The 70,895-nt window shown below is 31.6% G+C and overlaps 6 protein-coding genes and 1 pseudogene across 7 annotated transcripts; 4 read left to right on the top strand and 3 right to left on the bottom strand.

Annotated features, from left to right (window-relative positions):
* Positions 1-18,898: 18,898 nt before the first annotated feature.
* Positions 18,899-39,581, top strand: LOC143918565 (vascular endothelial growth factor receptor 1-like). The gene is made up of 23 exons (XM_077440506.1): positions 18,899-19,547; positions 26,621-26,953; positions 27,112-27,236; positions 27,803-27,938; positions 28,656-28,804; positions 28,880-29,069; positions 29,155-29,278; positions 31,646-31,830; positions 31,909-32,069; positions 32,389-32,704; positions 32,972-33,136; positions 33,222-33,352; positions 33,440-33,602; positions 33,682-33,933; positions 34,056-34,280; positions 34,467-34,638; positions 34,871-34,989; positions 35,071-35,360; positions 35,453-35,625; positions 35,719-35,863; positions 37,526-37,721; positions 37,795-38,214; positions 39,565-39,581. The coding sequence occupies exons 1-23, from the start codon at positions 19,475-19,477 to the stop codon at positions 39,579-39,581; spliced, it is 4,260 nt and encodes a 1,419-aa protein (XP_077296632.1). The 5' UTR covers positions 18,899-19,474.
* Positions 39,582-39,585: 4 nt separating this feature from the next.
* LOC143918564 (uncharacterized) lies at positions 39,586-40,802 on the bottom strand (annotated as a pseudogene).
* Positions 40,803-44,169: 3,367 nt separating this feature from the next.
* On the top strand, positions 44,170-60,368 carry LOC143918563 (vascular endothelial growth factor receptor 1-like). The gene is made up of 21 exons (XM_077440505.1): positions 44,170-44,402; positions 46,748-47,080; positions 47,240-47,364; positions 49,496-49,658; positions 51,120-51,268; positions 51,343-51,520; positions 51,602-51,725; positions 52,550-52,734; positions 52,816-52,976; positions 53,277-53,592; positions 53,841-54,005; positions 54,101-54,231; positions 54,856-55,018; positions 55,095-55,346; positions 55,469-55,693; positions 55,879-56,050; positions 57,646-57,764; positions 58,060-58,349; positions 58,437-58,609; positions 58,696-58,840; positions 60,162-60,368. The coding sequence occupies exons 1-21, from the start codon at positions 44,231-44,233 to the stop codon at positions 60,366-60,368; spliced, it is 3,948 nt and encodes a 1,315-aa protein (XP_077296631.1). The 5' UTR covers positions 44,170-44,230.
* On the top strand, positions 60,122-60,996 carry LOC143918562 (uncharacterized). Its single transcript, XM_077440503.1, has 2 exons — positions 60,122-60,652; positions 60,746-60,996. The coding sequence occupies exons 1-2, from the start codon at positions 60,538-60,540 to the stop codon at positions 60,994-60,996; spliced, it is 366 nt and encodes a 121-aa protein (XP_077296629.1). The 5' UTR covers positions 60,122-60,537.
* A 2,637-nt stretch (positions 60,997-63,633) lies between these two features.
* Positions 63,634-65,235, bottom strand: LOC143919460 (uncharacterized). Its single transcript, XM_077441789.1, has 2 exons — positions 64,833-65,235; positions 63,634-64,750 (listed from the first exon to the last, which is right to left on the bottom strand). The coding sequence occupies exons 1-2, from the start codon at positions 65,014-65,016 to the stop codon at positions 64,512-64,514; spliced, it is 423 nt and encodes a 140-aa protein (XP_077297915.1). The 5' UTR covers positions 65,017-65,235; the 3' UTR covers positions 63,634-64,511.
* A 1,562-nt stretch (positions 65,236-66,797) lies between these two features.
* Pomp (proteasome maturation protein) lies at positions 66,798-68,142 on the top strand. The gene is made up of 4 exons (XM_077441790.1): positions 66,798-66,898; positions 66,973-67,110; positions 67,431-67,532; positions 67,617-68,142. The coding sequence occupies exons 1-4, from the start codon at positions 66,896-66,898 to the stop codon at positions 67,776-67,778; spliced, it is 405 nt and encodes a 134-aa protein (XP_077297916.1). The 5' UTR covers positions 66,798-66,895; the 3' UTR covers positions 67,779-68,142.
* A 71-nt stretch (positions 68,143-68,213) lies between these two features.
* On the bottom strand, positions 68,214-69,391 carry LOC143919458 (2-oxo-4-hydroxy-4-carboxy-5-ureidoimidazoline decarboxylase-like). 2 transcript variants are annotated; one of them, XM_077441788.1, is made up of 4 exons: positions 69,319-69,391; positions 68,779-68,981; positions 68,471-68,624; positions 68,214-68,405 (listed from the first exon to the last, which is right to left on the bottom strand). In XM_077441788.1, exons 2-4 carry the CDS (start codon positions 68,960-68,962, stop codon positions 68,228-68,230), a joined length of 516 nt encoding a protein of 171 aa, XP_077297914.1. In that variant the 5' UTR covers positions 68,963-68,981; positions 69,319-69,391; the 3' UTR covers positions 68,214-68,227. The 2 variants fall into 2 exon arrangements, with proteins under 2 accessions (XP_077297914.1, XP_077297913.1); XM_077441787.1 differs by lacking the exon at positions 69,319-69,391 and having other exon boundaries at positions 68,779-69,098.
* Between the last annotated feature and the right edge of the window lie 1,504 nt (positions 69,392-70,895).

Below are 70,895 nucleotides of genomic sequence, written 5' to 3'. Positions count from 1 at the left end.
TAGTAAATACCTAAACATATAATACATATCGATGGCTTTGTGCACAGATGTTTTATGTCCATTTTCGAATTTGTATCGATTTTCAGTTTTTAGATGCTGGAACAATTCAGGTTTTTCTTTTCAAGGTAATTTATGGGGTATACATAAATTATATTGAAATGAAAAACCTTAACTATTCCAGTATCTATAAACTTAAAATTCGATACAAATTCAAAAATGGACATACAATACGTTTATATTAGTGTTTAATGTCAATTTGCTTCATTGTACTATAATATACATACATATATAAAATCGTTTCTGCCGTGCCTGAATGTGATATTTTCCATCTCATTGAGCGTGGTTTATCGGCGATTATTTTAACTTATTTGTCTGATTATCACCTATCACCATTATTTTCATAATCGGCTATGATGTAATATGAGTGGAATTTTGATCTTCTCTCTTCTATTTGGCCTCGCATAATATATTATATTTGTCTGGTAGCCTGCGCTCATCATTATTTTCATCGTTGAATGTTATGTATGTGTGAGTGGAGCTTTGAACTTCTCTCTTCCATTTGGGCCTCACCGGGATTTTTTTTGTATTTACGGCTGTTTCTTATACATCAGTGCTGGCTGTGGATGCAAGACATACTATGTATTCTATTAATTTGATTTTTTTTATTTTTTTCTTATGTTCTTTTTTTACATACCTCCTTTACGTTTCACTTACGATTACAATTCAGGAAAAAGTTTGCCTCTTATCCGATCGTTTTCATACTTTGCTCATTTTGGTCATGAATATAAGTAAGTGGATCCTCCGCCATTACGATGGTGCAAAAATATCGTGTAAGACGCGTTTTAAATCTGCCCGGTGATATAGTCGTTGAAGTCTATCCTCCGTTTGTTTATTAGTTTTAAACATAGATGGCGGTAGTAAAATAAAATTATTAGTATTTTTATTCACAATAATAATTTTATATAGGTACAAATTATAGAAGAGGTATGTTTTTAAAAAACTTTTTTTACAGATATTTTTATTTTTTATTTTGTTTTTTTTAATCATATATGTATTTCTGCTTTTGTTTTTTTATTTTTATTCTGAAAATTGCGAAAAAGCACAATCATGCCTTCGTTGGAAATTAAAATTGCATCAAGATAAATAAAAAATGTTGTCATATGCAATATTTTATTAAATATGACATACATATACATATGCGTATAAATACATATATTGTATTATATAAAAACCTACATAAATTTTCAGCAAATACTAATATATTATAATATTTTTTTCGTTTAATATCGAATACTGGTGAAGAATTTTATTAAACTAAAAAAAAAATTATACTTTGGTTGACATTTGCCACCAGTGTCCATTGTTTGTCCAGTTGGACAAAGTGGTATATTTAGCTCGCAATTTCCGTTCGCATCAGGCAATTTTCCTTCGGGACATATGATTGATTCTTTCACTTCTGTTTCTCCCCAAACATTTCTACATTGTCCATGCGTGTCTGGTTTTTGTCCTTCGCGGCATTGGACTGGAGCTTCTATGACTGTCCTTCCATCCACTATTGTCAAATAGAAACTCAAGTATGCCACAATAGATAAGTTTAAATCCATTATTGGACAAGTGTACCCAGAGACGGTAAGAACGATTAATTTCGATCAGCAGGCAAATAGTTACCAAGTGATTATGGAAAATATAAGACGTATCTTCTCTGGTCTTCTTCGTCTGATGAAACACGACTGAAAATTATTTCTGAAGACGCACGTCTCGTAAAAAATGTATGTTGAAGGATTTAGACGTCCATCATGCCGGTTGGCGTTAAACATTCGTTATCATAAAGCAAAGTGATTTTGTCTTCTAAGAACGTTCAAATATTTATTTGTCGAGACTATGACGAAAACGTTAACACAATACCGATAGCATATGTATGTATGTATCATTTTAATGCGTCATTGAGGAGGTGCTATACAATATAATATACAAATACATTATCCACTGAGGTGCAAGATATTGTGAATAATTTCAAACACGGTATTTTACATTTAAAATATCTCTAAATCTTGATATCGAGCTGTGTAAATTATTTCGATAATTTTATAATGAAGGTCATTATAATGTATAAAAAAACTATTTTATCATTTTTTTCTAAAATTTAAGATAAGAAGCTAGATAAAATCTATACATTTAGTTAATTTTTTAAAATTTAATTAAAAACTTTGCAGTTTTTAGTGACATCTATGTATAAAATAAATAATGTATTATTTAAAAAAAAACCACGTATAAAAATTGGTAATCGATTTTATTAAATATTTAAAATGTGAGATCGATTACCACCCATAATAAACTTTACGAAAGCTTCAAAGCTTAAATTAGCACTTTAAATATATAATTAATTTAATAAATCTAATAAATAATACCATCTATCGGCACTTTATTATATTTATTTCCGAAAACATCAAACATGTAATGATAAAGTTACAAATTTATTTCATCTATTTCAAATTCTAATTCCTTCAAATTAATAATAAATACGTTTCGACTAATAATTTCAATGGTTGAATTTTATTTAAACAATTGCAATTATATTTATTAAAAAATATCGATCTTAGTTTAATCCCACTCTAACAATCTTATACAGGTTTGTCATTCCAAATCGACCCTTTTTCATTTCGAATCAAACCTTTTTCATTTCACATTGACCCCTTTTCAATGTCAATTTGAAATGAAAAAGCATAGTAAAAAGGGTGAATTTGAAATGAAAAAGGGTGAATTTGGAATGAAAAACCAATATTATACATTCTTATTATTATTATCAAGCAATGATTACAATATTTAAATATCGATAAAACACTAAGTAACATAATATATTTTAAATTATAGGCAGATAGATACACTTGAGGTTTGCAACATTGTAAAAGAGCGATTAAAATGATTTGTATGACCAAGTTTATTACTTAATTTATTTATTTGACAATTGTACAAAGAACGGCATTACACCAGTTCTACAAATCATTTATAAATAATTATCATGTAAAAAATAAACATTCATAAATAATTATTAAATGTGTAATATCACATTTCCTTTGTGTATAACACATATGTATGAGTATATAAACTATGGAAATTTTATATGCAAATAATATGAATAGTTACAGCATGTGTCGATGACAAAGTTGTACTTTAACCACAGGGATATAATCACCATTCAATGATACGAAAAAAAACTCATCTGCATTTATCACAAGTCGATCAAAAAACCATTGTTTTTCATTACATTTTTTTTGGGTGTCTACGTGTATGTACATTCATATACCTTTTCATAATTTAATTCAAAAAATTCCTTCTAATAAATCATATCGTCGACGTTAATATAATTAAGTTAATGAAAATGTGACCTATGTAGATACATATGCAGATGTGTGCGTGTGTGTGTGTGTGCGTCACTAAATTGTATTTTTCGACTATAATTAAAGTGTATTTTAATAAAATAGAGTGATATTTCGGGAAACTTTGTATCGTTACTATGAAACTGTGTCCATTGTGAATAAAAATCATCAATACTTCCAATTGTAAAAATGTGGAATTGAGAATATCAAAATGTAGAAAATTTTGTGTTTATTTGTATCTGTGAATTAGGACAGAATTCAATTGTTGTCACATTTCCTCAACATAATCTTTGAGGTAGATTGTATTTCTGCTCAAAGTTATCCTCAAACTTTTGGGTAGTTTGAAGTCGATGAAATGTTTATAACATGTTCACTTTCTCCGTCAAATATCACTTTCCTGCGGATTATTATTAGACGTTATTAGCAATTACTGCGAGTAACGTCCTAGTTACTCGGTCCAAGCTACTCGCGTCGTCTCAACTCGGTTTAAATCATTATAAATTTTGAAATTCATTTTTTTTATAATATAATATTAATAGAAGTGGCTTTAGATGTTATATTGTTGTCAAGTGACATTCTGTCCACGAACAGATCTAAATAATTTTAGCATCAGTCGTATTTGACGCTTGGTGCTCGACGTATGTCCGATAAAAACTTCTCTGTTTGTTTATATTACTCGCAAGATGGGCAAGCATCGGTAAAAATTGCACAATATATTCAAAAACACACAATTAACAACATGGGATACATTTTTATAAGTAAATTGATCCGATTGTATTACGTGCGATGTAGCGTATTTATAGAGACGTACCACGTAAAATTGACAACAATTATTTATTCGTAAGGGCCCTTCTATTATTATTACATCTCTCTGGTCTGCGTATTATGTATGCGCATTCTTTCTGCTATTCTGCGTGCGCACATTAATACGGGAGGAAAAGCCTGTTCCTCTTGTTCCTGTTGTATCCTGCTCGCGAAAATTAAGTGAGTATGTACGTGAGTATGTACCGTTTACCATGCACCCTTTTTTTTGATCTTTCGACTTAAGATCTTTCGATTTTCGATCTTTGCCTTCCGATATTTGCGTTTTCGGGCGTTTCACATTCGGGCCCGTGACGGAGACCGGAAATATATGTACATAGGTACATATTCAAAAATGACACGACAGGGACTAATTTTCTAATTAGTGTATGGATAAAAAATATAATTTGTCTTTCAACAACAACTAATTCACCAGCTGATGGTTGACTCTTCGGTTGGATCTCCAGTGAGCGATAAATGGGTACCTATCTGATAAGCTTTAGTCGGAATTGCAAAAAAAAAAAACAAAAATTACAGAAAAATAACACAATAGTTTCTACGAAACATTATAATCCAAATTACAATCTAAATCCAAATTACTTGGTCCAAGCCACTCGCATAATCTCAACTCGGTTTAAATTCAATTTTTACTTTATTTTTATATTCATTCATGAAGTCTGCGTCATTTTATCGTGTTGAAATTTAAGTGCACATGTCATTTTAAATTAAGCCGCATATATGAATAATAATAGTGATTTAAACCATGAAATATGTACATATATGTATGTATGTATAGCTCTCGGCTTAATTCCCATTAAAAACAAATGTTGTCGCCGAACGATCACGCTCTCGTAATTTTCATACGAAAATGACGACAACGACCTGAGGTCGCGGACGCTTTTCCGGAAAATTTGTTACCCCACACTTTCCCACCTGACGCTCGTCTAGGCCGCTACGTGGTATATGGACCAATTATGCGAAATTTTCATTAGCTAAAACTCTCCAAAACGTTGCGAAGGTTTTTCTGGTGATTGATGGCGAAGGCTCGAATTACGGCACGTCGTAATCGTATGGACTTTTAACGTGACAAGAGTCGGGAATGCGATACCGTGACGTCACACATTGAAATTAAGCGACAGTTGAACTAAGCAGAATAATTAAAATTAGTGTACATACATATGTATAATGAATTGTAAATAAATCCACATCTTTGAAGGGCAGAAAAAATGTATTATTATAATTTCCAGCAATGAAAAGCATTGCGGGCCTTTTAGATTTAGGTTTTTAAATAAAAATACTAGACATTTTTAAAATCAAAGTCTTGGAAGTCAAGTTATAACTTTGTTAAGAAGTTATCTTAATGCAACAATGTCTGGATGGTACAAACGATTGTGAAACTATGCCTTATAGTCTGTGCATTGATTTTGATTTTTAAATGCTTTTTATTATTACGAAATTATGTTCACAATACATCTTATATTTATTTTAATAGCTACTGATCTACTGATCATTTTCTATTTTACATTTTTAATTTAATTTTTTTAGTAATCACAGTATTATATTATTCTAATGTTACAGCATAATAGGAAAAAGAGCTCAAAAACCTTTTTAAAATTCTTATAAATGCTCATAGTACATCTAATACATAATATTAATTAAAGACTCTCTATAGTCGATAGTTTGTGCATGAAAAATCTAGTTCGTTTGTTAATTTGTTTTTTTTTTGTGTTCAATGGTCCATGTATGAACAAACTAACAAGTTCACGATCGAAATGTACACTTGGACTGTCACATATACCTACGAATATATAATACAATATACTTACATATATTGAAATTCCTTTTTGAAATCTCTACGGACACAATTCAAATATATATTATATGTATGTATTACATTTTAAAACTCGATTTAAAAATTGTATTTAGTAACTGCATTAGTTTACTGATAAATCGAATACGATAGCCATATATGGAATGATGGTTAAGGAAACTTATGTACACACATATGTATGTATGTATGTATGTATACGACAGCTATAGGTTCATGATAAGGTTTCAAAAGAAAAACGCAATACCAATTCCTTTTATGTATTTAAGTTAGGGGCAGATACAATTTATAGAAGTGGACTGCCAAGGGTACGCAATCTTAAAAACAGGTTGGGAGCCACCTCAGCATAAGGCATACATACATACATACATATATTCATGTATGTAGTTGGCAGTATCAAATAACATATGTACGTCTATATACTCGGTTAACACGAAGCGTATCTTTATACTACGTAATAGTAAATATACGTACTTCGAAATGCGTATCGAAAATTTCGATTATGAGAATTCTCGTCTAGACGTCTAATACATATATGTATGTATGTAAGTATTTATATTTGTTTATCAATCGGTTTCACCGAAATCGATGACGTCACGACTTGTTAACGGTGAAGGTCAACCGGGTATTCTTTGGAATGCTTCTAGAATGCATTTTGATACTTGTTGCATATTAATTGTATTGGTAAGTATGTACATCTATTTATATGTAAGTATGAATGTATGTTCATATGTAATTGTATGCACAAATGCAACTATGTATGTATTTCGAAACAAAAAAATTTCATATGCATTATAAATATAAATATATAAATATAGTGCTTTTACCCGGCATATAAATATATATAGTGTTTTTACCCGGCTTCGCTCGGTATTTGTAATATAAACCGCTTAAACATGGCCAATCTAATAGTAAACATTATATTAAATTCATTTGAATAGTTTTATTTTATTTAAATTTATTTGAATATTCATTTGTTCGATGACGTAACGGATTTACGAACCAACAATACTTGGATACTTACGAAGTCTCTTTCGAAATTATATATTAGATTAAAAGGGCTTAAATGGGGGGGGGGGGGGAGGGTTTAAATATGTTCAAAAATTGTGTAAAATTTGTGTACATATGTGAAAGTGAACTATTTTTTTAAACATTTATTTTATTTATATATTTTCATCAGTAAGATTAAAAAAATTAAACTGTAAAAAGATTTAAAAATACATTATTACTAAACAAAAAAATCATTTGAAAATACTGTACATATCGTGGAATTGTAGAGTGGTTTCAGAGATCGTAGTGAAAGATGCAGCTAGTGTGGTAAAATTATTTTTTTTAAAAGATTGCAATGTTCTAAATGCTTTATAATTTTTAATTTCTGTTGGCTAAACTTTTGTAACGAATAATCGATTTCTTTAAAATTCATAATATTTCTTCAAACTACATTAATATTCCCGAGTCTCCTCCCCAGATCAAGACGAAATAGTATATTGGAATTGGAAGCCCATTTAAGTTGGCTTGGACACGTTTTGCGGAAGAACTTATTTGAAGACTATTACATATGTTGCGTAGGTGTGGGTTCAGGATCCAAATGAAAGGCCAAAGTCGATTCAAAGCATGTATTCAACGATTCAGAAGGTCCACACGAGATCACCACTCACTCCAGAACACTTGATCTACCGTGTGTACCTCCTTATAAAGGACAAGTTGCCCAGTATGGCATCCCCGATCCGTTGTCGTGGCTATTGTGTGGCACATGGGTCTACCCACACTCACCCCATTCTAGTCCCGTTAGCCTAATCCGGGGTTTGTATTGTTCACCCACGAATGCACTTAGACAGTGGATACTCTCTTCCATGCTCCCACGTAACACATATGTATGTAAATAATAAAAAAAATATATATGTAAATAGAATTGCCAAAAAGGACGTAATGAAAAAAATGTGTAGATTCTAACGGAGAAATTGAAAATAAATTAATTGAGGTAAAGTTATAGTGAATGGATTTCTCTCAATAATATTTTATTTTTATGCCCTGTGTTGTTTGTCGTTGTTTATTAAGTGATCGTTAATTTGGTGTACAAAGAGTCGTATATTGGGCACTCCCATATTTTCCCATTTATTTATTTTTATTACCACGTTTGATTTAATTGATGTCCAATCAACGGCAAACTCGTCACCCAATTTATTACTATACACGCAAATCGATGTCACATCATCCATATCACAAATAAAAATAATTTCATTTAGCGTGTTGGCGCCAAGATTTAGTGTCGCATCGAATCCTTGGCAAATCTTCAAGAATTCGTCGAATATAATTGAACGTTTATTTCCAACGTCGGAACTGGAGGTCGGACGTTTCATCTTTATCTGAATTTCAATTTTCCGACCAATTTGAAAACAATATTCTCTGTCCAATTGAGAGAATGATTTACAGTAAAATATTCATTTTTTTTTTATTTAACTTCAGACAGATGACAGAATATACAATTTACAAAAAATATATACCTACACATATGACCATTTGAAAATAGCACATGTACACACATAGACCCAGGGCTGCGCCTACCATATGTATAAATGTGTGCAACGTGCACAGGCGGCCGAAAGATTTGTATTCCTTAAAAATAAGAAACAAGACATCATACTTTTTAAAATGCATTTAGCTGTCTTGTTGTATACTTGTGGATTGCTGTTGCAAGTGACAGCTTGTTACACACCCGAACTATAATTCGGGGAAATAACGAGATAGCAGGTATAGCTTCAGTCTATTATCTTTGCAATTGCAATTTGAGTATTGGTTGGTCATCGAAAGAAAAATGTCCTAGATGTGGTATGGGGGTAAAAACACCATATTTTCTTGAATGAACTTGAAAACTTTTAGTATCTCTTGTCTTCTGATCCTGTTCAGAACTAAACATTTTGGTTTTCTGTATGTTTGCCTGGTTAATTTCTATTGTGATTAAAATTTTCAATACTATATTTCTCACACAATATTTATCACAAAGTAAGATTTTTGCACTACTCGTATGCAATAATTTTTTTATTTATTCATATGATTTATACAAATGCTGATAAAATTGAAGAGCGGCTGAACTCCTAGGCGCGGCCCTGTATAGACCAGACTAATCAGGACTTATGTATGTACATATGTATAGTCAGTTTGCCACCCACAATAAAGTCCTCCTGCGAACATCCTGCCTTGGCCGAGTCATATTGAGCATTTTAGTAATTGGTATTTTATTGTTATAAACAAGATCTACATAAGGGGTCCACAGACATCTTCAAGTGGATGATTCTTTCATTATAATAAGTCTGGTCTTTTGAATAGATCAATGATTGAAACAACGCAGTATATAATATATGTCAATTTATATAAGATTATGTATTACATATTATATTAAATTGAAACGTATAAAGAAGAAAGTACATGTATTATTTATATGTCGGATGATTGAATAAGTACGAGCCCGATTAGCAATTACATATTTAAAAATGTTATGTTAAGAGAATACATGATAGTGAAAGCATTATTAAATGGTTTTATATAACCTGACTATGCTGTATGTGGACAAGGATTCTTACGATCTCACTTACAACGAGCTTATTTTTTGGAAATTTTGCAAACATACATATTTCCATAGATAGGGATTCCAATATCGGTATTACTGAAACCGGTTTTACTGGTGTTTGGTCGAAATTTGACTTTCGGTACTACCGGTAGTACAAAATATACTACTGGTGGTACTGAAATATTATAATTACAATTTATGTTATTTATGTTAGTCAAATTGTTTGGAATTTTGACGAACACGTTGTATCGACTAGTTTGTATGGATTAGTCGAAGAATAAATTAACACCATACATTTTTTGAACTCCTATTCGAAGTAGCCGCCAAATGTTTAATCATAATTATCATAAATCATAAATTTAAATTCAAAGAAAAAGTATGCCGAAAATATCGTTCTTACATATATCTGAATACATTTTACATATATTGATTTACATAGAACTGAATCGTCAGCTTCTGAAGTTTTTGGTTTGACAATTATTTGAATACATATATGTATGTACATATAATTTAAAAGATAACACCATTCACAAAATCTTAACGCAAAAAAAATTGACATTCGCTGATCGGCTATTTTCGCGATATATGATAGAAGGACATAAGTCAGTATTCTGTAATTAATTAAGTAACTGATTAAAATAATATTTTTTTTGTTGGTAATTGATTGAATTTGATTGCACAAAATTACTTAAATAAATCAATACCGATACTACCGATAGTGCCATTTTAGTAGATACCAGTACTACCGACGGTGGTATTTTCTGTAGATACCAACATTACTTAAAATTCCATTTAATACCGGTAGTGAAAAATATCGGTATTTTTGGAATCCCTGATTAGTACCTACTCATAAACAGAATGCCATATTGAAAACTTCATATAAATTTCAATTTCATGCTATTCTGTAATGTTCCAAATTGGTGATTTTAATAAACAGCTGTCGGTTCTTTTCGGGCCCTATCACATTTTTTCTTCAGAATTTCACTATTATCAGGAAAGATATTTTTTTTGCTGCTGCATTAATCGCAAAAAATGTTCATAGTTGAATCATGACTATGACAAATGCTGCATTTCATTTGTGTTTGAATATAAAAGTGAATATTTAAACACCATAAAAACGACCAACAAGTCGGCAAGTTTTATATTAATAATGTATATTAGTTGTACACTCATCAGTAGAGGTAGGACAGTCACAGTGCTATCCATTGCTCGGCAAACCTTTAACAATGCATTTACAACCTTTGAACAATACACAGCCCCCTCTGGCTCCGGTGACTACTCATCAGTCATCACTAAAGCCCGGACACAGAAGGTGCCGCGTATTGTTCAAATGTTGTAAATGCATTGTTAAAGGTTTGCCGAACCTTTTTTACAAAATATTTACAACAATGGAACAATAGATAGCACTGTGACTATCCTACCTCTAGTCATCACAATCGATCAAGCTTTCAGTTCTTATTCGGAAGATACTCTCATCCATCTACATATAATATACTAATTACATTCTAAAGCTCAATTGGACGGCTTCACTTAGCCTTCGATTGTTTGAAACTTGCGTCTGCCATTGAATTTTTGGTTTATTATGATCGACTTGTTGACATTTCATTTTATGTGTGTATGTTGAAGAGGAAAAGTTATTTAAGTTCGTTATCATGCGGAATATAATGATATCATTTGAAAACCGCTGATTTCCTGTACTCATGAAGCAAAAACAAAACCTTGAGTGATTTATAATTTTCACTAAAACAAAATTTTATTTTTTCAAATGTTTTTAAATTTGAAAGTAAAGACGTATACTGTAATCACATCAGAGAACTAAGATACGTCATTTGTAAATACACGAAATGTTTATAGTTCAAAACCCAAATAGCTCACTATTGTAAACCATACCAATTAGTCTCTCCCCCTATTAATTTACATATACATACAATAAAATGTATGATATATAATACATATATATTATACTGGCATTTATTTTAATATATATACATATACACTTACAAGTGGTAATGGACGCGTTTCCCCTTCGACAACACACCCCATACAGGGTGTGTCTGGTGAAATTTAATTAGTTAATTAGCCCTGTCAGTTACTTTTTTGGATTACTTCAAGGATTCTTCGAATCGCTGGTAGCGTGTGGTACTATTAAACGAAAGTGAAAGTCGAGACGAGAAGATCAGTCAATGAACCAAAACTACGTCACCAGTTCCGCACCAGAGGCTTCAATAATGACCCACCTGTGTCCGTTTTCTGATGACTCATTGATTACGAGAAGTCGAACGATGTTATTTCAGAGGTCTTGCATAAGTTAAGTGCCATGATTTCAAAATCAAAAATGGTTATAAATCCCAGATTTCTTTAATAACAATTAAAGGTCTATGTACCTACATATATTTATAGTAGCACAGCGCGTGCCGTCAACTGCACGTAACCAGCAGTACGAAAAGTATTATTTGGTACATTTTATATGGACACATTGGCGTAGATGTAACAGCAAGCAGCAGCAGTAGCCGACAAAATCTATTCATACTATGCAGCAGTACATGTCACCGTAACGCATCGAGCAAGCCCGGTTTTCTTTGGCCAATGTGGATATATTTACGCACGACGTGACGTCATAGTAGCGAGTGCACGCGTACTAACGTGAGTGCGCATGCGCATATGAATATTTTCGGAACGTCATATTGTGACAATATTAATTCGATGATTGCGCCGTAATGTATACGTAAGCTGATTTTGCCTTGCACTCGGCCAAAACTTGTCTGAACGTGGCAAAACGTACGTTGCTGTATAGTATAAATAGAAACTGTCGTTTACGTGAACTGTTATGCTATACTGTGGCCGTGAACTGCTGGATAGTATGAATTAGTGGCGGCTCGTGACTTTAAAAACAGGTGAGGCACTATGAAGCTACAGCCGCCCCCCACTTCATATTTTTTTCTCCAAAAAATCGAACTTATTAAATATTTTAGTAACATTTTATCAACTTCGGATAAGGCACTAGAAGAAGAAGGAGAAATTTGTCGAAATAATACGAACGTGTTAATTAATAATGAGGTGAAGAAACGCCTCTCGCAGCTGGAGTCCACGTACACATCCCGTTCTGCACTTTTGAATGTGTTCTTATGAATAGTCAGTCAGCAAGTTATGAAGTACATATTTATATTTCCACAAATAATCCTTGTGAGGTTGCTCTACGTTTACATACAGCGAGTGAATCCACTTTGCCTTCGTTATATTTTTTATGCAATTTATCAGAATCGACAAAATGAACCCTTTGCGGAATTTTCGGAGAAAAATGAAATCTCTCTTCAGTAGTTCACTTCCGGTCTTGGAATATCCGTCTGAAATATTCGATAATTTTATCACCGTATCAGAACTATATACATATACATATACTATCAGGCATTGCTGGAATTGTCGAGGGGATTTCCAGTTCGTTGCAACGACTATCGGGTTAAATGTCAATCATGTGCTAAACATCTCAAATATCTCTTTGTAAATGTTGGTGATGATTGATGAGTCGCGTGGATAACATTAAGACTATTTTCGATTGTCAGTATTTAATTTAATTTCAACATAATTGTCTGAAATGTCTAATTATATTTCAATTATACTATTTGTCGAACCTTTCTGGCCATTTTTAAATGTAACGTAATACAAACATGCCTGATAAAATGTATGAGTGCATTATATCTGTTTACGTTTAGTAAACTGTTCGGTTTCTAATGAAGTAATCTGGATGGAATGTCAACTTCAAAACCATATAAACAGTTGGTCAGTTAAAAGTAGAACGTACGCATTTGTGTGCACAAAGGCAGATAAGGACTTTAACTAACAAACAGATATAATGATAGTGGCGGAAGTAGCGGTTAAACCGTCGCTTTTTTAATGTCATTGTCGTTTTTGTTTTTTTCAACAATTTTCTTTTTAATACTATTATATCTATTATTTTAACCAAACAAACACTATTGGGTAGGTATTTACAATAGTACATGTGAGTGCCATCAATAGTTTGAGTTTAACTTGTTACTAAACACGATGATATCAGTGCTTATTATCAGTTTCTGATAAAGTTCGTACATGTTGAGAAAATAATGTCTTGTCGATAAAATGTAACTATGAACGTATCTATAGTAAACGTATGCCAGAGGAAATATTATATTTCGGATGTAAATAATACGCTACTGGTCTAGATAATTGTTCCAACTGTTGCAGTTAATGTTTGTCATTCGTTTCATCATGTGTCAAGACAAAAACAGCTATTATTTGTAGGATGCGACAATTCAATCATATTTAAAATGTTTCTATATTCCTTTTGAACGTAACATATCAAATTACAATTTATTATATTTGAAATAGTGTAACAGCCTAGGGTTGTCACAAAAACATAATAAAACACAACACTTCATCGCCGCACGTTTTTGTAGACACGTCTATCGAAATATAGATGTTTTCAAGTTTGTTATTTTTTAAAACGATTCATGTATGTGTTTGTAAACAGAAATTAATTGAGCTTCATTTTAGGTGTAACAGCTCACGGGTGGGCGTGTGTTGATTTCGTACCTAGCTCAAGCGCCCACCGGTGGTCGCACGGCGATGAATTAGTTGATTTCATTATATGGTAACTGGAAACGTCCGAAGTGGTTATAAAAATCTAAATTTGCTTTAACAACTTCGTTTAATATTATACAATATTGACGGAAAAATTTGGCCCGCATGAAAAGGCTACCAAGAGATCTCCTGTGTTGTTTTTATTAAATAAATAAACTAGCAAATTTTAAATGTCCTTCCTAGTCTATTTGTAAATTCTCTAAATCTTCAATCAAATATTTTAAAAACATTTTCTGAACTTCTTCAGATTTTTTACTTTATCTATATATGTACGAAGTAGCAAATAAATGAATTTTAAGATCATTTGAAAATTTGAACTCACGATATTGACTGATTCGAACTTAGAATCGATCACTGATCACGTTTTAATGATTAGAAAAAATTAGTGTTTTTTGTTAAATTTTTCAAGCTAAGCGGAAATTGTACCTTATATGTGTCCTTTTTTTAAGTTATTGGATTCAATTATCTCCCAAGCCGCTCAACAAATCAGACTGATTTTTTTTACATGTAATAGAAATTATTAATTTTATACACTGATATTACTTTTGACTGTTTTCAGTTAAAGTGAAATGATTTTTATTGATAACTTTTTTTTAAATATTCCACTGGCCATAATGGTTCCGTTACATTTCCACTTATTCGTCATCGAAGATGTCTCTGCCTATCTTGAATCTCATTTTACGAATGGATAAAAAAAAATATTGTTTTTTACACTTTTTGCCACCATCACCATCACAAGAATCGCGGTCAATGTCGCTTACGAATGTCATCGTGATGGCTTAAATGGTTAAATTATGGCTTGTGTAAACAATAGCTAACAGTACTTCCACAAATCGTTCAATCAAACTCATCAATCAAATTTTGAAAGTTGCCAGAATCTTCAAGGCGATCATGATTAGTATTGTAATCTTTAAATAATTATGTACAATTTCGTAAATATAATTTGAACGTGCGAAACGAAAACACTTCGAACTCAAAATAAACAATTTTAACACGGAACAGATAAATTCCAGAACAGTATGTTCGATGGATTGAAATAGAATTGTTTGAAATTTTTACCGGAGTTGCAGAAAGAAAATGTTCACGAACAAATTGCGCAAAATTTGAATTTAAATATATAATACATACATATATTTATATAAATAATTTACTCTTGTACAATCCCAAAATCGTCGGATTTCCCAAAAGCATTCACTCATGACGCACTATGTATATGATTTCGGGACTTTCTGTATTGCATAATGTGTCGCTTTTGTAAATATTCCTCACTTGTGTATTTGAAATAATGTGAAAAATAACACCAATGTAAAATGGATGGTAATTGGTAACACTTGGCACGTCTTTTGACACTGGCACTTGTAACATTATTCGAATGCTTATTAATTTACTCACAAGTGTAAACAAAACGAATGAATCTTCACCTTCATGGTGCAAAGAGATCGCAAACATTTTTCCATTCAAGTGACGTCTGAAATGTTTGCGATCCCAATCTCTTTCCTAGCATGAAAATTTTGATATAGACTTACTGTTATATCTCAATAACCGGTGGTTTTTTTTAACTGTTAGTATTGCCAACTAAGGTAAGTTTAAGCAAACGAGATAATTACTATCAGCGTTTGCCGTGTTTCAGGCTATAGTGATAAATTTACCAGTATATAAAAGCATACCATAATGTCGATCGCGATAAGTCTTATATCATCATGATGGATTTACTATATCAAACAATAGTATAAATATTTAAAGTCTCTGTACCTTTACCTATTATTATAAACCAGTCGTAAAATTGATATCATCAATATATATGCCCTACTGACCTATTTCAATCAGCACATGGCAAAAATGTATATAAAAATATAATAATCTATTAGTGAATTAAAAAAATGTATATGATACATTATAAAAGCAGCGTGGCTCGGTCGTTAAGCTTCTTTTTAACACTGAGAGGCGCCGAGTTCGATCCCTTGAGCTGACCTCGATTGAAAAAGAATTTTTCTGAGTATATCTGTAATGCTGCTGGTCAGACCAGGATTTGTGACTCCTGGTTGATCGTTTCCTATCAGAGTTTGCCAATTTTCTCTGATTTCATTGTTGAAACGATTCCCGATTAAAAATTGGCTAAAAATCCTTCCTACCTACTATGTCACCACTATTTGAGTATGATTAATGTAAATATTACAATAAAAATGTATGTACAATTCATAGATGTCTCGTTAATTGTCGAGTTTGTCAGTGTCTCGTAATTTAGCGACTTATGTAAATAATAAAAAATGCTGTATTGTTTGTAATTTGGCCAGGAAGGCACATTGGGGTTTACCTGTAATGCCTTCCTGGTATGAAATAAAATAATAAAAAAAAAAAAAATAAAAGCTTGTAATATTAAGTGTATATGAGATGATAGTAAAAAAAGTAGCTTTAACAATGTTTTAACGAGTTGCAACGAGGTGGTAGGAAGAGGCGTATTGATAGCTATCTGTCAACGCTCCGATCCGATACAAGATTTCGATGTAAATTTTAATAACTTCATTAATGATTAAACTCCCCTAGCTTCATGTCAGCAACATTAGCTTACTTCAATGTTAGCTAAACGTCGTATGTTAGTAAGTTATCAAAGCGACCAGAAGAGTGGAAGTGGTTCAAAATTAGATCACAAATTTTTGACGGGCAGGAATGTTACTTAACTTACAGAGTGAAGCTAATAAAAAGCTTGAAAAACAACTCAACTGTTGTTCGTGTAAAAGTTTTGTGTTTCTTAACATTATTGAACTATCAATCGTTCAATGAAGAAATTGTGTACCTTTCCGAGCGGATTGGGAAACGCGTATGTAACATATGAACGCAATATTGAATATTGCATTTGATTAATATATGTAGAAGCAGTACTGTCATCGTGACATCCAGATACATGAAATGTCACAGAAGTAGCAAGATGAGAAGACAGTGTGTAAAGTTAGATTATTAGAATAAAACCCACTGTAGGAAAGATGTACGGAAGGGGTCTACCTCACGGGACCGAATGTGAAAAGCCCGAAAACGCAAATATAGAAAGGCAAAGATCGAAAATCGAAAGATCTTAAGTCGAAAGATCAAAAAAAAAGGGGTGCATGGTAAACAGTACTATGTATGTATGTATATATAATATATATGAGTGGCATGCGGTGAAATTATCTCTCTTTTTGTCATACAGCCTTGTTTAATGTGCGCGCGCAGGATTCGGGAGGAAAAGCCTGCGCGCTATAAAATTATTTTCGATCTGTCTTAATTTTATAGTTTGTAAAATTATTTTAATTTTTACTATTTTCCGATGTCGTTCACTATGTCGTTAAATTGGATGTTCGGCAAAATTTGGTACATTTTTCAGTACGATATAACAATATACAATGATTACACGACAGGGACTATTATTCTAATAAATTAGTATATGGAAAAATAATTTGTCTTTCAACAAAAACTAATTCCCCAGCTGACGGTTGACTCTTCGTTTGCATCTCCAGTGAGCGATGATTGGGTATCTCATAAGCTTAAGTCTGAATTGCAAAAATCAAAACTACGAAATATTATAATCCTTTATAGCTGGGACGTACCTACTTCACAGTTATGTACCCGAATATCTTGTATTTGAATGTTTGGCCTTTTTTCAACAAACATCTCGAAACATGCAAGCGGTGCTCGGGATATAGGAAGCAATTTTTTTTATTATTAATAATTGCTTCCTTTTTTACAAATATACCAGGAAGGCTTAACAGGTAAACCCCAAATGCGCCTTCCTGGTCCACATAATTATTACATAGATACAATATCTGACATCTATGGTCAGTATATATATATTACAAAAATCGTATTAATACGATAAATAACGATGAATAACTTTCATGTAACAATACGAACAACCACAGAGACATCTATGGTGAGCAATATGGCGAAACCTAAGATATAACAATAACTAAAGGTTCGCAACAGAAAATTGGGAAGGAAACGCCAATTTTACAGGAATCGTTTTAATGAAAATCAGGAAAATTGGCAAATTCTGATAAGAAACGATCGACCTAGACAAATCAAGGTCTGGCCAGCAGCGAGACTTAGCGGGGAATCGAACTCGTAACATCAAGTACGAAATAATTCAACATTCACCACTAGACCACGCTACTGGTTATATCCCGGTATTCTTCTTTATTTATTTCGATAATACCATAATCGGAAATTCTGGTATTTTTGCAATCCCAGTCCCTGTACCATGTACATATTTACATGCATACATAGTATATTATAGTCTACTATTGGTTTTACCCAGTTTCGCTAGGTATTTGTAATATAAACCGCTTAAACATGGCCAATCTAATAGTAAACATTTTAAATTTATTTGAATAGTTTTATTTTATTTAAATTTATTTGAATATTCATTTGTTGGATGACGTCACGGATTTACGAGCCAACAATACTTACATACATACAAACAAAGTCTCTTTCGAAAATATATATTAGATTAAAAAATATATACAAAAATTTTCAGTCTATTAAAAAAATATTTTTTGAACGCATTTAAAAGAAGAGTAGTAGTTAATTATTTACTAAAGAAGAAAAGTTTCGTTTATTAATTAGTATTTGAATCGATGCAGGTATTAAGTAGATGTTCCGCGACTTTGTACTGGTTCTAAAAGGGATTTAAGAAGGGGAAAAAGTTTAAAAACCGCCGATCAACTGATTTTAGACCATATTTAAAGCTCGAGAGTAGAATGTTTACAATCCCTGGATCAAGTTGTGCTACTAAATATTCGAAGCAGTTCAGTCAGTCTTTTGCAGCACGGCGAGTCGGTACGTCGCGTGGCGACAAGCAAGCACCTAATTGCAAGTGAAAGTATAAAAACACGTCAGAATTTTCCTCCGACAGGAGGAAATCGTTGTAATTTCTTCGTGGATTAAAATAAAAATTGTGTTTTCCTTAAATCGTCTAAAACCATCGATCCAAAGTGTGTTTAGTTTCATATAAAAAAAAAATCTTTTTATTAAACGGCTTCTCGAAATCCGAAGGACCTACGCATATGTATGGGAAGAGTAAACAAAAGTTTTAAAATTTTCCCCTAAACAAACAGAAACGCAGTTATCATAACCCTGCAATACATACATATATCAATATTTGATAAGTGCGGTCGTATCGCTTCGACATTTCCGCTCGTCGGGTTCAAAAAAAAGTTTAAAACGGAAAATACAAACATTTCGGGATAATGTTCGCAAGTGTGGATAACACAATATCAACGCAATAAGCAACGACAGGGGAAAACTAGACGCGAGATGGAAAACTTCAGGGTTTTTCTCGCGTTCGCCGTCATCATCACCTTGGCGTCAGTGTGCGTCACCAAGCAAGGTGAGACTTAATCTTCTGTCGACTGATTTTGCTATGGAATACTGTTAATTTTGATTGCTCTTTTCGGAAATTGATAAGCTTGATATTTTCGCTGATTTAATTGACTTACATTTCATATGCGCCGTGTAGGCGTAGAACAATGCTACATCTGTTTCTTTGCTTGTTTGCTCAATGGAAAAATAAATGCACTGAAATGATTTCTATTAATACGCATGTGTGAAACCTTGGTAAATATTAGGAAGCATGTAAATACATTTTTTTTATATTATACATATGTATGCACGTAAGTGCTGAATTACAAAATATGCACAAACAACTGGTATGTCAGTCATGCGGCTTGTAAACCGTGTGCTGTCTATCAAGGTGATAAATGCGAAATATTATAAGCGATATATCAGCTCAGGATAGATTTTCAGTCAATTTTGAAATAAAATATGATACAGGAGTGTCTTGACTTCGGAATAACCGATTAAAAATGTCAAAAATATCATGGCAATAAAAGATACTTTTATTGATTATTCACACAAGAGGTATTCTAATATGTATACAAGTAGTCTTGTTTAAGTACAGAACGACAGGTTCTATATACATGATGATGATGATGATCTATATACATACGTATATTTCTTTGGACTTTCAAATGTAACTGCTTTGATTTAAATTCAAAACAAACATACCGATTTCAAAGCCAAAGAATAAATCAATAAAATAATATACATTATTTTGCACTTCATATCGGAGTTTATAATAGAAATCGGTTCTGTTTTCTCAAAACGAGTTTGACATACCTGATCTAGACAGCATGTCAAACTCGTTTTGATATTACATATATGATATATGGATTGTACATGTATACATAGGTACATATACACTAGATATATGTATGCAATCATATTTATTTAGGTACGTACTAAAGATGGTATAAGATTATGCATATGCGTATACAAATTTAATCATTTTCACTGTTAAGATCATCATGACGTCATAGTATATGACGTCATACGACAGCATAATATTACTTTGAAGTTGTTCTAAATTTCACAGAAATAAATAAATAAATTTCATAGATATCTTAGAAAACATCTTAGCACAATGTTGATCAAGATTAAATAAGTTCATAGATCTTATACATAAATGTATTTAAAAAAAAATAAAAAGATACGTATAATTATTTGTGTAATCAAATTATTGTCATTACATAGAAATAAAGTCTGTAAATGAAATTTAGATCTAAGAATTTATTTCAAACAGATATGTTAATATATAATACACATATGTAATTGTACATAGTATATTATATATGTATGTATGTATGTACAAACATTATAGCTATCATGATGATGAAACATTATAGCTATAGTACTTTTAATACAATATATGACTTGTATGTATGTACCTACATATGTACATGTGTGTAGTTACAGCTTTTTAATAAGAATATATCGTAATGCTCTATCAATGGTATATGAATTGAAACCAAACATGATTAATGTCTATAAAATTAAATAATTCATTTACTACACACGTACTTGTTAAATAGATTTTTATTAGCTCAATTGGAAAATAGGGATTCCAAAATTACCATGATGAATCAGTATATATATTTTTACTTTATCTACGTACGTAGTTTTATTATACATTCATATATATCATAATTTTCACGTACGTATTGAGCTTTAATATAAAAACAAAAAACAATTATGTTATTTCAGAGAATTTTATTTACATTTATGTAAAAAATAATCTGTAAGGTTTTGTATCTTTTCCATGTTGGTATACATTTTGTATTCATCTAATTATACTATGGAGGTTTTCCACCTGAGGTTTTATTCGGAAAAAAAAGAGTTCGACGAAGTTTGACCATGAGAAAATTAATTCCGCAATATTGGTCATTTTATCATTACAATTGTTCTGTAGAATTATTTTGAATTTTACTATTTGCGGTTTACCATTATATCCTTTATAAGAAGTCACTTACACTATTACTCGGTGATGTAAGTTTAATATTGTTTTAACAGTCATATATGTATGTACATGTTTATATACACAGGGCCGGTGCGTCATATTTTTCTAAACAAAATTCCGTTTTTAACAAAAAAAAATCATATTTTGAAAACTCAATAAAAACGAACAAAAACATTCGATCTAAATCGGATGAATAAACAAGCCATGTTCTATCCACTAATTCACCCCTTTTGCTGTTCTTCGTTGGAAATATATTTGGTTGTGGCTATTTGCAGGTACTATATCTGCAAATTATTGGCTATTTGCAGGTACTATATCTGCGAATTATTGACTATTTGCAGGTACTATATCTGCGCATTATTGGCTATTTGCAGGTACTATATCTGCGACAAGCGCAAAGCCTTCTGCGCATGCACGTGAACTGTCACTGTCAGCGTGTTTACTGTTAAAAATTTGGTTTAAGCCTCTTAAAATTTAGTTAGAACTCGTAATGTGACTTAGAGTAAAAAATATAATCCAAATTAGTTCATATTATTAATTGTTAGAAAATTATTATCATATACATCGTATAATACCTACATACATACAAGTACAAGCCGCGAACTAGCTAAATGATATAAATCTATTATAATAACGTGCGAAATTTATTTGCCTCATGTATAATAAACGATTGCTTAACAAGTCTAGCATACATTAAATGTAAGAATTTATAATCGGATTATAATTTCACGAACGTGCGCAGAAGGATTTGCGCCTGTCGCAGATATAGTACTTGCAAATAGCCAATAATTCGCAGATACAGTACCTGCAAATAGCCAATAATTCGCAGATACAGTACCTGCAAATATCCAAACCAATATATTTTGTTAATAGATCACCCTACAGTGTCTTTTGGGTAATAATGAATTAAAACTCGTATTGGTTCTTTCACAACTATAGTTTCAATTTGATTATTGTGTAGTTTTTCCGACCAATTCGTTATATTATCAAAATCATATTTGTATTCACTTTCAGACGTATCATCCTGTTCAGTTACACTTTCGTAACTGAATGTATAATTTAATATAGAATTTTTTGAGCTAGTTTGGGGCCTTTTTGGTCTCGGGCCTCTGTGCCAAACACTGCCCTGTATATGTATACATATATATGACATGCAATATACAAAAATATAAATAAAATACGTGGGTCATATTATGGTATATAAACGATTTTGCTGTTGGATTTTATTGTGTATTGTGAAAAGAATCAATAAAATTCCAAAATAAGCCGTTCTTGAAAATATGTTATCGCTATGTGCACATACCAACATATGTATGCACATACATATGTATATAGAATAAGTATACAATTTACACATTTTATTGGTGTTTCTTATCTGATTGATTTCAAATTTCGTTTATTCTTTATACATACGTACTTAAAATATTTCATAATTTTAGAGGCTGACTTTAAGAACTACCGAAACTTCCTTGGTTTAATAAGCCAGAACTGTTTATAATATGGAAAAACCTGTTTTCATGTTTAGAAAGGGCGTAGTAAATTGCAATTACCAAATATATATTTAAAGCAGTTTATGTTCACGTGTAAATTTATCATTGCAATCTCATTATCCTTTTGTTTATTAAACCGTTACTGGTCACCACAATTTTATAATGAAACCACATTTTGGAGGAATACGGAGAAACTTATCAATTTTCTGTGTATAGACATACATATACATATGTATACTATACTTAACAATTAAAAACATACTGCAATTGTTAAATTTTTGACTATAATTCTGAAGAAATAACACAGGAAAATGTATTCAAATTTCAATAATTCCTTCTTTACCTAATTTTTCGTATTAATTAATGTATAGCGTGGTTTTTGGCGTACACCAATATTCATTAAGAATCGTTTTATTATTACGCACGTTCATTCATATAAATTCATGACATGATATACTGATGTCGACACAAATTGTCGTCCACCGAGAAATTGACTTACGTAAGAAATCATGTCAAGCCGCAATTTGCAATGGTAATGGCAAAACAGGTGAATTCAAAGAAATTACAATATAAAATATGCTAAATACATATGTACATACATATATGTATATTTTCAGCAATTATTTATTTAATTTTTTGAGAATGACAAGCAAATACTTTATGTTATTTGAACCTCTCTATTTCACCTAATATATAAGGTTGTGGCTATTTGCAGGTACTATATCTGCGAATTATTGGCTATTTGCAGGTACTATGTCTTCTGCGCATGCGCGTGAACTTATAATCCGATTAAAATTTCTTACATTTAATGTATGCTAGACTTGTTTAATCAATCGTTCATTATACATGAGGCAAATAAATTTCGCACGTTATTATAATAAATTTATATCATTTAGCTAGTTCGCAGCTTGTACTTGTATGTAGGTATTATACGTTGTATATGATAATAATTTTCTAACAATTAATAATATTAACTAATTTGGATTATATTTTTTACTCTACGTCACTTTACGAGTTCGAACTAAATTTTAAGAGGTTTAAAACAAAATTTTAACAGTAAACACGCTGACAGTGACAGTTCACGCGCATGCGCAGAAGGCTTTGCGCCTGTCGCAGATATAGTACCTGCAAATAGCCAATAATTAGCAGGTATAGTACCTGCAAATAGCCAATAATTCACATATACATATAGTACCTGCAAATAGCCAATAATTTTCAGATATGTATAGTACCTGCAAATAGCCACAACCAATATATAATACAATTTAAAAATCATTATATAAAAACTCAAGTAAATTATTACATGTACAAATGTATGTATATACACAAATATAAACGAGATTTTCCATCACATATTAATACAGTGCATATTCATGAACGCTATATTTATTTTTTTTGTATATGACGATTCATTGTCACAAATGTAAAACAACATGTATTCATATTTAGATATTGATTGTTCGTTGTTCTTTATTTACATATTTTTATAATACATTATATTTTGCTGAGTAATATCAGGTATGACTAAGACTACCAAAATTCAAAAGAGTTGAAAATCAAATTGAATATAACACGACTCCACGACTCCACGACTCTGAATCCCCAGCCTTAATTCATTGGTCAGACATTGGTTGACTCATATGTACATAACTCTTTTGTTTGACCTAATTTTAAACAACATTATTTCTATGTACGATACGCTCAATATGTATTTGATATTAAACTATGTAATAAAAAAACTTTACTATGTCAGATATTTATATCTCATAAAAGAGATACATATTAATTATTTGAGTATGTATTTATATACATATATACAAAAATATTGTTTACAATTTAAACAACATATGTATCATATTTTAATGTGTTTGTATATTAGAAGTTCCCCTCTTAAATTTTAAAAACATGACACATTCAAAATAAAATATATTAGAATAATAATTTTAAAAGGCAGTAAAGTGCGTTTTACTGGGAGAAACGTGTACATATGCATTCATAACAAAATGAAATTGAGTTGAAGTAACAGTATTTTATGCAAAGTATACAAAGTGTTAACAGTTTGTCTGTACATAAAATTAGTCATTTTTGTTTGCGAATATGAGCGTTTTCACAGGAACAACCACTGCGCTATTTAAATTTATTGTAAAATTAATTTGTGTTTCTTTAAATATTTTACTTGTGATTAAAAAGCAATAAATATCATTTATATTCCAATATAATTTAAAAAAAAGCAGTTATTGATTTGAATATCGATGTACATTTGATATTATTATATAATTTAGACTTTTCCAACAGCTGCAAATGCTTAATACAAACGATGATATCATTTTGACAACAGACAGTGTGTGTGAACACATATGCATATTACGTTTATAGGTCAAACATTTGGGTACATATGTACATATAATATATAGAATATGTACCATTACATATGTACATACATTCGATTTTTAAAAGCTTTTTATTTCGTATATAATAATTACAATATATTTCAATTCTATGTCTGCAATTATATAAACAGAATAATATACTTACATAGTTTGATATTGAAATGAGGATACGTCTGAAAAAGTGCTATATGTAATATACTTTTTCTCATATTTATGTTTTGCAATAATATCTAAAGTAAAAAGAAGACTTAAATATTAGTCACTGCTCTGTGAATCATCGTACTTACAGTTCATCTTACACGTGATTGATTTTCAAGTGTGTATTGTGAAACAAAATCCATAAACGTAGTATAAAGTACGCATAAATATATAAATATACCACTTTTACTACTTTTAATTATACTAAAATTTTATACAAGTTTTGGTAATACAATATACATCAAATATTAATAAGGAGTATCATATTTGAAATGTGCATCATTATAATTCCTAAGAATTATCAATAATTTTTATAAGCGATTCCAAATCTGAGATTTTATTTTATTTGTGTACATACTAATATACATACTGAGTTTTGGTGCAGTTTTTTGGTATAAATTTAAACTTTATTTTAGTATCACTTAACAAAATAAACATGACAGTAAACTTCATTTCAATCGGTATGGATATTTTGGGTTTGGTGCAAACGATCGACAAGCGCCAGGCTGACTGAACCACAGATTAACGACACGTGTACCTTATGCGTGCGCACTGCTCGCACTTACACTAAGCGAAATCTACCCGAAGTCCCTACATACCTACCCTGTATGCTTCTGATAATTTAGTTCCGAATTTTGCCTTATTAAACTCGCCAGAAAGATCCAACTCAATTTTATTAATTGCATCTGTGCACATCGAAAGGTTACTCGTCATCTGATGTGCAATCTATCATTCGTGAAGTCGAGAATTGCGTTTAAAGCAGCCATCCAGTTAATCTGTGGTTCAGTCTGTCTGGCGCTTGTCGATCGTTTGCACCACATCGGGATATTTTAATAAAAAATATATTTTATTTAATGATTTCAAGTGCATTTACTTTTTCATGCATCGTATTACATATATTATATTGGAATTACATCGAAACCATCACACTAATAAAAGTTGAAATTTTAAATTTTCTAGTTGAAATTGCATTTTTATATATGTACATATGTATTTACATACTCTAATATACAGCACCAATTATTTTCAGTCGTGGACGCTCATGATCCACCGATAATATTAGGAAACGAAAGGGAACGAGTTGTAACTGTAGGACATAATATTACTTTACAATGTGTGGGCAAAAAACCACTTACTTGGGACTTGCCACAAAACTGGGAAGGTGAACCTGCCATAAGTATCATAAGTACGTCAGAAAGTGCCGATGATAATTACCCATACGGATTGCTATTGGAATTATTCAGCTTATCAGCAGTAGATGTTGGAAATTATACTTGTCTGTTCAACGAGACCAATGGAGACTACAGTTTGGAAGAGCGCGAAGAAAAGGGAGATGCGGTGAAAGTTTATATTTATGTTGACGGTAAGTTACCTCAGTAAATGTATATCAATTTTTATATTTGTCATCGCAGCAATGCTTGGTTATTATACAAATTAATTATGTTTATTTTTTTTTTAAATATTATTTGAATTTTGTTTTTCGGCATGATTTTTGATAGAATTTGCTTTTTTTGTGCATAGATCCAAATACACTTTTAGTGCCGATGGAGGCAATAATCAGTGGAATCCAATATATGCCATTAACAATACCTTGTAGACCGACAGCTCCGAATGTTCAAGTGAAGTTGTATTATGGCGAAACTGAGGTATATTATAATGTTAAAAAATGTTTGATATTGAAATTGTATTCAATGTTTAACCTGAAGAGGCATGGAAATAATTGAACGTATCTTTTCAGTAGTAGAAATTTATTAGAATTTACAAATAACCAAATATATATATTTGACTGATTTTAATACGCAAAAATTTTTCTTTCCATAATTGGATTAGCATCGCCTGTAAAAATATCATAAACAAATTCTTACAGGTACTTCCTAATAAAATGAATCAAGATAGATTTATAAAGTATGAGAAGCACTCGGGCTTTATCATCCCGGCTGTTGAAATTTCTGATTCAAGTCATGCATTCAATTGCACTGCTTTTCGAGATGGGATTAGTAACTCGGCAGTTTTCTGGCCTTCTATAATACGTATGTTTAACACCTGACTGTCAACATTATTTAGATAACCCTTTACCACACAATGTTGATGAAAAGATAGACGCTAAAAAGTCTTAATATAAACACAAAACGACAGTTGAAACATCGTCAATAGGATAGCGGGGAGGGGGTTCATAAAAATAGTAACTATGTAAAAATATTTAAAATTACAGATTACTTCTGATGTAAAATATGATCCGCAAAACGGGTTTACTATTGTAGTGAATAGTATAGCTGATAATACATACAAGTGTGTATTCATACGTGATACAGAACAAATCGAACATCATATAATAGTGCAATTAGCCTGTAAGTAAGTAAAATGAGTAATGTAACCTTGAATCCAGCTTTGGGTTTCGGATTTCGTATCTTCAAAACTATTCCTGTGCTACATAACATTATTTTTTGTTACCCATTTTGTTTTGTTCTTTTTCTTATTTTCTTGTCTATGTCTTTTTAAATGCATGTGTGGTGTTGTGGTTTACTTAGTGATTACTGCTTATATTTCAAATGTCTTGCTTTTGCTATATGTTTTACCCGCTTTACTAACTAATAATTAAATAGTAGTATTAGACATTGTGTTCAATTACCTTTACCCTTGGAAATTTTATAATCAAAGGAATATAATTACATTATTTATTCAAAAACAACTAAGGTTTATTTTATTAATGGGTTATTAGTGGGTTATTTTATTAATGGGTAGTGTATAATTAAATAATATTTTTTTTACAATTAAAATACAGGAGGGTCATTCGTTTATCAGCGTGTATTTCGTTTTCATTTCAAAATTAATTAAATAAAAAAAATGTACACATCTGTAGAAACAGCCACTGTGTTTCAATTATTCCAATTATCAAATAAAAATATATGTACTGTCAAATCTTGATCAATCCTGACTAACTTATCTTCATGTTTGTATTAATATAATATCAAATTTTTCGCGTATTTATTGCGTTTCAAATATTACATATGTATATCATCAAAATGTATTGTAAGTATTTTATTTAATACCTGTCCATATTTTAGACTATACGAATAGTGTTCATAAACCAAGTGTGAGTGATTCTTTCAATGGGAAAACAGCCGTTGACGGTAACATATCGTTGAATTGTAGGATCATTTTGGATAAAGGAATACCATTTCAACTTATATGGAAATATCCAGAAAGCGTATCGGTAAATTAGACACAAAATTTTATTGATAGTAGTATTTAAAGAATTTATTGAATATTTCAATGGCTTGAATTTTAGGCAAAGAGAGTTTTCATTACTAACACAACTAGTAAATACGTTGATGGTCAAAACAATCTACCTCAGATAATGGGAGAAAGTAATTTGACAGTAATTAACGTAACTAGTGGTGATGAAGGTCGTTACACATGTAAAATATTAGACGCAAATAAGCATAAGAGTGAGGAATCAAAAGATATAAAAGTTTTAGGTAATGAGCTACTTACATTCTCATATTTATTTTTAGAATTTTATTTTTCAATAATAAAAATATGAAACATATATTTTATTTACAGAAAAAGGATCATCACATCTTCATTTGGAAGAACGGGCAGGCCACTATAATCCAACAATCCGTGTTGGCAAGATCGCAAAGATGATAGTAAAAATTGATGCATATCCCACACCAGAAATATTTTGGTAAGATTTTAAATAATTTCGTTTTTCATCTATTTTAGTGATTATATGAATGGGAAAGTTAATAAAAAGATACACATGTAATCATCTTCACTTGTTGGAAAAAGTACACTTTATATATCAACGGTACTCCAATTTCCCTGGAGAGTATCGAAGTAAAAGCGGCATAGTCTCATTTTATTTTATCTTTAGGACATACTTATTTATGTATGTACACTTTTAAACGATATAAAATTGAAAAGAATGAGCCCTTCCACTTTAGAGATGAGAAGAATACAATATTATATGTATATAACCATTGTCCAATGATTCTGAGAAGTCATACTCTCAGTTTCCAAGGAGATATTTACTACAAAATAGTTAGAGAATCCTTCTTTTCAAATGGAATGGGAAAAATTTGGAATAGTCCACCAAATATTTCTCTTCTTTATAATATAGTATATTCTTTACTTTTTATAATTGTTTATTTTTTATTTTATTTTTCTCGATTTTGAGTTTTTTTTGCTTTATACTTCATTTCAATTTTTCTTTTTTATCTAATTTGAATTCGTATTTTTATATTATAAATTTTTGTGCAACAAACCTCTCGAGTCCATCGGCTACATATAAATAAAAGAAAACAGGTTCAGTACTTATTACTCTACAATTATAAACATAAAAACGTTTAATAAGTACAGAAACAAACAATTTAATTTAGATGAAATTTTGTCGTTTTAAAAATTGTACAAATGTAAATGCGGAGATATTAGGCAGACATCATCATTATTAACCAGCATATTATTGGTTAGCATATTATGGTTTCGAGCAGAGTGGTATGTTTTCGAGCTGATTTTCCTATCTCTGTCACGGTTTTCAAGTTGTATAATAAAAATACTTCAAAAATTTCTCCATATATGTCTCATAATTCGCATTGTATAATGGCTTGTATTAATCGTATTGTATAATCGGTTGCAATGTTTGATAATGTCGTGTATAATGAAAAATATATAATAATAATTATGTATTTATATATAATTTGCTGTTTCTTGAATTGTATTAGTACATTCGTCGCTTTGGAACGATCTATAAGAATGTAAATATTCAATTGAGTAAAATAAAATAAAAATACGTATGTACATATAATATGTACGCAAGTAAAATATAATATGTATCTTCTTCTTCATGTGCCATGTCCTTCTAGAACGTCGGCAACTAGATGTCCCATTCTTATTTTGTCCATTGCTGCTCGGAATAGTGCTCGGGTGCTGAGGCCGTACCACTGCCGAAGATTCTTTAGCCATGATGTTTTCCGCCTGCTCCGACTGTGTTGGCCTACGATTTTCTCCTGGATTATTAGGCGCAGGAGATCGTATTTTTCGTTCCGCATCACATGGACGAAGTACTCCAATTTACGCCTTTTCCCACTTTTGAGCACCTCGGCATTGGTACGACGCGCCATCCATGAGATTCTCAGCATCCTTCTGTATTTCCACATCTCAAATGCCTCTAGTTTCTTGCATGTGGCATCCGTCGGGGTCCATGCTTCTTTCCCATACAGAAGGATGCTGAAAACGTAGCATCGTAGAAGTCTCAGTTGGAGTGCTATACTGAGATCACGTGTGGTTAGGACTTCAATTTCAAGAATGTAGCTCTTGCTTGCTCCACTCTAACGCGAATTTCCTTTCCACTTTCACACGTTTCACCCAGATAGCACCCAAGATATCTAAAACCATCCACTCTCTCCACCACGCTGTAAATGAGAGCTGACCGTATTGTGCGCCGACTTGCTGAATATCATCCATTTGGTATTTTTTGTATTCAGTTTCAACCCCGCCCTAGAGATATGCACAACAACTGCATCCAGTGTTGCCTGTAAGTCGTTGAAGTTCGTGGTCAGTAGTACTGTATCATCCGCGTACCGAATGTTATTAATTACTGTGACATTTATTGTAATTCTGGAATCCTTCCAAGGCTTCAGCAATAATATTTTCTGAATATAAATTAAACAGTAGCGGTGATAGTACACATCCTTGCCGAACTCCCTTCATTATTCTTACGCTCTCTGTTGTATCAAGTTCGACGCTTACTACGGCCGTCTGATTCCAGTAGAGATTACTAATTAGCCGAATATCTCTTTTGTCTAACCCTATCTGCGATAGTATTTCAATTAGTTTATTGTGTCGTACATTATCAAATGCCATTTCGTAGTCTATGAAACAGGCATATATGTACATCGACGTTCATATCCAGACATCGCTGCGTTAGCACCTGTATACTAAATAATGCTTCTCTTGTACCGAAACCGTTTTTAAAACCAAATTGAGTGTTAGCCATTCTTTCCTCACATTTAATATGTATGTATATACATAAATTGAGCAATTTGATTTTCAGGACCAATAATCAAAATAAACCAATTGCAACAGATAGTCACTCTGGAAAATATTCAGTAAACATCAGTGATTATACGACTGCGTTGCATATAAGAAATATAACACTCGAGGATAGAGGCGTATACCGAGTAGTTGGTAATAGCATAAACATAACCAAAACATTGAACTTCACATTGACTGTCGAATGTACGTTTTTCATATAATACTAATTTGCAGCAATTATGCATATGTGTGTTCAATAATTTGCAACATTTTATTTAATAGCACCTCCAGTAGTAAATCTTGATGCTAAAAAGTTTTACATGCAAGGAACTATAGCAAGCATTCCATGTACCGTGAGAGGCTTTCCTATATCTACGATAAAATGGTATTATCAAGAATGTGTTAACACAGATTCGCAGTGTAAATCTTCCATAACCGAAATTGTAAGTCAATATAATTACATTGCTTTTATCTTAAGACAGCATATTTTATCTCATAATTTACTCTACCAAAAAAGTCAAATAGAAATATCGTCTTTATTGGTAACTAATACAGTTTCAATGTAGAAATATTTTCTTCCTATATGTATATATTTAAAATGAATATTACAAATTTTTTATAATGTTTTATTATGTTCGCAATATATAAGAATTATTACATAAAATTTTAAAAGAAGTTCATGTTTCAAATAGGTGTAAGAATATTATAAAATTGTGTTGTTCTTCAAATTTATATGTGTGTGTTTATATATTTGTTATGTAGAAAAATCAAAATTATACCAACTTCAAAGAAGATGATGTAACAGTGAAAACGATTTTGGGAATGTACATCGATAAACCTGGCACATTGACTTGTTCTGGATATAATAAAATTGGTGAAGCTATTAATGCCAGTTCCGTTGTTTATGCGGCGGAGATAGAAAATGGTTTTGGTATTACAATATCACATACAAATTTGATAGCTGATGGTGACAATGTCTCACTTACATGCATAGCTTCAATATTCACATATCCGAATACAACTCTGAAATGGTATAGAATGCCAGGGAATCAAAAAATCGGTCCAGACATATCAAATGGTAACAGAGATTTAAATTTCATACACATACATTTACAAAGTTTAGTAATAATTATTTCAAAATAAGATTTTTTTAACAAATAAATAAATATATTCACTGATTTGCCGCTTTTTACATATTTACATATATACATATGTATATGCATAAAGATTGTAATTTGAAAATGAGTTTTACCACACTTTGTATTTTTAAATTTTTAAGAATAATCATAATATTTTGCATAAAAATATTTTTTCTATATATATATTTTATTTTTATTTTTTTTAGTATATAATACCAAAAGATATTCCACAAAATATTCAAATAAACTGGTGCTATTAATACCCAATATTTCTAAAAATGAAAGTGGAACATATCAATGCAGAATTGAATCAAATGATACGGAAACGCAAAATGATGTTGAAAAAGATACGATTAAAATAAATGTTAAAGGTAGTAAAAAAAAAATCCGATTTAATGTTAAAATTATTACTTACATTTATTGCTGATGTTTGTCTCACATGCGTATCTATTATAGACCTTGAAAAACCAAATATTGATGTGACAAATATGAACGACAGTGTAGTTCAATTTGCATTGGGTCAACCAAATGTACAATTTGAATGTAAGGCAAGAGGAATTCCGGTGCCTGAAATGGAATGGTATAAGGTAATTTATTATAAGAAAAAATTACATTACAAAAAAACTCACGAACGTTATAAAAGTAATGACATTAACAATATATATATTTTGTAGGATGAAAAACAAATAGTTGAAAGCAATCAAAGAATAAATTTGACTAAAAATGGCACACTATTAGTATTCACACACATTAAAGAAGAGGATGAAGGAAAATATAAATGTGTCGCTAAAAATAGAATAGGATTTTCAGAAAAATACATTCAACTCTCCATAGAACGTAAGTCTGGTTAAAAAAGAAAACCTTATTTTAAAATATTTCTTCACAAAATTTACAATTACATAAAACTTTATTGTAGATGGAAAATTCAAGCTCATGTATCTTATTGTAATTTTGATATTACTTGGGGTTTTCGTTATCCTAATAACTGTTTTACTTTATAAAATAAAGAAAGAAAAAGAAATACGAAATGAACTTCGTAAAATGGGTCTCACGCATTTTGAAGGAGGAGCAACTGAATGTTTAAATCCTGATCTAGGTGTGGATGATCAAGCTGAGCTTTTACCATACGATAAAAAATGGGAATTTCCACGAGAAAAACTGAAATTAGGTATTTAAATAACATATTAAATTCGTATAATAATATTTTTATATAACACATAACAGATGGAAGTCATTTATGGAATATATTGTAATGCATATTATTAGCAATCTGACAATTATATTATTTAGGTAAACAATTGGGCTCCGGTGCTTTTGGAGTTGTAATGAAAGCCACTGCACATGGAATCCTTGTTGAGGAAGAGGCAACAACAGTTGCTGTAAAAATGGTGAAACGTACAGCTGACCACACATTTATCAAAGCTCTGGCTTCAGAATTAAAAATTATGGTCCACCTTGGAAAACATGTAAACGTAGTCAATCTACTCGGAGCTTGTACTAAAAATGTAACAAAACGTAAGAATTTTTTTTTCTACTTACCTTGCTTTCTTATTAGCAATGTATTGATATTAAAGCAATTATTCTTCAATACTGAACATCAAATGTATGTTTTTGTAGTCAAAAAAATGTTAACATATGTACATTTTCACATATTATATTACCACTAAATATATGTATTTATATAAAAAAAAACTTTTACAGGTGAACTACTTGTAATTGTGGAGTATTGCCGTTATGGTAATTTGCACAACTATCTAATACGACATAGAGGAAACTTTATAGATCAAATCGATCCACACTCAGGCAACATTGATTCAAATATTGGCAGTGATGTAATAAATAGAGCTTACTCTGTAAGCAGTAACAAAAGCAGGTATACTGTACTTGTCAGTTTATTAATACATATACATACATACATACGTATGCTTGCTTATTAATTTTAAAGGCTAAATAAATTGCACAAATGCTAGAGTTATGTACTTTACAAAATATTGTGCACTTTTAAGTAATAACTGCAGATTTATCACGGTGCTTTTTATTTATTTGTATCTAACAAAAATCAAATGTTTTGGTGCTGGTTCCTTCTGAAAATTTGGATATAAAAGTGGACTAAAATCGGTGATGCAACCTCTATTATCCAGAAGCAGCTACTCGAGAGAAGATAGCATAATGGACAGTGGTGCTTTGGACACTGCTAATACGGCTATATCGATGGTTCCCACAGGTAAATAAAAGTTTCTATAATATATATAGTGTATATAATTACAAAGTCATATAAAAATAATGATTTTCACTAAATTTATAGGCTATGATGGTATGGTAACGAGTTCAGGAAGTGTACAACCGGAATGGAGATCCAATTACAGAGGAGACTATAACTACAACAAGGACGTTCGACCTATTTCAACACAAGATTTACTTGGATGGTCATTTCAAGTGGCGAGAGGCATGGAATATCTTGCTAACAGAAAAGTATTGCACGGTGATCTAGCTGCTAGGAATATTTTACTAGCTGATAACAATGTTGTGAAGATTTGTGATTTTGGATTGGCGAAAAATATGTATAAAACCGATAATTACAAAAAAAAAGGCGATGTACGTATCATATCTCTACGTAACATACATACATAAAAAAAAAAACAAATATTACATTCAGTTTGTTAACTTAAATTTTCAAAATACTTTAGGGTCCTTTTCCTGTTAAATGGATGGCAGTAGAATCCATAAGAGATAGAATTTTTTCCACTCAATCAGATGTCTGGTCTTACGGTATAGTACTTTGGGAATTGTTTTCATTAGCAAGCACACCATACCCAGGAATGGAACCCGATGAAAAGTTTTATAATAAATTGGTCGAAGGGTATGTATCAAGAGATAAGAAAACCCATATTTACAAATATAATCAATTCAATTGTATTGTATATCATTTTTACTTTTTTAATTTAATTTTTAGATATAGAATGGAAAAACCGAATTATTCAAATAAAAGAATTTATAGCATTATGTTAGAATGTTGGCGTGCTAGGCCAATTCAAAGACCTTCATTTACACAGCTAGCAGAAAAACTAGGAGATTTATTAGAAGATGGAGTGCGTAAGGTATGAAATCGTACCGATATTATCTAAAATGAAACCATAGGGGGGGCTAAGAGGGCTAAGAGGGCTAAGAGGGCTGTACACCCGAAACCTTAATTTTGTTGCCGTTCCTTTCTTCGATATATATATTGAGTGAATGCGACAATATATATCAATATACATATATAGTGAGTGAATGCGACAATATATATTAATATATATATTGAGTGAATGCGACAATATACATATATTTTATTTATTTTTTATTTTTATTTTATTAATTGAAAAATCAACAGACAGGATGTACATAGATATGTATAAAAAAACAAATAGTAAATAAATAATATATGTAACATCCGAGTCCAATAATAGATTTTTACAAAAATGAAAAAGATAAATATAAGGAAAACAAATTAAAAAGTAAAGAATAAAGGCATGACAAAATATGTAGAACATTGCATAATTAAACTATAGTATTAAAATATTTGGAAAAGGTTATAAAATAGAATATAAGAAGAAATTGAAATTTACAAATATAAAACAAATGAAAAAGGTAAATACAAAATAAACAAGTGAAAAGGAAAAGAAGGAAAGCTATAATATGACTAAATAGCACATTACATAACTAAACTAAAGTATAAAAATATTGGAAATAATGGAAAAATAGAATAGGAGAAGAAATGAATCAATCGGTCAAGATTCTCTTGATGTTAGACCTGAATTGATGTAGGGAAATACCAAATAGATCAACCTCATTCAGCTCTCCGTTAAACATACGATAAACGCGCTGCAGATAAAAATATTTTTGGGAATTAGTATTGAAAGGATCAAGTGAAAAGAGTGCAACGCGACTAGAGTACCGAACTGGGATTCTGAAATTAACCTTATTCAATATATCAATATATATATATTGAGTGAATGCGACAATATATATCAATATATATATTGAGTGAACGCGACAGTTGCGCTTCGACCAGATAAAACGTATTTTAAATCGAGAAAATCGAGGTTTCGTATTCTCCTATTTTCTCCTCCGTAACTTTTTTTTTAAAGCGAATGTCAAATAAGCACGCTGGACTCTTTTCGTGGGTGTAAAAAAGAGGCGATTTTATAGATGTTTGGCGGCTCCTAGCTCCTATAAAAAATAGCTAACCAAAAAAATGAAACAGTAGATGCATCCCAATGGTGGATATCTATAGCATATTAAAAAATAATTTCTCTAGTGCCATAATTGAGGAAGGGAGAAGTGTAATACGTTTGTATGGACAAGGCGCTGGTTGTCCAGCCCTCTTAATAGTGTAGCGGCTGCAAATTAATATGTATACAGTAAAATATATACTAAAAATAGTAAAAACTGTCATGATCTGAGGATATAAAGATACATATAAAGGTTTGGCTCCTTTCGCAGCATCCATCAACTATTCGCCGCTGCATGATAAAATTTCCCTAATTCCCAGATTATTTTTATTCATTACATTATATGTAGATATTCATAAATAGTTGTGTATTATTTCGAGTCAATATTATCATATATTAAGTTGTGCAAAAAATAGTCAAGGAACGAGGAAAGAATAATGGTTCGACTTCACGTGGTTGCTGATAGTGGAAACCAGAACTTTATAGACAATCTTATATGTATGTATATTTGTATTTTGGTATTAAAATTTATATTTTTCCGTTTTGCAGCATTATATAGACTTGAATGATCCATACGTGGACATGAATAATAGATGGTTGGCTGAAAGTGGACAAAATGATTTCCTTTCCATGATGTGTGCACCGGATTATGGAAATTTGACATCAGCAAATCAAAAGCACGACTATGTGAACGAGCCTTTTGGAGGACCTACTAGTGTTAATCCCATGTCACCAGATGATACTGGTGAGATATAAATACATATTGCAGATTTATATTTGTATAATTTTAATTTATATTCACATGTGATACATTTTAGATGCTGAAGGATATTTGTGCATGAGTCCAGCAAAAAACGGTGTAGTCAGCAAGGAATCGCAAATATTTAATTTCTCACAAATCAATAGTGAGTCAGATAACCAAAATAACGAGTGGGTTCCTATGCTCACGAACGAAAATCAGATTCAGAGGCCTAGATCAGATTCCGGTATTGTATCAAAGCCTGGATCGCCAAACGTAGATGGAAACAGTGAAGAATTAGGCGAAACTAGTTTTTCAAATCCCACGTACAAGCCAACTTTGAAATCGATTGATAAAAAATATCCTGACGATTTGCTGATAGTGAATGACAATTACATTGACATGTCTCATAAAGATAGTGGTTTTTGCGACAATGTTGTGATCGACGAAAATATAAGTGCATTTTCCAATCCGTCATACGTTACTATGAATACAAATTGTGAAAAGCCGTTTACAAATATTTTTAACAATGTTGATGTTGTAACATAAATTAAAATCTGATATATATTTATATTTATGATTCGTACTTCAACAAATTCTCAAATAATCATATATATATATATATATATATATATATATATATATATATATATATATATATATATATATATATATATATATATATATATATATATATATATATATATATATATATATATAATAATATATAGTAAAATTATCTTGCATTTAAACAATAAGGATACTCGAAATACTACGTTATTCAATTATAATAAGGTTTTTAATACTTCTTCCTTTTTATTAAAATATTGAGAAATGTTCAAATTAATTTTATGATTTTACTTTTTTTGCTTAATATATTTAAATGAACTTATATAATAATATTATAAAAAAATTACATATATATGTATGTACATATATAAGATAAAGATATGACTAGTATAAAATATATTACAGAATTTACTGAAAAAGTGATTACGAACAGTCTAATTAGTTTAATTTATATTCAATTATAAAATTTAGTTACATATAGTACTATAATTGTTTTATATAATATTCTAAAGCTTTATTTACCTCTGACAAGTACTTGTACAATTTAAACAAAAATTGCCGTGCATTTTCTAGTGTTGTGACGAGTGAAACGGACCACCGGAAAATAGACGAATCGTTGAAGTACTTGTAAATGTTTGTTCAGTCAATGTTGGTGTTTAGCCGAATAGCAAAACGAGTTGCTCGACCAAATACTCGCCAGGTGTAAATAGGGCTTTAATGTGCCATAATGTACAATGTATGTATGTATTGATACTTAGTAATTAAAAACTGCAAATAAAACTTTTTTTATTAAACACAAAATATTATAGGTTAAAATAAAATAAGAATATTATCTTATTGAATCATGTATTTGAACATTTTTGTGTTGTCTTTGAAAATGTACTGCAAATATTTTACTTTTGTATCACCACTAATATGTAAGATGAATTAAAGTTGCTTCTTTCAATGTTTATAAAATTGATCTCATTTACTATTGTTTGTTGAAGTATAACTTTGAAGAAAAAACAAATCGCAAATGATTAAAACATAATACAAATTGTGCAAAGTTATTGCATGTAAATACATACATGTATATTATACAGTATACATGCATACAAACATGTATATTGCATTGAGAAAATAATAAATATAATTTGAACTTTTTTGTATAAATGATACTGGAATACACTGGTGATATTTATGTAATTCAATTGCATATTGTTTTATTTATTTTTACTTTACTTTAAATTATTATTATATTTAAATTTGAATAAAATATACAATTATGTTTTATTTATAGCAGACCAGAACAGTTGAATTATTATAAAAGGCATTTATTCATTTTGATAGAATATGGAACATCATGAATTGTGGTATAGTTTTTCGCTTTTTTGTGTTCCACAATTTTTTTGACAATTTCTTTTTTATATTTCTCCCAAGATCTATTCTTTTGAAATCTTTCGTGAGCTCCTTCAGTTGTAGGATTTTTTTTTTCTAAAAAATGTTTCACTCTTCCCCAAATATTTGAATAATTTTTTTGCCATAATAAATATTTAGGTAAGAGCATGCACATAACTTTGTTTACAGCAATTATTCTTCTATTGTTTGCTAATTGCTCTAAATTAAAACATCCCCCGTGTTTATCAAACATATTTGCATGAAATGAGTTTTAACAGCAGATGATTCTTGATAATTATCTCCAGCAACTTTTACAATATCTGAGCTCTTAATTGAAGCATTGCAAATGTTACTTTTCTGATAGTAGTACAAAATTCACATAGTTACATACAAAGTATATGTTATATTGGGTTTGAATTTCATTTTCATTTATTAACTTCAAATGATAAAATTGTAATAGACACCTTTCTGTCTGTTAAACTTATCGTCTCTATTAGGCAACATTGTCTAGAAAGGACAAAATAAGCGAAATTGAAAAGTCCTATACCGTCTCCCAAAATTGTTTCATGTGGTGTATATATTTTTATTTTTCCTTTGGAACATCCTTCTTTTATCTCAGCCTTAATAGTGATAACAATTATTTAATGTGTGTTTATTAGAAATGCCATTTACGTATATTGCCTACCTACCAAGTTTAATTTTGAAAAATAAGTATAATTAATCAAGCCTCATTTTAGATTGTCATATTCATTTTGAATAGTTAAATTTATAATAATAGTTTCTGTGAGAAATTTACCGAAGAAAAAATTGATCAATCAATGTAAATTTGGTTGCTACAACACAAGTTCTGTTTACTGTATGTTTGCCAGATGAAAAATATACATATGTTACAATAAATTGGTTATAATAGTCAAAATAAGAAATATCATAGTAAATATTATAATCTGAATTATATATTATTAATAATAGCCGCACTTCGATAGTAAATCTGTTAAATTTAAACTCGTAACGGATATTGTGTTTGGGGTCGGTCCAGGGAGATTCTCACATATGTAGGAATGTATGTATGTACGTACATATGCATACCAGTGGTGTGCGGTGGAAACGTGTTTTTATCGTACACTGAGTGGTATGGGACATCATGTACCCTTGGCTTCCCGCTGTGCACAAGCAGAATGAATATTTTTGGGAAGTCGCACGTGTACGCATATCCATATGCAACCGAACCAATATGCAAAGTTTCTCCTACATTTCTTCAAGTATGGGATTCACCGTTATCGATCACTGTCAAGCAAGGATAAAATATCACTGAAAACACTCCAGGGGGTGATTTTTGAGACTGTGTGCCATGAATATGGGCTAGGGATGCTATGTTTTTTTCACACGTTTAAAATTATTGTTACGTACACCGCATAAGTGCAATTGGATTAGGCCGAGTAGCATCCCAGAGACTGTGTGACCGTTATAATTGGTTTCGAGGATTATCTCCAGGCTTAACAATGAGATACCCCCGAATGCACTTAGGGGGGTAGCGGTAACTCGGGCGCATTCCGGTAGAGTTCTCAGAGCCGACAGCGGTAGCGTGGGACCGACTTGCGTGGCACATCTAGTAGGTGAACATAACAATAGGTAAACAAACCGGACGTGTAAGATGTCCTGAGAGACCTATCCGTTATAAGGCGGTACTTAGGCGATTTCAAGACATTCTGGACGGAGCACTGCCAGTGCGTGTATCTCCTTAATCACCAATAAATGCTGTGACATGACTTTGGCCTTTTACTCGGATCCTCCACCCACCCCTACGCAACAGTATCTAAAAAAACACGTACCACGTCTCACTAAGTGTGATTTCGTCCTTCGGTGTGCGATAGAAACAAATAAATTTCCACCGCACGTCAATGATGCATACATACATATATGCACTGCTTTATCATTTTATTAAATAAAATACTATTCAAATATCATTTGAATCAAATTTAAAGCAGATTTCTTATGCCACGCAGCACATGACAAATTAAACATAATTTATCTTAATTTAAAAATAAAAACTGATGCTAAAACGCCATTCCAATACGTCAGTACTGCTTATATCTAAACTTGCGTCTTGTCATTCATGAACAATCAGAATAGTTTCAAACGCTGCAAAAATCTCAATGTTTTTTTTATGTATTTCGCATTTATCACAAAAAATTATTCATGGTTGAATCGAGACTGCGTAAAATATGGTGTTTTATTTCCATTTGAATATACATACACAACTGTGATGATTCTAAAAACACAAAAATATTCAACAAGTCTGTAAGCTTTATTAGTTTTAGAATCATATATTTATCTTATACATACATATGTACTACCACTAACATCTCTCTTCTCTTATTATCTTCGAATCGGGATCCAAATACTAACACCCATCTTATTAAGAACTCTTCTCCCTTAAAGTTTCGTTGGACCACTTCACCAATCTTTTATCTATAGACCTTTTATACATATATTCTACCCAGGGCTGTCGAGAGGGGAGGGAAGTTGGGGTTAAAGTTCTAGGGCCCGGACTACTTGAGGGGCCCCGTTTTGGAACGTTCGACTGATCGACATTGATATTTTAAATTATTCTACATAAAAATACATATATTTCTTTAATGATAAATGTTTATTATTTTTCGATCCGCGCATTCTTTGTGTAAATGTGAAATCGTACCTGTCATATCATACTTTCTTATTCGATTATTTCAAAATATAGCATTTTTCTAATAGTTCTGATGGAGTTTTCGCGTATAATAAATATATATCTATAAGATTTTTTTTGGTTTGTCATAAAGTATGCAATTATTTTTCCAGAGCCCGGGATTCCTCTCGGCGGCCCTGATTCTACCCAATTGTCTCTGAATGCAGAGACTAACGTCTGCTATTGATACTTTTCGTCAAAATTAAACGCTTGTTTTGTCAAAATTTGAAGAGGAAAATTGATTTAAACTTCTGTTATCATACGAAATTTAATAATAGTAATAATAATGTAAACCACTCATATCCGGTACTGATTACAAAAACTGGCTAACACGTTAATCTTTCAATTTAAAGTGAAAAAGGGTCAATTTTAAATAAAAAACGATCAATTTGAAATAAAAAGGGTCAATTTGGAATGAAAAACATGCGATTATCTACATAAGAAAATAGCGTATAATCGCAAGGACTGTGTATCGTGACACAATAGTACTAGATTATACAATCAATTTGTTGCATTTAAAATATATTAAAAAGAGAATTACAATCTCCAAATTGGAATGAAAAAAATAGCTGTAGAAAAATGGGTAGCTAAATTTTCACAAATAAAAATTTCCCGAACAATATAAAGATTCATATCGCATGTGCGAGTATATTTTTCCATACTCGTTAATGGACTTTCAATGAACTGTTGAAAGAAATAGACTTTCTATAGATATAGTTGAAAGTACTTGCATTGAAAACTATGATTTCAATTGTTGCCAAATGTATGATTATGTACATAAAAATAAATTAGTCTTTCAGAAGGCCAAATCTAATGAAAAATATACAAATTGATGTTTAAAATTGTTTTTAGTTTATTTTTGACAGTTGCCTATATTTTCGTTTATTTTTGACTGTTCTTGTTCCAATTAATGTTAAAATTTGTTGATTTTATTTTCATATTTAATATATAATTTTGAAAGAGACTTTGTAATGGTTACAGCGATGGTTTGTCTTTTTCTATTTTTCTAAATTACTAAATTAATGCAATTAGATTGTGTAATTTCAACTAATGATTATAATCAATTTATTCTAGAAATAAGATGGGAAATGACCTGTGCTTTTCTGACTATTATGACACATGGAGCACTCATCTATGCAGCTCTTAAGGTTTAATTCAATTTTGTATTATATTTATTATTAAAATTTTACAAAATATTGTTATTGTAATAATTTTGAAATGTTCTTTTCTATTTCAGAATTCAAAGCTAATGTTGGTTCCATGGCTGCTATCGGTTGGATTGGGATCACACAAAGTTTCTATGATGACATGGGAATGGGGGACGGGGGGGGGGGGGTTTGGTAGGCCGCCGGATTCTGGTTATATATAATTTCGAAAGAGACTTTGTATGTAAGAAACATTGGTTGGGAACTTCGTAAACAAGTCAAAGAAAAAAACAAATGAATATTTACTATTAGATTCGCCATGTTTAAGCTGTTTATATTATAAATACTGAGCGAAGCCGGGTAAAACAACTAGTTTAATATAAATTAAAATCAAGTAGAAGCTATGTATGTATGTACATGGCAGCCCAAGCGAGCCAAAATCTCGGGGAGAGGAATAAACTAAGTGGTCTATGAATATTGTTGATTTTTTTTCGGGTAGGGGGGGGGGTCGCGGTTTGACTTGGAAAAAATCTGGCAACCCTAGCTATGTAGTATTTCCCGAAATGACAACAGAAATACAGGAAACTTTCCCACAAACAAACAGAAACACGCTGTTATCACAGTTCTGCAATTCATATGTACTCCAACACTTGACAAGTACGGTCGAATCACTTCAACGGTTCCGATCGTCGGGTTTAAAGATGTCAAAAACGGAAAATATGAACATTTGGGAATGTTTGAAAATGTGGATAGCACAATATCAACTCAATAGGCAACGACAAGGGAAAACTCGACGCGAGATGGAAAACTTCAGGGTTTTTCTCGCGTTCCCCCTCGTCATCAGTTTGGCGTCGGTGTGTGTCGCCAAGCAAGGTGAGATTCAATATTTTGTCTACTGATTTTGCTATGGAATACTTTTAATTTTGATTGCTCTTTTCAGAAATTGACAAGCTTGATATATTCACTACATGTGCTTGATATTTTCACTATATGTATACACTAACATTTTAGCCCTCTTTAGATAAATACATACATATGTACATAGTAATAGCGCTCGTTTTACGCGCGTCATGTGAACTTTCTATTAGTCAGACATTGGTTGACTCATATGTATCTCTGAATTTTAAACAAGATTATTATTTACAATCAATTTATTAGTTTCACTCAGAGGTGGGTCGTGACATTAAAAAAACAGTTGGGACACGAAGAGGCTACAGTCGCCCCTTGTTATATTTATTTTAACATTTTATGCAAAGAAAATGACTTTTTTAACAAATTACACTGAGCAACAAAAAATCACTTTTTTGAGTTACCAGAGCAGAGAATAACCAATCTTTACTAAGTTTGAGTCTCCTTTACGAGATATGAGCGTTTAAAAAAATGCGCACTTTTTACAGATTTTTGGCTTTTGCGGTCTTTAATTCAAAATTTAGTATTGCTGTGCTCAAAATGAGTATTGGAATCAATAGTCAGATGTTTTTTCTATTGATTGTGATTTTTTATTGTTTTAAAATACTTATAATTAATTTTCTAGTGAATTTTAAAAGTCAAAAATATATTTATTTTTACAGATTTTTTCTCTGTGCTATTTTGCATTTGTTTGGTAAGTTTTTTATTTCACCACATTTATAAGGATTGGTTTTCTATCTCCATATTTTTATTTTTATCAAAGCGTACTAACTCGAGCGGTAATTTCTAAGAAAGACTTTCGTTCAGTTTCCGTGAGCATACACCAGAATCGTTGGTGCAAGCGGGACGGCAAGCGAGAGTCCGCCACTTACGCGCGTAAGTGGGGGACTTGCCATCTCGCTTGAGAGACCCAAACAATAAAAATCATTATCATATTCGAATTCAGTAAGTCAAATTAGTAAAGATTGGTTAGTCTCCGTTCTGGTAATTTTTTTTGTTGTTCAGTGTTATGGACTTCGTTCTTAAGTTTTCTATAAAACCAAAAATTTGATTAACCCTTTTTAGTGCTGACGTCTTTTCTGTTGAAAGCCCACCACTCTGAAAATTTCGCCAACATTTCTAATTAGAATTATGTAGAAATCCAATAGAAAGCAGGTATAAAAATTGTAGCTAATCCAAACAAACCCTAGATAACTACCGCCGAGGATTTCGAGTTTTGTTAAGGTGTGTTTAGACCAGAGAAATGTTATTATATTAATAGAAGTGGCTTTAGGCGTCATATTGTTGTCAAGTGACGATTGTCCACAGACAATCCTAAATAATTTTAGCATCAGTCGTATGTGATGCTTGGTGCCCGACGTATGTCCGATAAAAACTTCTCTGTTTGCTTATATTACTCGCAAGATGGGCAAGCATCGGTAAAAATTGCACAATGCATTCAAAAACATACAATAAACCAAATGGGATACATTTTTATAAGTAAATTGATTCGATTGTATTCGGTGCGTTGTAGCGTATTTATAGAGATGTACCGCGTAATATTGACAACAATTATTTATTCGTAAGGGCCCTTCTATTATTATTAGATTTCTCTGGCTTAGACTCTCTAATATATCTTGCAACAATATAAAATAAACAAAAAAAGTCTATTAATGAAAATTCGCATGGAAACCTTCTTCGCTTTCAAATACGCACCAATCAAAGTTTTTTTTCGGCGGAAATATCCCTGCAGCGACCAATTTCTGAAGAATCGATATTGTTAATTTAAAAATTCAATATTAAATCCATCAATTTTATAAAATAAAAACTATTAAACCTCTTTTCTTTTCGATGTTTGAAAGCATTTGACGCACAATGAACAAAGGCGTACCCTTAGCAGGTATATTACGGGTTGTTTGTACCTAAGTCTGTTTTATTTTCAATATATACAAGATAACTGTATTTTGTACATAGTTTAAAAGAATTACGTTTTTTTACCAATATGCAGAAGAAATAACTAAGATAAAGTTACAAATAACGAAGTGATGATTAGAACAAACACGTATGTCGCAAAATTCACAAGCGTTCCGTTTTATGTGACTGCTGGTGTATGATAAGTTGATTTATATAACAGTAAACTTAATGTCAATCATTATGAATATTTGCATAAAACGTAGTAATCAAGTCATTTCAAGTGCATTCATCTTCTCATACATCGTATTAACCATAATCTTAAATCACACTCATAAGAGTTGACATTGTTAATTTTGTATTATTTTTAATACACACATGTGTATGTATACTAATATATAGCATCAAATTATTTTCAGTCGTGGTCACTCTCGATCCACCAATAATATTAGCAAATGAAAGTGAACAAGTTGTAATCGTGGGACATAATATTACTCTACAATGCGTGGGGAAAAAACCAATTACTTGGGTCTTGCCACAAAACAAGAAAAGCGACCCCGCTATAAATATCATACGTACTACAGAAAGTGTCAATGATAATTACCGATACGGATTGATATTGGAATTGTTTAACCTATCAGCAGTAGATGTTGGAAATTATACTTGTCTGTTCAACGAGACCAATGGAGACTACAGTTTGGAAGAGCGCGAAGAAAAGGGAGATGCGGTGAAAGTTTATATTTATGTTGACGGTAAGTTACCTCAGTAAATTTATATCAATTTTTATATTTGTCATCGCAGCAATGCTTGGTTATTATACAAATTAATTATGTTTATTTTTTTTTTTAAATATTATTTGAATTTTGTTTTTCGGCATGATTTTTGATAGAATTTGCTTTTTTTGTGCATAGATCCAAATACACTTTTAGTGCCGATGGAGGCATTAATCATTGGAATCCAATATATGCCATTAACAATACCTTGTAGACCGACGGCTCCAAATGTTCAAGTGAGGCTATACAATTACAGCACAGAGGTATATTGTATTGTTAAAAAATATTTCATATTGAAATCGTATACACGGCAACTTAAGAGCGAAAACACACAGCGATGAACAGCACATTGTGTGCATGACAGCCCACTGTGGGTGGTCTCCTACATTTCTTCAAATATGGGATACACCGTTATCGATCACTGTAAAGCAAGGATAAATACAAGAATACAAATTTACCGAAAATACCCCATTTTTTACGTGCCACGTGCACCGCTGTGTGTTTTCACCCTAAAGAAGCATGGCATATTAGTACTTATTAGCAGGGGCGGCTCGTGACTTTAAAACAGTTGGGGCACGAGGAAGATAAAGCCCCCCTTACATATTTATTTTTTTCCAAAAAAATTAACTTATTATATGTTTAGTAAAATTTAATGCAAGGAAATTGGCTTTTTTCAACAAATAATCGGCTTTGTTCATTGTGTGTTCTGAATAAGCAAAAATGTGATTAATAAAAAATATTTAATGATAAAATTGTCATATTGTGATTGACAATTTACGCATACTTTGCAAAATTTAGTTGAAATGTCGATAAACGTTGACGGAGTCGTGTATTTTTCGAATCGTATAGAGCAGTGGTTTCCAACCTTTTTTGATTCAGTACCACTTGGTGGTAGATAGCGCTAAATTGTACCACCATATAAAAATGATTGTATTTCATGAAATTTGTTTTTGCAAGTTTAATAATTATATATAGTATTTGCATGGTAAGGAATGTGAAGACAGGATACACGCAATATGTAGATCTGTTTTGGTAAGAAACTTTGTGGAAAAAATGTTATTTGCGGAGTCACAATTATAATATGCTCAAAGTTTAATATATTTATCTATTTTGTCATACTTCTATTATTGATAAATGGTTTTAATAAAAACCATTTATCGCTAATAAGCTGTATTTCAGAAATCTGTTCATATTCTTCACTAATACCTAGCCAAAAATTAATAACCTTAATTATTTCGAATTTAGTTTTTAAATGCTATAATTTGAAAGTTCAATCAAGTTCTCCTTTTCCTTGGTAGCTGTCCGAAAATTTTCATTATCAAAGGGGTTTGAAATCCAATTGTTTGCTTCTTAAGGTTTGGGGAAGCATTGCGTAAAAGACGATTTTATCCCTTTTAAATGTTCAATTATTTTTTCACGTATATCCCGAGACTATTCTTGTTTTCAGATAAGAAATTATGTAAAGTTTCAAATACTTCAGTTAGATCATTTTCGATACATATGTAGACTCTAAAATCAAAATTTTCTAATCATACTTTCAATTTTATCTGAAACATTAAAGATCATTATCGAGTTGTTTTCAAGTGTCAAATTCAAGTAATTTATTTATTGGAGCGCTAACGCGGTAAATTTAAAAATGCACTCCAAAATCCATGCCGGATCTCAGGAAAACGTATCGATTGCCAGATTTTCGATCATCAACTGTACATTTTGACGTTGACGATGACTAACTAAGAAAATGTTTATTAATTATATAAAAAATATTTCAATTTTATGAAGTCCTGCAAGTCCGCCATTACTGATTTTTTTTCGCATACCACCAACCATCAACTGCGTACCACAGGTTGGGAACCGCTGGTATAGAGAATATAGACGACCGGGGCTGGCGTATTCTGCACCAAAGAGACTTTTATGCAGCCAATTAAAAGCGACGTTCTGTATGTATGTATGTATGTATATGGTAATATAGATTTTTTTTCTTTGCTTCGACTGTCTGTCTACACTCCACACACGGTACCACAGGTGCCAGAGTACCAGGTAAGCTGAAGCTGACGAACACGGGACCACGGCTAATGAGCGACTGTCCCGAACTGAATTATGAACCGGTTCTGCTCACCGCGTGGTCAGCAGAATAAACAAACATTTTGTTGACTCTTAAAGAGACACCAATAATATACAAAATTTATTTTCTTTTTTGGTTAGGAGAAATGTATGTGGGGTAGTGCCCCGGTTGCCCTTAAATACGAGCCGCCACTGTTTATTAGTATTCACACACGTTGAAAGACAATCATGACAATAAATATTTATATTTTTGATTGATTATAATATGAATACATTTTCTTGGCGTAATTGGATTAGCATCGCCTGTCAAAAAGTTATGAAAAATTCTTATAGATACTTCCTAATGACAAGAGTCAAGATAGATTTATAAAATATGAGAAGCACTCGGGCTTTATCATCCCGGCTATTGAAATGTCTGATGCAAATGATATATTCAATTGTACTGCTTTTCGAGATGGGATTAGTAGCAGTACTGATTTCTGGCTCTCTATATCATGTACGTATGGTTACCACATGACTTTCAACACTATTCTGTTAACCCTTTATCACACAATGTTGATGAAATGGTATGCGTTAATGATTTTTTTATATAAATACATAACCATAATTGAAATATCGTAAAATGAAAGTGAGGGGGGGGAGACGTTCATAAAAAAATAGTGATAATGTAAAAATATTTAATATTACAGATTACTTCTGATGTAAAATATGACCCGCAAAAAGGGTTTACTATTGTAGTGAATAGTATCTGAATATGTGAGTATGTGAATACACACTCAATTCTCATGTTTACGCTGTTTTCTGATCCTTTGGCTCGCACAAATATGTTGGCAACGTTTCCAATATCTAGAGCGATATACTGCTCAATCGGGTTGCTGGTGAAATTGACATGTAAGCTGCGCTGAACTGGTTGAGTGGTCGTGGAGCAACGTCCGTGGTTGATACTATCAATTATAAATGTCAAACACGGATGTTTTATATGCCATTATTTGTGTTATGATCGTGTGATTGGCCACAGTGACGCGGTAGAATACTCTATAATGTCACTGTGGATAATATTGTTACGTATACTAAAAAGAGCCGCCGAGTAATTGCGATCGGATTAGGCCGGGTAGCGTCCTGAGAGATCGTGAGACCGGTGTAAGTGGTTTTAAGGATTAGCGATAAGCTAAGTGCATGTAGGCTAAACAATGGCGACCGAGTTGGCTGGTATTGGTCCTTTCGCAGAATTGACCTGTACCGTGGGAGCGAATGTCGGGGGAAGACATATCCGTACGTGACCATAACAATAGGTAAACAAATTAGACGTCGAAGATGTCATTCTGGACTGAGCAGTGACAGTGTATCTCCTTAAACATCAATAAATGCTGTGAAACGACTGTTGGCCTTTTACTTGGATCCTCCACCCACCCTTACGCAACAATATGTTTAAAATTAAATAAAATTCATATCGAGCAACTAACTTGTAATTGTGCAATTAATTTGTAAGTAAATAAAATGAGTAATGTAACCTTGAATATATCTTCAGGTTTCTAAACTATATATTACTATTTCCGTGCTATATAATATTATTTGTTTTGTTTTCTTTTTATTTTTATTATTATATACCTCTTCTTAGCTTGCAAACGATTTGGTCGTGTGACAAAGTTTGGGTTTTTATCCGATCGTTTTCAAACTTTGCCATTTTGCTCAGTTTCGTCATCAATATATGTAAGTGGAAGTGTAATCCGCCATTACGATGGTGAAATAATCGTAATAGACACGTTTGAAAATACTGCATCGTTTTACACGGTGAAGTTTATCTGTCACATTCATCATTGACATCGGTAGTTTCATTACTTTTCGCCCTGCCATATCACTGTCAGATTTTAATTGTTTAAACGCCTATAACATGCATACATATAGCATCGAAATCAATCTATTGTACGTATTTAATACCTGTGTATAATACTTTTAGATTATACTAAAAGTGTTCATAAACCAAGTGTAAGTGATTCTTTCAATGGGAAAACAGCCATTGACGGTAAAATATCACTGAATTGTAGGGTCATTGTGGACAAAAGAATAGCATATCAACTTGTATGGAAATATCCAGAAAACGTATTGGTAAAATAGACAACAATTTCAATGATCAAAGTATTTAAAGATTTACTTAGATATTTTAATGGCTTGAATTTTAGGCAAACAGAATTTTCATTACTAACACAACTAGTAAATACGATGATCTACCCCGGATTACGGGAGAAAGTAATTTGACAGTAATTAATGTAACTCGTGGTGATGAAGGTCGTTACACATGTAAAATGTTAGACGCAAATAATCGTAATAGTGAAGAATCAAAATATATAAAAGTTTTAGGTAATGAACTACATTCCCGTATTTATTTTTAGATTATTTTTTTTCAATAACAAAAATATAAAACATATATTTTATTTACAGAAAAAGGGTCATCATATCTCCATTTAGAAGAACGGGCAGGCCACTATAATCCAACAATTCGTGTTGGTGGAATGGCAAAGATGATAGTAAAAATTGATGCCTATCCCATACCAAAAATATTTTGGTAAGATTTTAAATAATTACATTTTTCTTCTATTTTAGTGATTATATGAATGGTTAATGTTGTAAGGCAGGGAAGGTATGTTGACCGTATTCCGGCCTAACGAAACACATGCTGTGTAGTTAGTAAGAGGATCGTTTATTTTTGTTCAATTGTTACAATTGTTATTGTATGTACGAAGAGGTTGAGTTTCGGAGAAGTGAGCTGGTTGAACTCCAGAGGTTCACTCTGGTATTTGGAGCTGGTGCGTCGCTTTATATACGTTCTGGCTTGAAGCGTGCCGTGTGCAGATGCTTTGTCTTCTTCTTCAAGACACGTGTTTTCGAGGCACGTGTCTTCGGTACACGTGTGGTTTATAGCTATGGGGTCAGCGCCAGGACGTCGTTCGTTTGAGAATGGGGTCGTGTGCCACGCGTAAACGCTTGACACGTGTTTACGGTTGCCTGATGACATCACTGTTGGGTTTCGTACGTTTTACGATCGAGTGATGAACTTTTTCTTCTGGAATGGTCGAAGGGGTCGTTGCCCTCGAGTTATGCATGTTTATACAGGATCGATGATGAGATCACTGGTTTTGATTCGTAATAGCACAAGTCGTGCTATATTCCTACAATGTAATAAAAAGATTCACATGTACATTATAATTACCTTCACTTAAAAATAAAGTATTTTTTGAATATTCCAATAGAGTTCCAATTGGTCCTCCGAGTGTCCAAGAATCCTCTCCGATTATAAAAACGAAAATTTTTAATAAATAAAATAGCACACGATATGCGGTAAATGAAATTTTATTGTACATATTAAACAAATTGATTTTCACAATACAGGACCAATAATCAAAATAGACGAATTGCAACCGATATTCACTCTGGAAAGTATTCAATAAACATCAGTGATTATACGACTGCTTTGCATATAAGAAATATAACACTCGAAGATAGAGGCGTATACCAAGTAGTTGGTAATAGCCTAAAAATAGCAAAAACATTGAACTTCACATTGACTGTCGAATGTACGTTTTTCATATTAAACTAATTGCAGCAATTATGCATACATATTTGTGTTCAATAATTTGCAAAATTTTATTTAACAGCACCACCAGTAGTAAACCTTGATGCAAAAAAGTTTTACATGCAAGGAACTATAGCAAGCATTGCATGTACCGTGAGAGGCTTTCCTATATCTACGATAAAATGGTATTATCAAGAATGTGTTAACACAGATTCGCAGTGTAAATCTTCCATAACCGAAATTGTAAGTCAATATAATTACATTGCTTTTATCTTAAGACAGCATATTTTATCTCATCATTTACTCTACCAAAAAAGTCAAATAGAAATATCGTCTTTATTGGTAACTAATACAATTTCAATGTAGAAATATTTTCTTCCTATATGAATATATTTAAAATGAATATTACAAAATTGTTATAATGTTTTATTATGTTCGTAATATATAAGAATTATTACATAAAATTTTAAAAGAAGTTCATGTTTCAAATAGGTGTAAGAATATTATAAAATTGTGTTCTTCAAATTTATATTTGTTATGTAGAAAAATCAAAATTATACCAACTTCAAAGAAGATGATGTAACAGTGAAAACGATTTTGGGAATGTACATCGATAAACCCGGCACATTGACTTGTTCTGGATATAATAAAATCGGTGAAGCTATTAATGCCAGTTCCATTGTTTATGCGGCCGAGATAGAAAATGGTTTTGGCATTACAATATCACATAAAAAATTGATAGTTGATGGTGACAATGTCTCACTTACATGCATAGCTTCAATATTCATATATCCGAATACAACTCTGAAATGGTATAGAATGCCAGGAAATCAACAAATCGGTCCAGACATATCAAATGGTAACCGTGATCTAAATTCCAAACATGTAGTACATACATATACAAAGTTTAGTAATGATTATTTTAAAAAAAAAAGGTTTTTTAACAAATAAATAAATATATTCACTGATTTGGTGCTTTTTACATATTTATATACCCGTAAAGATTGCAATTTGAAAATCAGTTTTACCACACTTTGTATTTTTAAATTTTTAAGAATAATCACAATATTTTGCATAAAAACATTTTAATTTTAATTTATTTTTTAGTATATAACACCAATCGATATTCCACAAAATATTCAAATAAACTGGTGTTATTAATACCCAATATTTCTAAAAATGAAAGTGTAACATATCAATGCAGAATTGAATCAAATGATACAGAAACGAAAAATGATGTTGAAAAAGATACGATTACAATAAATGTTAAAGGTAGGAAAAAAAATTTCATTTTTTCAGATTTATTGTTAAAGGTATTACTTATACATTTATTTCTGTTGTTTGTCTCACTTACGTGTCTATTATAGACCTTGAAAAACCAAACATTGATGTGACAAATATGAACGACAGCGTAGTTCAATTTGCATTGGGTCAACCAAATGTACATTTTGAATGTAAAGCAAGAGGAATTCCGGTGCCTGAAATGGAATGGTATAAGGTAATTTATTATAAGAAAAAAATCCATTATAAAAACTCACGAACGTTATAAAAGTAATGACATTTTGGTCACCAATTTAGTATGCGGGACAGATGTGTTGACCGTGTCCCGGTCTAAGAAAACACCGTTTGTGTTTGTAAGAGGATCATTTATTTTTGTTCAATTTTTACAATGGTTATTGTATGTACGAAGAGGTTGAGCTTCGGAGAAGTGATATGGTTGAACTCCAGAGGTTCACTCTGGTGTTGGGAGCCGGTGCATCGCTTTATATACGTTCTGGCTTGAAGCGTGCTGCGTGTAAATGCTTTGTCTTCGTTTCCAGGACACGTACGTTAGAGACACGTGTTGACCTATTTTCGAGGCACGTGCTCGGTACACGTGTGGTTTATAGCTATGGAGTCACCGCCAGGACGTCGTTCATTTATATATATATATATATATATATATATATATATATATATATATATATATATATATATATATATATATATATATCATGATGAGATCACTGGTTTTGATTCGTAATAGCACAAGTAGTGCTATATTCCTACAACATTATTAATATATATATATATATATATATATATATATATATATATATATATATATATATATATATTGTAGGATGAAAAACAAATAGTTGAAAGCAATCAAAGAATAAATTTGACTAAAAATGGCACACTATTAGTATTCACACACATTAAAGAAGAAGATGAAGGAAAATTTAAATGTGTCGCTAAAAATAGAATAGGATTTTCAGAAAAATACATTCAACTCTCCATAGAACGTAAGTCTGGTTAAAAAAAACCTAATTTTAAAATATTTGTACACAAAATTTACAATTAAATAAATCTTTATTGTAGATGGAAAATCCAAGCTCATATATATTATTGCAATTTTAATATTACTTGGGGTTTTCGTTATCCTAATAACTGTTTTACTTTATAAAATAAAGAAAGAAAAAGAAATACGAAGTGAACTTCGTAAAATGGGTCTCACGCATTTTGAAGGAGGAGCAACTGAATGTTTAAATCCTGATCTAGGTGTGGATGATCAAGCTGAGCTTTTACCATACGATAAAAAATGGGAATTTCCACGAGAAAAACTGAAATTAGGTATTTAAATAACATATTAAATTCGTATAATAATATTTTTATATATCACATAACAAATGGAAGTCATTTATGGAATTTATTGTAATGCATATTATTAGCAATCTGACAAGTATATTATTTAGGTAAACAGTTAGGCTCCGGTGCTTTTGGAGTTGTAATGAAAGCCACTGCACATGGAATCCTTGTTGAGGAAGAAGCAACAACAGTTGCTGTAAAAATGGTGAAACGTACAGCTGACCACACATTTATCAAAGCTCTGGCTTCAGAATTAAAAATTATGGTCCACCTTGGAAAACATGTAAACGTAGTCAATCTACTCGGTGCTTGTACTAAAAATGTAACAAAACGTAAGAATTTTTTTCTATATACTTTGCTTTCTTATTAGAAATGTATTTATATTATAAAGCAATTATTCTTCAATACTGAACATCAAATATATATTTTTGTAGGTAACAAAATGTTAACATATATACATTTACATATTATATTACCATTAAATATATGTATTTATATAAAAAAAATACTTTTACAGGTGAACTACTTGTAATTGTGGAGTATTGCCGTTATGGTAATTTGCACAACTATCTAATACGACATAGAGAAAACTTTATAGATCAAATCAATCTACATTATGGCAACATTGATTCTAATATTGGCAATAATGTAGTAAATAAGGCTTACTCTCAACACAGTAACCAAAGCAGGTATGTTGTAATCTTCAGTTTATTAATATTGTTGGGTAGAGGTGAGTTCAGGATCCAAATGAAAGGCCAAAGTCATTTCATACTATTTCTTCAACGATTCAGGATGTCCACACGGAACTGCTGCTCACTCCAGAATAACTGGTCTACCGTGTGTACCTCCTTATAAAGGACTTTTTGCACAGCATTGCCTATCTGATCCGTGTTTCTATTGTCTAGGCACGTAAAAGTCTACCCTGACACATCTATTTTGTACGCAAGAATTCGCCCAGGTCTATGAGAACTCCAGCGTATCCTTTGTTCGGGCACTTATTGAGACTAAGCCGGGATGGGATATCTATTGTACACCAACGAATCATATTTGACTGGATATTATCTCTCGTATTCTCATATTACAATATATTATATACATATATACTAGATACAATGGCCGTAACCAGGATTTTTTTAGGGGGATAGAAACACAGGCACCAATCCCTCCCCCTCCCTCCAAGCGTTTATAAAAAAATGAAACTTTTTATAAGCTTGTAAGGCAGGGAAGGTATGTTGACCGTATCCCGGCCTAACGAAACACATGTTGTGTAGTTTGTAAGAGGATCGTTTATTTTTGTTCAATTGTTACAATGGTTATTGTATGTACGAAGAGGTTGAGCTTCGGAGCAGTGAGCTGGTTGAGCTCCAGAGGTTCACTCTGGTGTTGGGAGCTGGTGCGTCGCTTTATATACGTTCTGGCTTGAAGCGTGCCGTGGGCAGATGCTTTGTCTTCGTTTTCAGGACACGTGTCTTAGGGACACGTGTTGACCTGTTTTCGAGGCGCGTGTTTGATAGCTATGGGGTCAGTGCCAGGACGTCGTTCATTTGAGAATGTGGTCGTGTGTCACGTGTAAACGCTTGCCACGTATTTACGTGTGCCACGTGTTATGTCTTTCAAGCATGTGTTGCGGTGGCCTGATGACATCACTGTTGGGTTTCGTTCGTTTTACGATCGAGCGATGAACTCTTTCTTCTGGAATGGTCGAAGGGGACGTTGCCCTTGAGTTATGCATGTTTGTACAGGATCGATGATGAGATCACTGGTTTTAATTCGTAATAGCACAAGTCGTGCTATATTCCTAAAGGCTTTTTTTTCATTCAGACGTGTGTATTTAATATGTTCTTCAACATGTAACTTTTATAAAATTTAGCAGAAAGAAAACTGAAGCTTCTTTGGGATTTAAAAACGAAAACAATAAAATTTACCGAAAATATAATATTCTTTATATTTTGCATGACTCATTTGAGTTCGAAAATTACAAGAACTTTATTCTATATTTTTAAGCGAATGAACCATTCATACCCTTAGTTAGTTCTCATAAATAAATTGTATAATTTTTAACTACGGCCGCGATACATATGTTCATATGCTTGCTTATTAACTTTAAAACTCTAAATTTAAAATAAATTGCAGTTAGACATTGAGTGTTAGAGCATGACCAATAAAAAATATTGTGCAGATTTAAATTACAGCCACAGTCTTATCACTGCTATTTTATTTATTTGTATCTAACAATAGTCAAATGTTTTGGTGCTGGTTCCTTCTAAAAATTTGGATATAAAAGTGGACTAAAATCAGTGGTGCAACCTTTACTACCCAGAAACAGCTTCTTAAGAGAAGATAGCAAAATGGACAGTGCTACTTTGAACATTGCTAATACGGCCATAGCGATGGTCCCCACAGGTAATGAAATCTTTCTATATATGTATATCATATATATATATATATATATATATATATATATATATATATATATATATATATATATATATATATATTGTAAATAATTAAAAAAGCCATAATTAGAGGTCGGAATCTGAAGGGGCCGGAAACGTGCCGCCTATTGTTCCATTGTTGTAAATCCTCTGTAAAAAAGGTTCGGAAAACCTTTAACAATGCATTTACAATCTTTGAACAATAAACAGCCCCTTCAGATTCCGGGCTCTAATCATAATAATGATTTTTACCAATTTCTTAGGTTATTATGGCATGATAAAGAGTTCGGGAAGTGTACAATTGGAATGTAGATCCAATTACAGCGGAGACTATAACTACAACAAAGACGTTCTACCTATTTCAACACAAGATTTACTCGAATGGTCGTTTCAAGTGGCGAGAGGCATGGAATATCTTGCTAAAAGAAAAGTATTGCACGGTGATCTAGCTGCTAGGAATATTTTACTAGCTGATAACAATGTTGTGAAGATATGTGACTTTGGATTGGCGAAAAATATGTATAAAACTGATCATTATAAAAAAAAAGGCAAAGTACGTATCATATTTCTATGTAGCATGTACATAAAACAAAAACAAATACATATCACATTAGGTTTGTAAATCTCCGAAATACTTTAGAGTCTTCTTCCGGTTAAATGGATGGCAGTAGAATCAATAAGAGATGGAATATTTTCCACTCAATCAGATGTCTGGTCTTACGGCATAGTACTTTGGGAATTGTTTTCATTAGCAATCACACCATATCCAGGAATGGAACCAGATGAAAAGTTTTATAATAAACTGTTCGAAGGGTATGTATCAAAAAATTAGACAACTCATATTTACAAATATAATCAATTCAATTATACTGAATAAAATTTTTCTTTTATTTTTTTAGATATAGAATGGAAAAACCGAATTATTCAAATAAAAGAATTTATAGCATTATGTTAGAGTGTTGGCGTGCTAGACCAATTCAAAGACCTTCATTTACACAGCTAGTAGAAAAATTAGGAGATTTATTAGAAGATGGAGTGCGTAAGGTATTAAATCGTAACATATGTATGATATGAAACTATATGTGACATATGAAACTATATGTAACATATGAAACTATATATAACATATGAAACTATATGTAACATATGAAATTATATGTAACATATGAAACTATATGTAACATATGAAACTATATGTAACATATGAAACTATATGTAACATATGAAACTATAATGTATGGAGTAGTATCATTTTTATTAAACTGTCATGCTGCAAGGAAGATAAATAGGTCTGGTTCATTTTGAAGAGCCAATTTATTGGTCACCGCCATAGATATAAAATACCATAGATACGCCCTTACACTCTAAGCCGATCACCCTGTTGGACCATACACACACAAAAAAAAGTAGAGATCATGCACACTCTCTCTCAGTAGCTAGTTAGCTTCTAAGTAGCAAGCTCGATTGACATTTTTCGAAAATGCCAACGTGTTCAGTGAAATTGTGTTACAATTACTCAAGAAAACATAAAAAGGCGGATGGCATCACATATCATAAGTAAGAATTCGTATATAATGTCTTCAATTATAGTATTATTTTAACACATAATGAAATATCGGCGTGATGTATGTACTGATGGAACAGCGGTCGACAACCTGGGTGTCACTAAATGCATGCGTATATCTTGTTGGCACTGAAGGAAATTCAGAAATCGACATTAAGTTTAAAACTACAAACAATGAACTAAATATTAAAGTGTCAGCTTTAAGATTGATCCTTGTGGAAGTTACTAATGTTTAGATATTGTAATAGTTAATGATGGTTTTATTATAGTAACATACATTTGTAGTTTAATATAGTGTGTATAGCTAAATATTTTTTTCTTAATATGGCTTTATTAGTTTGGTTTACTGTCACGCGGAGTGTCCAATAAAATAAAGCTATAAATAAAATAAAACTTCAGTGCATGTACATAAACTGGTTGCTGACCACTGCCGACCGCTGCGTCGACCTTTTTTTTCACCACTTCCCCGCTAGTTAAACCCCCGCACCCCTCAGTTAGTGGCGACAAGATCTCCAACGAAATTTGTATGTAATGGCATATCTAGGTTATTCTACATCTATGGTCACCGCTATATAATACAATTTCCCTCATTCCGAGATCGTTTTTTACATAGGTATGGTATTTCAGGTCAATATTATAGTATACATATTAAGTTTTGCAAGAAAAAGTCAAGGAAGAGGAAAGATTTACAGTGCGTTGATTTATATTTATTTATACTGGTTGTTGAAAGTGGAAACCAGAACTTTATATACATATGTACCATTATATGTACATACAGATATGTATATTTGCATTTTGCAGCATTTTATAGACTTGAATGATACGTACGTGGACATGAACAAAAAATGGTTGGCTGAAAGTGGACAAAATGATTTCCTTTCCATGATGTGTGCACCGGATTATGGAAATTTGACTTCAGCAAATCAAAAACGCAACTATTTAAATGAACCTTTTGGAGTACTTGCTAGAATAAATCCCATGTCAACAGATGATACCGGTGAGATATAAATGCGAAAATTAAAAACACATACATTTGTGGATTTATATTTGCATAACTATTTTAGATGCGGAAGGATATTTGTGCCTGAGCCCAGAGGAAACCATCAACAAGGGATCTCAAATATTTAACTTCTCACAAATAAATAATAAGTCTGATAATGATAGTGAGTGGGTTTCTATGTCTATGAACCGAAATCAGATTCAGAGACTTAGATCAGATTCCGGTATTGTATCAGGGTCCAGATCACCAAATTTGGATGGAAATATTGACGAATTAGGCGAAACTACTACCAGTGCGATATGAATACAAAAATTATAAATACATATGTATTTGCAGATTTATAATTACATAATTCTAATTTGTATTCGTCTATAATACATTTTAGATGCTGAAGAATATTTGTGCAAGAGTCCATCGAAAAACGGTGTCATCAACAAGAGATCTCAAATATTTAATTTCTCACAAATCAACAGTGAGTCTGGTGACCATTATAACGAGTGGATTCCTATGCTTACGAACCAAAATCAGATTCAGAGGCCTAGATCAGATTCTGGTACTGTATCAAAGTCCGGATTGCCAAACGTGGATGGAAATAGTGATAAATTATGCGAAACTAGTTTTTCAAATCCCACTTAAAAGCTAATAGAACAGTACAGTACTCGTCCTAGTGTTAGGACGAGTGAAATGATTTGAAATATATCAGGTAGATAGATAGATAGTACATACATAGGAGTACTGTACTCGCTGATATACTAGATACATATGTATATCTGAATGGGCAACCTGGTGCAAGTGCAAATTCAGTTTGTGTTCACCAGATGTAAATAGGACTATAATGTACAAATATGTATGTATTTTTCTACACACACATATATATATATATATATATATATATATATATATATATATATATATATATATATATATATATACATTTGTCTTCGGTACACGTGTGGTTAATAGCTATGGGGTCAGCGCCAGGACGTCGTTCATTTGAGAATGGGGTCATATCCCACGCGTAAACGACTTTTTAGGACAAGTGTTAAAGTTTCCTGATGACATCACTGTTAGGTTTCGTTCGTTTTACGATCGAGCGATGAACTCTTTCTTCTGGAATGGTCGAAGGGGACGTTGCCCTTGAGTTATGCATGTTTTTACGGGAGCGACGATGATTGGTGTGATATGTATGAGATCACAGGTTTTGATTCGTAATAGCACAATTTGTACTAGATTCCTACAAATGTATATAAATTAAAGTTGCTTATTTCAATGTTTATAAAATTGATCTCATTTACTATTGTTTGTTAAAGTATAACATTGAAAAAAAAGAAATCGCAAATGATTACAACATAATACAAATTATGCAAAGTACATATGTACATATAACATACATACATATATGTATGTATATTGCAATGAAAAATTAAATATAACTTGTAATTTGTTTGTGTAAATGATACTGGAATACACTGGTGATATTTATGTAATTCAATTGCATATTGTTTTATTTGTTTTTACTTTACTTTAAATTATTATTTTATTTAAATTTGAATAAAATATACAATTATGTTTTATTTATAGCAGACCAGAACAGTTGAATTATTATAAAAGGCATTTATTCATTTTGATAGAATATGGAACATCATGAATTGAGGTATAGTTTTTCGCTTTTTTGTGTTCCACAATTTTTTTGACAATTTCTTTTTTATATTTCTCCCAAGATCTATTCTTTTGAAATCTTTCGCGAGCTTCTTCAGTTGTAGGAATTTTTTTCTCTAAAAAATGTTTCACTCTTCCCCAAATATTTGAATAATTCTTTTGCCATAACCAATATTTAGGTAAGAGCATACACATAACTTTGTCCACAGCAATTATTATTCTATTGTCTGCTAATTGTTCTAAATTAAAACATCCGCCTGTGTTTATCAAACATATTTGCATGAAATGAGTTTTAACAGCAGATGATTCTTGATAATTATCTCCAGCAACTTTTACAATATCTGAGCTCTTAATTGAAGCATTGCAAATGATAGTTTTCTGAAAGTAGTACAAAATTCACATAGTTACATATGTATATGTTATATTGGGTTTGAATTTCATTTTCATATATTAACTTCAAATGATAAAATTGTAATAGACACCTTTCTGTCTGTTAAATGTATCGTCTCTATCAGGCAACATTGTCCAGAAAGGACAAAATAAGCGAAATTGAAAAGTCCTATACCGTCTCCCAAAATTGTTTCATGTGGTGTATAAACTTTTATTTTTCCTATGGAACATCCTTCTTTTATCTCAGCCTTAATAGTTATAGAAATTATTCAATGTGTGTTTATTAGAAATGCCATTTATGTTTATTTGCCTACCTACCTCATTTAATTTTGCAAAGTAAGTAAAATTAATTAAGCCACTTTTTAGATTGTCATATTCATTTTGCATAGTAAAATTTATAATTAAAATGTCTGAGAAATTCACCGAAGAAAAAATTGATCAATCAACGTAAATTTGGTTGCTACAACACAATTTTTGTTTACTGTATGTTTGCCAGATGAAAAATATACATATGTTACAGTTGTATTAAATTGGTTATTATAATAATCAAAATAACAAAAATATATCTGAATCAATTACATATTATTAATAATAGCCGCACTTCGATAGTAAATCTGTTAAATGTAACCATTAGAAAAAATTGAAAAATCATTAGAAAAAATTAAAGCACTGCAGAAATCACTATATGCCAAACAAAATATTCATGGTTGAATCATGACTAGCAAACGTGGTGTTTTATTTACGTTTGAAAATATACAATCAGGGTTTTTAAAAAAAAGCGATAGAACTCACTTCTTGTTAGGGTTGCCACCCCTATAGTTCTTTTCTTTCTTTCACTTTTTGTTAGAACAATTAAATTATTTTTTAGGGTGATCACTTCCAAGATATTAACCGTTAGCCCACGGCCGTCTTCTATGGAAGCTTTGGGCGACAAGTCTGTAGCGTGGCTGTCTTTCATAGAATTTCTGAACTTTGCACAGGATTTTGAGGCTTATATGCGCCTATTTCAACTGTTTTAAGGTTCAAAATTGGTTGAATATATTACTGAGTTGAATGCCATCTATTCAATTTGCTTAAAATGAATATATACCAGTCAAAAATTTGTTTTTTATGGAACCATACTGAAACCTCGTTTATGTGACGTCACGTCTTCATACAATTATGAAGAATGATTATTTGACAATTAATCCAAAACTACGAGATATATTATGTATTTTATTGTTTAAAATAATACTTTGTGTTAATTAACATATCTGGTTGCTTGAGTAAATATTAAAATCTGTATTTAAGGTCGAAAACTCGATTGCCAAATTCGCGAAAAAGGTGCCGCGTACAGGGCTTGTTCGCTATATTTGTTGCCGCGGGCAAAGGGTTAATCCAAATAAAGAATAAAACACTAGTTTTATATTTGTAAATCCTTTCATTTTCAGGAGACTCGGACCCGACGATAAAATCACCATCATAAAAAATCTTAATTTTTTTTAATAATTGATATAATAGTTTTTCGATTGAGATAATTATTTTTTAGTCAGATTCTCTTAAAGTAAAAAAAACCCCTATATAAAAAATTTAATAAAAAAATAAATAATTGTAAGCAATAATCCATAATAACTTGTTGTAAGTGATGACTTGTGAAATAAAAAGGCATGTTACAAACATGCGAAATTTATAGTGAGTTAAAATTTTTTTATAAAATTATCACCATATATTATCATGATGTTTACATAAATATATAAAATACAATAAAAATTAATTAACAATTATATTTTTATGATTACAGTTACGTATAGTCCAATAGAAAGTCAATGACTGTTTCTATATTTTTTCAACAATGTCATGACGTCCATTCGAAAATTGAATTTGTCATCATCAGACAGTTTCCGAATGAACGGAAGAATAGAATAAAAGAAAGATTCTTCTTCGTCTCGTGAATTTCCACCATTTTCTATCGGCACTTCATATACATTGGATTTTACGTTCGCTTGGCAATCTTCTGGCAGCTTTTCTTCGGACACACTACAATTTTCAATTTTACTCGCATCTTCACTTATAGAATGTTCACTCGATTTAACATCGCACGAGTCGTCCGAGTCTGCTATCATCTAAAAAATTTCTGTGTCTTCATCTAAAAACGGGCTAACTTTGAGCTTTTTTTCCGGTATTTGCTCGAGTGTATCGTCATTATTGTCCAGATGTGGGGCATCGATAGCCTTAACATCACTCTTTAACAAAAATTTTAAATGATCGTAGTATACATAGGGACGTCTTGTCGGTGGGCCGTGTTTAACAGTTCTCATGAAACTTGCTCTAATGTAATTCCATTTTGTCATTATACATTCACCTATAACATAAGATTAAAATATGTATACTGGATGAAGTATCGTATCTGGGGTCGGGTATTTGCGATAAAATTTTGCTCATACCTATTTCTTTTTGATCTAGTCGGTTCATCTTGTCAAAATTTGGTTCAAAGTGGGTATAAATAGCCTTCCAGTCATGTTCTCTGGCCTCTTTATTTCTATATTCGTGAGCTGATCTATTCCAGAGATTCGGTTTGCTTTCAATCTGCTTGAACAATTCTTTTACATCGTATGGAAAAAACTCCATTTTCTCATCACGACATCTCTGAATTACAACAGAACTGAACAGGTCTATGCGATCTTGACGATCATCAATACGAATTATGAAATGATCAGACACAGATTTCAGTCTGGTTAGAAAACTCGAAGGACAATCTGCTCGAAAAGTTACGTCAAAGAAGGCCAGACAATAACATAATAAACAGACATGACGTGACCTCAGACCTGCATTTGATTACTCTTAGATATAGCCCAAAGATTCATATACACGACCAGGTATTTGGTTTTCCCATATTCGAATGTTGATCAATAAAACTTATCTCCGGTCTACAATTTCACAAAATAGACTTTCCAGTTTTGAAACTCTATCTACTGAAAATGATATCGTTGAAAATCTTGATTTTTCAGCTTTAATTATAGATTTTGTTGAAAGAATGGTTTGAAAAGTTCACTTCTGAATTATCATTTTATTTATTTATTTTTAACTCCACCTGGGGTTGAGAAATCTTGTTAACTACTTTCCTGCCGGTCCCAAGTCCGGAAAAAGAGGATAGTAACCCATTTTTTTTAAAAAATTCTAGGGGCGCTTAGAAAAAATTGCCCTGCGCTGCAAACGATTGTAAACCAAGCGGGCGCATACTCATTTCGCTGCATGATCATTTCATAGTTTTGTCTCGGTTTTTGCCATTTTAAACTTGCCAGAAAGATCCAACTCAATTTTAAGTATTGCCAATCATCAATGTACATCGAAATGTCATCTGCGCAACCCCATGAATATCTCTTGTTTCGTACATGCTGAAATTCAAACAGTTAAAATGCAATCGAAATCAGCATGCAGCCGGGTGGTTTGTAATCATTTGCAGCAAACCTAAAAATTGCCCAAGGGCGCCATAGGCTATGTTTACACTACCGATATCTACACCCGATCCACCCGATATTTAGGAATTTTTCCATAACCAGTTCCTAAATAGCAACCACGGGTTGCAACATGGGAACTGGATATGGAAAATTCCTAAATATTGGGTGGATCGGGTGTAGATATCGGTAGTGTTAACGATGCCATATGGTGTAAGGGGGTCTACCTCACGAGACCGAAAGTGAAACGCCCGAAAACGCAAATATCGGAAGGCAAAGATCAAAAATCGAAAGATCTTAAGTCGAAAGATAAAAAAAAGGGTGCATTGTAAACGGTACTATGTATATAGAATGCGGTGGCCATTATATATACATAAAGTGTATATATAAAGGTGGCCATTATATATGTATAAAGTGGCCACTATATATGTAAATATACATAAAGGTGGCCATTATATAATATATGTGTAAATTGGCATGCGGTGAAATTATCTCTCTTTTTGTCATACAGCCTTGTTTAATGTGCGCGCGCAGAATACGGGAGGAAAAGTCTGTTCCTCTTGTTCCTGTTGTATCCTGCTCGCGCAAATTAAGTGAGGATGTACGACGGGGGGAGAGACCCTTTTTTATCTTTCGACTTAAGATCTTTCGATTTTCGATCTTTGCCTTCCGGTATTTGCGTTTTCGGGCGTTTCACATTCGGGCCCGTGAGGTAGACCCGGTGTAAGGCTGGCACTGTCTTCAAGCGTGAGCCGGGTTCGTAGGAACGCACCGAACATGCTTTTCTCTGGCCCTGCCTTATTTGATCATTCATTCTCATCATGCATATTATATTTGTGATTAAATTTTTACCTCAAATATTTGATTTTTGTAGTGTCATACTGCATTAATTTAAATTTATAATAACTTAAAATCGAAAATGAATAATTGTTTTGCATATTTTATTAGGACGTACTGAGAGACGTTACGGCCAAACGCAAAGAGCGGTGTCACTGTCGCTTGTCGTTTATCGTCCGCTACTCTTCGCTCCAGCGCTGTCATTCTCGTCTAAAATGGTTCGTCTTTTAATATATATATATCGATTTAACATTAAATACGCGTGTTAACTAACGTGATGCGTTTTCTTCAGGATATGGAACCGTCTCTGAAGTCGAACTCGGAGCAGATCAGCGGCGAGTTGGAGTTGCCTGACCGCATGACTTACGGCATCCCTTCTAATAAGCACAAATTGTCTCACGCTCACCCGCTAGAAGCTTCCGAATCGAACGTAAGCCAACCGACACTTTTTCAATATTTATAACTTCTAATTAACTATGGAACGGGCAACGGCAGTAATAGTATACCAAGTCAGACCGCACTGAAGTTGAGATACCTGGAACACTCGAATGAGTGGTCAAAACTCTTAGTATCAAAAGTAAATACTGTATACTCCATCCGGATCCTTGATCCCGATCCCATACAATACTTTTTGATTTAGTTATTATATCGTACTAATGATATTCAGAAGGTGTAGTTATCAATCAAAGTAGTCATGATGTTAGGTTCCAGTCTGTATAATCTGTAGATTTATTTTGATTATTTTTCCAGTACATGAAAAGTCAACAGCAGTTGAATTTCCACATGCTTCAGAGAGTCCAAGGAATTCATGCTCCTTTAAAATTGAAAATGGAACAAAAAATCGTTAAAAAGGTGACAGAAGACTTGTTTTTAAGATTTTTTTTTAAATTTAATTTCATTTCCATGATCGAATTGAATTACATTTTTTTTTCGCAGATTGGAAGGTTGCCGTTTTTGGAAAGTTCAAATGCTCTCTTTGATTCTCTAACTGGCAGAGACTTGGATATTGGATTCGAAGACATTTACAATACGATGGAGTTCAGAGAGCACTTGTATCAGCCTCATGCAGTTATGGAAAAATCCCTCGGATTATTGTAATCAATATAAGATCCATAAAATATCTCTAATTTTAACATACATTATTCATTAATAATAATAATAAAAAGTCTTTTGTAAACGATGTTTTATTTATTTATAGTAGTTTTGGACCATTGTGGCTTTACAGGAAGAACCTAATGCGCCACAATGGCCTACATTTGATTTAGAAAAACAGAAAAATAAAATACATAAAATAAAAAGCAAAAATGCAAAAGCAGAAAAACATGATAAAATGAAAAAATAAAAAAAAAAACAGAAAACAAGAAAAATAATAAATGTAAAAATCAAAAATGAAATCCAAAAATCACATTCTTAGTTTCATATTAACAAAAGAAATATAGTAAATAAAAATGTACATTAGGAGAAATAAAAAGAAAAAGTAACATAAAAAAAACAATATATAAATAAAAATAAAATCATAGTGAGGCCCAAATAATTTATATTATTTATTAAGAGATTACTATGCTTAAAATTCTCAAACGGCATATCTTTTTCACCTCGTTGATTCCGGTGACCGCTTCTTCATCGATGGAGTTGTTCAATCTTTTCGACAATTGTTCGGCTATTGTACTCGCCGTATTCTCACGTGCACATATTATAAAAGGAAAACCAAACTTGTCAACGTACCTGAAATTCAAATTTTAATCAACACTCGTTCATGATTTATATGCAAACCATTTAAAAACGCTCACCGTGCGTTGAGAGTATTGAATTCTCCTTTTGTGCTTTCGTCTAATGCATTGAGTTTTGCCGCTTTCTGCTCTTCGGTAGATTCTTTGGTCAGTTCACCTTTATCGGCTTGTTTACCGGCCAGAATTGGATGTAGACGTAGCACTTTCAACTTATCTGTAATTAGAGTAATTCATCTTCAAAACTTGTTGATGTTGATTAATTTTTGCATCATCATTGGGGACGAAAAACTGCATGATTTTTAATACCGGACGGTATCAAATCTTGATAACTAAGATACATATATTAGATATTATTACACTACACTGACCTTCGATGGAGATGTTTTCCAAATGATCGCTAAATGCTTTACATAGTGTTTCCACGTCTTTAAAAGGTCTGCTTGAAAAGACTGCCTTGGCTGCATCGTTGTACGACTCGACTACGTTGCTGAAGATGTTGACGAAATTTTCAATGTCGATTGTATTTACTTCATCAATGTTCAATTTGGCCATGACGATTTTTTCCTGATTGCTGTTTGCACAAAATAAATTACTAATGTAATGAAGTAAGACAAAGACACTTGTAGAATACGTATTTGTATACATAGGTTATCAAATGTTAGATAAAGTGTGCAGTGTTGACAACAATAAAAATTATTATCGGATGAATAGTGTTTTTATAAAAAAAAAAATTGTCTAGATTGTAATTGTAGATCTGATCAAGCTCGAGACATTATTAATAATATCCTTACAGGACAGTTAGCATGCCCGATACAGATGCCCTTTTTGAATTGAGCTCTTCACAATAACTGTTTTAGATTTATTAATTGTGATCTTACACTTCAAGAGTATTATAATAAATATATTACTTGGTTTAGTTGAACTTTTAACCGGTTGACAGCAGTCAATTTGAGTGTACTCAATAACATTCACAACAGGTTTGTTAGTTTGTACCAATCGTTTTATATTTATTCGATATTGCGCAATATACAACAGATATAATATGTACTTTTTATTATGTATATTAAAATATTCGCTTAGTATAAAGTTGAATATTATTATTTTTTAGAAATATATGGAAACAAGTAGAGAGTTTTGGTATTATCACATAAATATAAATAAACAATTTACTGCTGAGAAATTTTGTTGGCGCTTTGAGATATTAATTTTATAATGTTTATAAAAATATACAATAGTATTTGTATTAGATATTATTTAAATATTACATTTTTTTTTTTACATATGAAATATTGTGCAATAAATTTAGTTGCATTCATATTATCAATAGATGGCAGTAAATATTATATTTTAGTATACAAAAAGTTTTAATATATTTTTTTTATTTTTCAATAGATGTCTCGCATACAAATATCAAATCAAAATTTTAATAAACAATTGAAGCCGATTTAATTCATATAATTTTATTATCGGCTATTTATTTTAATTAACTTCGATCAACTAACTTTATCATGCATTTAACTCGTTTTGGATCAATTGTATCATTTTTAATTTTGATTACTTAAAATTTATATTTAGTGATATCACACCATGAAGAATAGTATATACCCTTTACATATACATATATTTAGATTACTAGATTAATCATTTATCTACATACATTTATGTTCGAAACGAAGCAACTAATAAAAGTTTCAATCGCTAAATTATCACTGAATATAAATTTATGATTTCGAAAGTGAAACAATTATCGTAGACCGTTGACGTCTAAATTGTTTATTAAATTTTTGACTGCGGTAAACCACTGCAGTATAAAATAACACATTTTTTTAAACACACCTACCACTACAGAAACATATACTTGGTTATTAACAAATTAATTTGCACATACAAATGTATAATAGAAGCGTACTGCCAGAAACTGGACGATAGATATGTTAATCATTCAAAACATTATCTAATACTGGATGGACTCCTATTCAGTTATTATTTATTCCTACGTATCCTATGAGTCCTTAGGTTAATCATCCAAAGTCTATTTGGATTTCCTCGTTTTTCTATAAGTATCTCTTTTATGAGTGCCATTTAAGCACTTGCCTTTTCCATGCATCTTTAATATTATTGCTGTGTTTATGATCCTCTCTAATTATTCCAGATATATATGAGCCATTATATTTGAAAGTGGCGGTAATCCAATTTTCAATTCCAAAAACACTATTTATGTTTGACTACACAAATTGTTATCATTTCTTTTAATTAGATAACTACAGAATCTCGGAAAAGCAGAATAAACGTATTAAAGGCTACCAGTATTTTTAAATATTGTTAAACGTAAAACATCATATTTAATGTTTTGTGAGATATTTTTCGAAGTGAAGAAAGTGGATTCATGCCACTTTCAATTATTACGGCTTATATAATATTTCGAATAATGAGAGATGTCTAAATTCTAACATTATGGTAAATAGGATTTTGAGCTCTTTTTCCT

The sequence above is a fragment of the Arctopsyche grandis genome, chromosome 11 (genome assembly GCF_051622035.1).
Source record: "Arctopsyche grandis isolate Sample6627 chromosome 11, ASM5162203v2, whole genome shotgun sequence".
NCBI classification, from domain to species: domain Eukaryota; kingdom Metazoa; phylum Arthropoda; class Insecta; order Trichoptera; family Hydropsychidae; genus Arctopsyche; species Arctopsyche grandis.
The sequence above is the reverse complement of the archived record's forward strand: the minus strand, read 5'-3'. Positions and strand labels throughout refer to the sequence as shown.

Bases quoted from the DNA above. Each gene is read 5' to 3' on its own strand.
- LOC143918565 (XM_077440506.1), top strand. From the start codon at position 19,475: ATGGAAAACTTCAGGGTTTTTCTCGCGTTCGCCGTCATCATCACCTTG. The intron at 27,237-27,802 runs GTATATTATAAT...TTAAAATTACAG, and splicing joins TGTATTATGGCGAAACTGAG to ATTACTTCTGATGTAAAATA. The intron at 32,705-32,971 runs GTAACAGAGATT...TATTTTTTTTAG, and splicing joins CGGTCCAGACATATCAAATG to TATATAATACCAAAAGATAT.
- LOC143918563 (XM_077440505.1), top strand. From the start codon at position 44,231: ATGTCAAAAACGGAAAATATGAACATTTGGGAATGTTTGAAAATGTGG. The intron at 51,269-51,342 runs GTAAAATAGACA...CTTGAATTTTAG, and splicing joins AATATCCAGAAAACGTATTG to GCAAACAGAATTTTCATTAC. The intron at 57,765-58,059 runs GTAATGAAATCT...CCAATTTCTTAG, and splicing joins CATAGCGATGGTCCCCACAG to GTTATTATGGCATGATAAAG.
- LOC143918562 (XM_077440503.1), top strand. From the start codon at position 60,538: ATGTCTATGAACCGAAATCAGATTCAGAGACTTAGATCAGATTCCGGT. The intron at 60,653-60,745 runs GTGCGATATGAA...AATACATTTTAG, and splicing joins ATTAGGCGAAACTACTACCA to ATGCTGAAGAATATTTGTGC.
- LOC143919460 (XM_077441789.1), bottom strand. From the start codon at position 65,016: ATGGAGTTTTTTCCATACGATGTAAAAGAATTGTTCAAGCAGATTGAA. The intron at 64,751-64,832 runs GTATGAGCAAAA...CTTATGTTATAG, and splicing joins ACTAGATCAAAAAGAAATAG to GTGAATGTATAATGACAAAA.
- Pomp (XM_077441790.1), top strand. The intron at 67,111-67,430 runs GTAAGCCAACCG...TTATTTTTCCAG, and splicing joins TAGAAGCTTCCGAATCGAAC to TACATGAAAAGTCAACAGCA. The intron at 67,533-67,616 runs GTGACAGAAGAC...TTTTTTTCGCAG, and splicing joins AACAAAAAATCGTTAAAAAG to ATTGGAAGGTTGCCGTTTTT.
- LOC143919458 (XM_077441787.1), bottom strand. From the start codon at position 69,055: ATGTATACAAATACGTATTCTACAAGTGTCTTTGTCTTACTTCATTAC. The intron at 68,625-68,778 runs GTCAGTGTAGTG...CTCTAATTACAG, and splicing joins GGAAAACATCTCCATCGAAG to ATAAGTTGAAAGTGCTACGT. The intron at 68,406-68,470 runs GTGAGCGTTTTT...TTTGAATTTCAG, and splicing joins TTCAATACTCTCAACGCACG to GTACGTTGACAAGTTTGGTT.